The sequence below is a fragment of the Athene noctua genome, chromosome 1 (genome assembly GCF_965140245.1).
Source record: "Athene noctua chromosome 1, bAthNoc1.hap1.1, whole genome shotgun sequence".
NCBI lineage: Eukaryota > Metazoa > Chordata > Aves > Strigiformes > Strigidae > Athene > Athene noctua.
Window position 1 is genome coordinate 16515567 of NC_134037.1, and position 72089 is coordinate 16587655.

The 72089-nt window shown below is 40.9% G+C and overlaps 1 protein-coding gene across 1 annotated transcript; it reads right to left on the reverse strand.

The window, feature by feature from the left end:
- Window positions 1–23785: 23785 nt before the first annotated feature.
- TRIB2 (tribbles pseudokinase 2) lies at window positions 23786–45053 on the reverse strand. The gene is made up of 4 exons (XM_074895623.1): window positions 44962–45053; window positions 43605–44023; window positions 39310–39602; window positions 23786–26141 (listed from the first exon to the last, which is right to left on the reverse strand). The coding sequence occupies exons 2-4, from the start codon at window positions 43872–43874 to the stop codon at window positions 25673–25675; spliced, it is 1032 nt and encodes a 343-aa protein (XP_074751724.1). The 5' UTR covers window positions 43875–44023; window positions 44962–45053; the 3' UTR covers window positions 23786–25672.
- Between the last annotated feature and the right edge of the window lie 27036 nt (window positions 45054–72089).

The window sequence follows — 72089 nt, forward strand, 5'->3', positions numbered from 1 at the left end:
GTAGGATGCTTGCTGGCCTCTAAATAGGAGGAATCTTCTCAGGCAGATCTAATAGCTCCTAAAAGTCAAGGCCAAAATACTTAAGCTCTATTGTATGCATGCTTGTGTAGTTACAGCTCTTTATCCCTCCAAGCGTGTACTCTCTCCATTCTGGTGCAAATTCCTTTCTTACACAAGTTGACAGATAAAACATTTATTTAAAAATATATTCCCATATCCAGCCACATTAAGGGTACAATTGCTCTCCATATTCAGGCATGTTTTTCCATATGGACTTTGAAGAGGACTTGGCATTACCCACTTCTTTATATATTTGATTTATTTTGAGAACTTACTCATTTCTCCCTAGTTCCCATCACCAAATAATACAGGAGAGTTCAGTGCACAAAAAAACAAAGAGAAGCTGAAAGTAGAGGCTAAGAGGACGTTGCTTGCCTACAAAATAAAGTAAAAAGCTTTACCTAGGAGCACATTTTAAAATGCTTTAACAACATTAGAGCTATATATTAGAAATAGGTATGTATATAGAGCCTATTTTCATCTTGTGCCTTATTTATACCTTCTCATTTACCCTTCATGATACTAAGGGCATTTGAATTTCCAGCATCAGTGGTTGAGACCACGGGTTTAAACACCATGATGAAGAAAGTTATTTTTGACTGACAGCTCTGTCCAGCAGCATGCCCACCAGCGCTGACCAATATACCAGTGAATTTCCTTTGAAAGCACATAGAAGTCAATGAGGAACTCCCAAGGGCCTGACAGATCTGAATCTCCCAAATTTGGATGACAGGATCTGCTCCATAGGATTTGTATAGGGATCCCTTATGATCACCATCCAAACCCCAAATAGAAGGGAAAAAATGACATCCATCTCACATGAGGCATGGAAATGATTTGTAACAAAATAAACCACTGCTCAGTGGGAGGAAGGAAAAAAAAAAAAAAAAGCATTCAAACCTGGTCACAAAGACCTTGGGCAAGCATTGTGCAAATAACAAACTTGTAAATAATAAACACATCTTTGTAATTCTGAGGCCAGTTAGGTATCTAATGGCATGTTGGTGCCTTATTTATCCAGCAACATGTGTGGTCATTGTCTTCCTTTCTTTGGTGGAAGATCAATAAGACTCAGCCACATCCCCTTTTTTCTGGCCCAAGTAAATAATCATATGAAGTTCTCTAGAGCAGAAAATCAGGGTAAAGAGCCTAGGGTCTCAGAAATACTACCTCTTACGTAGCAGAGATGAATCACAAACAGATATCACTTTACAGATTTTCTCTCTCCTTTGTTTTCTGTAGCAAAACTACAACCTCTCTGCCTGTGCAATTGACCCTCAGTCCTGGTTCCTCCAAAATCCCAAAAAGACTGTTTCATTTGAGGGAAACAACAGAACTACCAGCTGCAGAAGCTCAAGACCTCCCTGATTCCAGAGTCTTATGACGTTCCTTTCCACCCCAAACTCTCTGTACGCCCAACTCCCCAAGAAACAATGATAAAACATGCTAAAGAACATGAATCTGTCCGTGCAACAGCACAGCTTACTCTTGAAGAGATGAGAGGCCTGGGGACAGTCAGTTCCACACACTTATAAGGGTCAGCTGTTGTTTACTGAAAGTACTAGAAAAGAGATTGCAAAAGAGAAATGGGCTCCTGCCACAGCCCCTGAAGCAGGGGGCTCCGAGGGAGGCACTCATAATAAATAGTAAAGTTTCATTTGAGCACTTCCCTAATTTTCATGAGTCGGAAATTTTCTCTTTGAAAGAGATATGATAGCAAGTGTTCCCAGCACTGGATAAACAAATTGATTTCTCCAAATGTAGGAGGGACTGCCCTTCATTCAGTGAAGGGCAGAAATGCATACTGGGTCCCAGCTGAGCAGGAAGGGCTTCAACTAGAGTCTGACCACTTTACCCAAGACACTCTGTGCCAACCCAGTCAATGTTTTACCTGTTCTCGTCCCCATTTCTAAGTAACATTAGTGTTGTTAATTTGCAAATTTACAAGGTGGCAGTTTTGAATCTTACTCCTCTATACTGTGTACAAATTTTTTTTGTGGGCTTTGGTTGTTTTCTTTTGGTTTTTTTGGGTTTTTTTACACAGGCATCCTATATGCTCTCCATCCCCTAGCTTTCTTACTCCTCTGAAATAGATAATGGGCATCTTCAGCTCCTCTTTGCCCCAAAGCCCACTGCTGTGTGAAGTGTCATAGGAAAGGAGAAAGATGCTAGTGAGTCTTTTCAGGAAACCAAGAATGGCTGCTCTGAACTGGTCACTACCTCTTCTCATACACCTCCATAATCCTCAAAAAGGTCAGAAACCTGTGTCAGTACACAAAAGTATTTCAGATGACTCCCTGGTACTCTCTGCACGAGGTGGGGAAGGCAGGCACAATGATGGAATTTTCTCACAACACTTTTTAAATCCAAGGAAGGATGTAGCCTTTTCCTGTTTGGGGAATTTCCAAGAGCAGGAGTCAAACTCTAATTTCTGGTATGTATAATCTCTTGAGTCAGTAATATCTTACCCAAGCAGATAAAAAATTGGCTTTGTTTCTTTTCTGGCTGCATTTAAGCTCTCCAGTTTCCCTTTGTTAGCATAATCAGTGGGCATCTCCCACGGCTCCCAGGCATTTCAAGGCAGGTTAATAAACTTTGGGACTGACTTGAAAACAGGGCCTGAGCAGTCCTTTGAGTCTCTCTTAATGCACCAACTTAGCCTGCAGTAGATCAAGTTACTCACCATACACAAATAGTTAGGTTGAGTTTGTTAAGCATATCTGCTCTTTTTTTCACCATGATTTTGCTAGATATGCATGGATATTAGATGGTAGACACCAAAATGGGAATCTCTGGGGTATGGCATATTGCAGAATCAAAATGAGGTTGCATAAAATCATATCCTCTCAATTCTTTCCACCAGAAACGAAGGATCAGTAGTCTCAGCATATCAAACAAGAAAGGTAGTGGCCTGCAGGACTCAGCAAATCAGACTAATTCAGCTCTAAGATGAATTTGATTTTTCTATTGTAATAAAAAAATAATCCTCCTTGTATATGACAGTTCTGAGTTGTGTATGTAATATAAGCAACATACCAGCTCTCATTTTCTCAGGTGCTATAATTGTGGAGCTGAGCTAATTCACAGCCACTGAGATCTTTTCCAAACTTCTATTCCAGGGTCGAGAGGCATAACAGATTGAATATAACTACAAATAGCTATAGGCTTTGTCCTCTTTTCACGCATTTATGATTTAATCTTAAAGTCAATCCTGTTACAACATTGTTTACTGAACGTTTAATTTGCTGAGCACACAGAATTCCAGCTGAAGCTAATGTGAACTGCAGGTGCTCAAACTGCTGAAAAATAAACTGCCCCTTTTGTATTTAAATATATGTTAATAGGGATCCATCAGGTTGTTGTGCTTCCACAATGATTAAAACATCAAAGAAGTCATAAATATATTCATAAATAAATAATAATTTGGAAAAAAAAAAAAAAAACCAAAACAAAACAAAAAAAAAACCCAACAAAAACCAAACATTAAATTGTGCTTCCTGTCCTTCATCACAGCTCTTCCCGAAGGGCTTGATCAAAACTTCCTGACGTCAGCTAAAACCCTTCTTTTGCATTTAGTGGACTTTGAACAAGGAACTAAATGCCTGAGAAGAGAGATAAGCCTGTATGACCTGAACACATGCTAGTCTGGGCTACCAGGCTCCAGAGAAAGTCAGCACCGGAGGATGACATGGAACACTGTGTGTGGCTTTCCCAACCCAGTGTGGGAGCAGCAAGCCCAGGGACCCTGGCAGGTAGCAAAGGGTTTGGTGCACAGCAAACCAGGGCAGGGCTGCAAAAACACGTTTGTAGGCAAGGGGCTGTTCACCCTGCCAGCTCTGTAAGGCAGAGCTCATGGGCTAAGCACGAAGTCGTGTTAACAGAATGTCAAGGGAGATTATGTATCATTTCTGCCATTCATTTCCTTTCCTGGACTTCAGCCTAACTCTTCAGTTCTTTTCAGGACATTTCAGAAAGCATTACATAAAGTGAAAACCTCAGCCTTGCATCTAAAATCCAAAATTAAGCTGATATTCATAACTCCTGATCACCTTCAGAGACAGATAAGCAACGGCCAAGCTTTTGGGGGTCATCTGGCCTTGGCTATGTGACTGAGAAGCTGATTAGGCATTAGGACCACAAGCATAGGAGAAAAGAGAAAGGAAGAAAATCTCCTCTACCCATCACTGTGCAGTGTAGCAATGCTATGGAGTAAATTCGGAGTTGACACAGTAGCCTTACTTTTACAGCCTCCTCTGTGGCGATAACATCCTTCAGCCATCCCCTTTACCTCCCTCCCCTCCGCACACATCATGTTGAGAGCTACAAGATATGGAGGTAAGAAGGTGGCTGCTTTGGGGCATAGGTTGGTTGTTATAAGATTTATAGTTGTAGGAATAGGAATAGCTATTGCCCTTTAATATTTTTTAAAAGTAGTTATTTCCTCATCTGTGAAGGAAATGGAACATTAATGTAAATTGTGGCCTTTCTCGCAAACTTCCAACACATTCATTTCTTGGCCTTTAGTAGAATGAAAACCCAGCTGGTGCGTTGTGTACATCCCAGGACCAAGTGTTCACCATACCTCTCTACTGATTCAAAATTGCAGGCTTCTGAGAGGAAATTTTATTTATTGTAGGGGCAAGAATGTATTGTGAGTCATTGTGCTTTTCTGCTGTCTGTATTAAACTGGAGTGAAATTGAAATCATACTTCAGTCCTATTTAAATGCCTTTTCTTGGCAGGAAGAATGAAAGTTTGGCCTCTGAACTCTGACTGGCAGCATGCTGCTTGGTTGGTAGCTAACTCTCAGCCTTATAGGGTCCTCCCTGTTGTCAACAGGACAGATCTTGTCCAACAAAAGCAACATCCTGTCAGCTACTCCTTCTTCCAGGAACCTGTCTTTCCCTCCCCCGCAACTGCTCTTTCTCCAGGTTCAGTCAAGAAAACAGTGATGCATGAAATGGGTAGAGTTACAGAAGGAATAGTCATCAGACCTTAAATCCATGCTTTCTATGAGCTGTATAATATTCTTCCCCATTCATAAGGTCATTAAGAGTGAATGAAATGCAGTCTCCTTTTTTAGCTGGTAAGGAGAATTAGATAAAGGGGAAAAATGCTTTCGTGTGAGGAAGTCATAAGGAAAGAAGGGGAGATATTCTTAGGCCTTTCTCCAGATATCTCAGGAAGACAGTCTTGAGGATGCAGCTACAGGAATCCGAGCAAGGAAAACTGAGTTCTTTGGGACAGGGAGGGCAGCCAGCCAGGTAATACAAAGACAATGCTCAGCTTCTTGCCAGCATCCTGCCACTGAGACAAGAAGATCCCACACTTTAAAGCTCTTCTTAAGGGCATACGATAATTTATTTCCAGATGTTAGAAAACATCTGTGTAGAAGTGGAGCATGCTGGGAAGAATGAGAAAAGAAGGAGGGGAATGAGGAGGGTTGCAGAGGAGGTTTCAGTTTCTTATTGCAGGCTAGACAGGAGATAGCCCCTTCTTTGGTGCTCTCTTCTCTGGGATTCAATATTCCCTCTTCTTTAGCCCAGCAGACTGGGAGAGAGAAGGCAGAGAGACCCAATCCATCAAAAAGGAGGGGGAAGCAGAGCTACTCACTGGGATGCAAGTAGCAGAGCAATACAAAAGCCCTGCCATTACCCCCAAGGGAGACTCATGACCTCAGATAGTATGGGAGAGGGAGAAGACAAGGTGTTAGCCAAGGAACATGAGTATCTCTCTTCATAAAGGAAATGTATGGGAGAGAGATTGCCTGCTTTCACAAGGGGAAAGGAAAAGGCTGAAAAGCTGACCTAGAAACAGGGGATAACACACACAAAGGGGAACATGCAAGAGAACTGATGAGAGCCTTAGGCATGACTTCAGTATAGTGTAATAATTTACAGGAATGGATTAGCTGAGAACATCCCATAAAGAGTGCACTGTGTTTTCAATTAATACTTAGGTATATACCATGATTATAAAATACCTTAGGGCTATCCATTTTTCAGTGACGTGTCTATATTAATCCTGTATTTTTTTTCACTAAGTGATGGCTGCTACTGACTGCTAAGAATGTTCTGCTTCAGTAAACTTTGATTTTACTTGCAGTTGTGCATTTATTAGGCAAGATTATCATCATCCAAGTTTCCAGGGTTGGGAATTCGTTTGAAAAATATGGTCTATTTGCATTTAATTATCACATATTTACTGAGGAAAAATATAAACACGCCTGTTTTAGGCAAGGAATGGAGCCAGTAATGTACTGCAGACTTGGGATTGTGCTTTTTAATATAATCAAACTACTGTTATAAATAATTCACAGTTTCCACTGTGGAAAAAAACTGAATATGGTTTTCCTCATACGTTAGGATTTTTTTAAAAAATGTAAAAAGCAAGGATATTTTACAGAATACTAAAATTACTGAGACAAATTTTTCTTATCATATGAGATATTATTAAAATTCACCTTGAAAGAGGATGTAAAAGGGGAAAAACCATCCCCTTTATGGGAAGTAGCTACCAGTTTGATCTGCTAGAAGAAGAAAAAGAAGAAATATATTCTTATTAGACACCAAAGCTAACCAACAAGTTGACAAGATGAGGAAATGTCTAGTTAAGTTTTGGGAAACAAATCCTTTGTTCAAAGTTCACATGGTTTTGGTCACTGCGCAGACCTCTTACAGTATCCCCAATATAATTGACTCACAAAATGGAGATGAGGGATTCTGATTTTTCAACAGAAAGGCAGAATTATTGAACAGATATTAGACAAGAGAAACAAATCTCATGGCATTTCAGAATTCTTGCATGAGTGATTTTCTTGTCCATCTGCTGTGGTGTCCTCTGTACAGATTTTGGTGGGCTGAAACAGAAAGATCAGCTTCTTTTCAACAAAGGACTTTCATTTTTCCACAATGAGCTGGATGGACTGTCATGGACAGTTACCAAGCTATTAGTCAACACCAAGCCCAAAATACCTTCTCCCTGTAGAACATACTGCACTCAGATTGCATTGGACTAGAAAAGATAGGCCTGTAGGATACTGGTGGGATGATGGGTGGGTGCTGGCTGCTGAGCCAAGAAGCATGTAGCCTGGGGGCAAGTACATAGGACTGAAGTGAGGGGTTATGCCCTGGTAAAAAGTAAAGCTGAAGATGTCAGTAGGGTTTGTGAGGCATTTCATGGGACCACATGGAGGTGACTACAAAGAGATAAGCAGCTCTTTGGACTCCACTGTAGACACCCAGCTCACATGTAAACACCTACACTGTCAGAGACCTAAGCAAGTGTGTTATGATATTTGCGATGCACAAGATGTGCTGCTGTGACAGACATGACACAGACCTTACAGAAGACCTGTGTTTTCTTTACCAGCAACTGAAGACTAGTCAGGCTAGCCCAAGGTGTTCCAAACAGTGCCAGACACCTATATTTAGGTAACTGAATCCCACCTTGGGTGAGGAACCTAGGTGTTGCTCAGTGGCTCCAGAAAGGGACCCTGTACCAAGAGCCAGTCATATTACCGAGAATAAAGGAAACATGCCATATCAAACAAGATGGGGAAGCATCCCATGTAATAACAGCTATGGAAGGGTCAGATAATCCTTCATGACAGTAAATTCAGGAGTCAGCATGTGAGACTTCCCCAGATACATCATTTCATGCTGATAATTCCCCTGCTGTGATCTTGTTGCATTACAAAAATAAATAATTATTGCCTAAAAGTTCAACTTCAGGCAATTTCAAAGTGGGTTTACCTCTTTTTAATTTGATTTTATTTTGAGACTCCTAGAACATTTGCTTAAAAAGTATTGTAAATATATTTATTACTAATGGTGTCATTTGTTATTACTGGTTTCATTTATTATTACTGAACAAATGAATACTAATGTCTATTCCTGTTTTTAAAGAAGCATAATATCCCCTTTCATTATATTGCTCTGTAATTACTAGATTTTACTTTTCAGCTTCCTTCCTTATCTTTAGACAGTGTGAATATTGTCTGCTTTGTCATGTCTGTCTTCCATAGTCTTGAACTTGGGGTTTGGTGTATCAAGTAATATAATGATTTCTCTACAATGGTATGTTCTTCAAAAAAAACCAACACTCAATGAGATGCTAATAGCATGAGGCAGATCCAATTTTGTATTTTTGCTAAACATTTCAAGAGCCTCTATCTTTGCCCTAACCACATCATTCCTTGCTTTTGAAATTACTTGCATAACAATTTTCTACTTCTGAATTTGATTTCTTCTATCTTCCTTTTTAAAAAATAAAAATGCTATAGGGTTGTATATGTTGCCAGAAGCAAGCGAATTTATATCATCAGCTAAAGATTTGTGACAACAGTCTTAGGTTTAAAAGACATTGCTGCACAACCCCCTTTTTTTTTTTTCATTCAGTTCACCACTACTGTCAATAGGTCTACTTAGGTGTGTAAGACTCATTCACATGAATAAATATTTTCTGTTATGTCCCATGAAGAAAACGAAAAAAGCTTCAGGAAATTGGCCAGCTGATTGTTGATGGCTTGACATTTATACAACTCATTCTCCCCATGAACAATAACATTTATTGTGCTGAGAGTTCAGGAACTAAGTATAACAGGAACCAGCAAAAGATGGCTAAAATTAAAGCAAGACAAAAAGGAAGGCCATAATGCAGAACCAAAGCTGTTAATTTCCCTTCAGAAATGTGAGGGAAAAACAGGACCATTCTTTCATCCATTCTTCTTTGTGAAAAAAAAAAAAAAAAAAAAGCCACAAAAACTATGCAGATACAGACCACAGAAACTCCAGAACTGAGATCCTGGTTTGCAGAGATTCAGCTTCTGCCCAATGGGCATAATTAAGAGCGTGGGATGACTGTAAATGAAAGCAAGACTTAAGCTGAATATGAAGTATCTTATCCCAGTATCCACTAGTACTAAAGAGAATGGCATCCTGAGGACTGAAACACACACACCCATCTGTGCACATACCACAGTATTCAAAGGGAATGAGATATGGCAGCCCCACAGAAAGACAACAAGGAAAAAAAAAATCACTGTCCTCTTTTTTTTTTTTTTTTTTTTACATTTTTACATCCTGAAAAAGCACCTAAAAAATTAATTCCAATCATTTTGCTCAGTAAGGAACCAAATTCTGAGAGAGCAGATGTCGTTACTTTTGATGAACAGTAGGTAATTTTGAAGTTTCTGGAAATGTTTAGATTTCATTTAGGAATTGGAAAGAAAAGTCATTCAGTGGACCTATAGAACATCTAAAATGAAATTCTGGTCCCAGTGAGGTCAATGACCTGAGATTTTATTCCCTTCAGCATGTCCACCACAAAACTTTTCAAAAAACCATGTAGAACCTAGATGGCAGATTCAGCCTTAGTTTTTTTCAATATTGGATAAATCACTTATCATACCCAACCATAAGAGTCTTTAGTTCTCAGAAAATACATAACTGATTAGAATTAACTAGGAGTAAGAAGCAGAACATATGCCTATGGTCTATGTTAGTAAATTGATTTTTGTGATTCCATAGTACTGTATGTAAAACATACAATTGTAAGTCATGGAGAGTACTTCTAAAAATAGAGGAATCAGCCTGATTTTAATCTGGAATAGCTGGAATATCCTGATGCTGGTTTAAGAAGGAGCTTCGTGACAAAAACAGTTTCTCCTCTCAAGTGTATGTTCTCTTACAGCATCTGGTCTACAGTGTCTTGAAGAGAAACAAGACTAAGAAAATCGAGATAGAAAAGGTGAATGTGAGCAAACCTATCCCTCCACCTGAAAAGTATCTTGGATATGCATGGCTTCATATTTAATCCCTCTTCTGATGGTGATTAGTAATTAGAAACATCCTATTCAGATCACCACATAAAAAAGTTAGCACTTAACTATATTGTCCAAGAAAGACAAAAATAATCTTTCTTGGGAGCTTTACGGCTCATGCTCAGGTAGAAAAACATCATAAGAACTCCCTGTCACACAGCATTTCACAGTCTGGCTTTCAGATGTTCTTTGAAACAAAAACTAAGCAGCTGTGAAACAATAAGCCTCAAAAAAAAAAAAAAAAAAAAAAAAAATCCCTGTTGTGTTTTGATCTTATTAGATTGAGGTTGAGTAGTTTGGGTCAACTCTTTTATCAGCGTGGTTTACGTGTTGCTACCAAACATGCTTTAATACAATGTATTTACAAATTATTACTATAAAGAAAAGCAAAGCAAAACTGTTAGAATGAGCTTTTCTTACTGCATGCACACCAGCTCTACTTCAGCAAAGAAAAGCCTTATTGTTTAACAGATTGAGACATACTAAGGCAAAATCAAGTGACTTGCTGTCTGCTGGACAAACTATTGACTGGAACATTATAATTTATGCTGATTTCAAAAGGCCAAATCTTACAAAATCTAAATGAAATTCTACTATAGCACATTCAAGTTTGATTGCATGTAATATGAGTTGGGATACTGGTTGTGCTATAGCATAAAGCCTTAACTGTCTTGAGGCAATTATGAAAATTAAAAATTGCCTCTGTTTTCAGTTCCTGTGTGACTCTCCAAACGTGGGGAATAGAATGGAGGATATGCGTTTCAGACTGTGTATTTTGAAGGGGAGAAACTGTGCAGTAGTGGTTTTTCTATAGCAATAATTTGCTTCTCCAGATCACTGCATTCCTCAATTCATGATTCAGGAGCCACAGCACCATTCACAGGACAGCAGGAATCACAAAAAGAGCAAATGTCTGGTAGGAATGGGAAGGGAAGAGCAAAATGAGTAGATTCAGATCTGGAAGATGCTGGACGGCCATGGAGACTGAAGTTCTTTCTATCTGTTTGCTGCATTTCTTCCATTCAAATTTTTACCTTTTTTCCTGTTGGAATTAATATCACCAGTCACCTGAGTGATTCTGCCCCAGAAGCTCCTCAGTGTGAAAGGAAAATCTGTGAGATGAGGCATTTACAACCAACTTCTTTCTCACTGGTGCCTCTGCTTAACCCTGTTTATAGGAAAGGAACTATGCAGAGCAGGCTAATGAAAAAGCCCTGTGTCATGCAGCATGAGACCAACTTGTTCCTCACCTAGCTGAACAGAAGAGACCACAGAATGGACTCTGGTTTTGTCTCTATATAAATTAATTCACATGAAGACATAAGTAATTTCAAATTACACTCATATATAAATATATACTTTTAATATATAGTATATACCATATGCTATTAATTATATGTAAGATTTTACATAAATGTAAGATTTTAATAATATTTTATTTAGAAATATAAACAATAATACAAAATACTTAAAATGAGATTAAATATTAAATAATGCTGTGGTTAATAGTTCAGTACCGTGACCCAAATGATAGCAAAACTCAGCATCAGGCACAGTTATTTCCAAACCCAGGTGTGGAATTTGACAGACAGCTATCTCCAACATAAGAAACAGGATCACACATTCTGGGGAGTGGAAAACCATTACTCTGGAATGTTCCTGGCCTCAAATGGCCAAATGAGTGTTTCTCAAATTGCCCTGATAATGTGCATCATTTTTATTATCACTTATTTCTGTTGTTTGGGATATTCTGAAGAGGAATACTGAGTTGCTAAGCAATAACGTATATTACTAAAACCACTAAGCCACAAAACTTCTAAAACCCACTGCTCTTATAGAATATAATTTCTGAGAGGTCTAGAAATTACAGGGAAGTTTAGTCTCCTGTTCTGTCCTTCTGTATCTCACCTGGAGTGACCAGTGAAAGGTGACCTTGGACACAGATACCCAAAAAAATGGTGATGATATGGAACAAATTAACATTTTTCACAGGAAAAGTACCCAGCCAGAGCTGCATTCCTTTCAGTGTCATATAAGCCCTCAGCAGTTGAATGAAATAAGATTACAACACAGTAGTTAGTAGTTGTGCTTGCAACATTTCTTGGCTTTTGTAGTTCAGTTCAGCTTCACAAACAAATACCAAACAAGTCAGGCCTCCAAAACACACAGGTTGTTCAAAAACTGTAAACTTTTACAAAAGTAACACATCTGAAGATATTTTATGCATTTCTGTCATTGTAGCTTTACTGTGCAATCGTAAGAGACATAAATACAAAGTTTAAACCAGAGACAGAAGAAAAAAACTCCAAACAATGAAGTCTTAAGAAAAATACTAAAACTACAAAACTTTTTTTAAAAGATGAGGGGAGACATCACTACAGTATAAGCCAGAAAGACATTGTGTGAATCTATGAAACTCTTGTATGTGTTGAGTACTGCTTGGGAATTGTGCATTGCTATGGAGCGGGGTGGGAAGTGACAGAGTAACAACAGAAAAAAAAGGGACTGTGGAACACATCCGGTTGTGAGAGGGGAGGAGAGAGTGCTCTGCATTACTCTTTGCCTAATTTAATATTTTAATTTTTTTTTTTAAAAAAAAGGTTAACCTCTACCCTTCCCACCCTAATTCGCAGCCTCACCTTCATGAAGTCTGTTCATTTTGAATAGAAATATGAAGTCAGAGAAAACCCAGAAGGAAGGGGGTTTTGTTATAATTAACCTACCATAATTAATAGATCAGTAAATGTGTATTGCATTAACCGCCGGCAAGTGCTAAATACAGGCAATTTGCAACAATATCCCTTCACAATAGCATTTCCTATTGCAAGAAACACCATACTGGTTTATAAACAGGACTACATTCCTTCCCCATATGAAGCTACTGAGTTCACCTGTGCAACACTTTTTTTCACACGAAACTATCTAAAGGTTGGGGTGTGTTTACCAAAACTGAGCCATGCTGCTGTGCTGCCTCTCAGGGCTCTCCCAAACTATTCAGCCCTGCGCACCCTGATCGCTACCGCACTCGCAGTGCAGCTGTGGAGACCATCGTGGCAGCTCCAGCCTGATGCCCACCTGGGCCTGACAGTGTTAGAAGATGCTTTGAGACCCCCAAGCAGGGGCTTTTCAGGCTGCATGCAGCCTGCAGGACACCCTTGGAGAATTTTTGCTGTGGATTATTTGAAATTGGGTCCAAACACCAGAGATTAATTGATATAGGCAATTAGGATTAGGGTGGCACAGGTTGCAGCCATGACTATCATGAAAAAAGCCTTGTTCCTGACAGTATTTCCACCACTAGTCAGGACTGAGCAAAAATTATATATTCATGAAATGAACAACAGCAATAAACCCTACAGAAATCCACAAAACATCAGCGTTTATCAGGAAGGATCATTGCTGATACTGTCACACCGTGTTGGTTTTATAAACCACTAACCATGCTTATCAAATGAGTAAATTTAAACTTAAAAAATCTTCTGCTATTTCTTTTTTTCTCACGAATCTGAAGAAGGCGATTGCTTGCTTTTAAGTATAGTAATATAACATGTGATGTAATATAGTGTTGGATATAACTAAAAAGACTGTTGCTTTAAAAAAAACCCTTTATAAAATATACTGCATGGTTTCTCTTGGACTGATATTCCAAGACATACTGGGAGCATCTAAAATTACAAACAATGCCTCAGTTTATGAGATTTTTATGTGACCTTTTTTCAGAGCAAGACCATGAAAAGAAAATTATTCAATTGTTTTCATTTACCCTTAATAGATTATCTTCTGAGTACAATTGCTGAAGTACATTATTATATTTTGCTTTCCTTTCAAAAGCTGGGTTAAAACCTGCTTAGGTTCGGTGAGAAATGGGTTTTCCAATATTAGGTCAGTTGCAGTTAAAGTTCATACATAAGATTTGTTTCCTTAGTGCAAAAATACCCCAGAGAATTCAATTAGAACAGAGCAGATGCCTTGTCTGAAGAATAGGAGGCTACTGGTCTCATAAGACAGGACATACTGTACTTGATCCTAAAACTATTCAACCATTCTAATACATTAGTTTTACTTTAATAGTCATAAAGACCCCCAGTCCTAAGCATATCCAGACTTAATTATGCTGCCATATACAAACGTAGAGAAAACCAACCTGTCCTTGTCCCGAAGAACTTGCAATCCAAGTACACATTTTAATAGGATTAGCATATCCATAGTTATACTCTACCGTATTATCTATAAATACATACTTGTATGTATAAAAATACCCATTTGTACACATACTTCTTTTATTTCCTACACTTAATTTTCTTTTTTAAGGCTCACGGAAACCACCGGGAATGTAAATTATTACATTGATTTTCTTGTGTCAGGCTAGAAGTAGGATACAGCTCTCCTGATTTCTGGTGACTACAAGGTTGCCATCTATATTTGATCTAGACGTTTTGGCTCCTGTTTTAAAAAACAAAAGAGTTTCCAGGCAGTGGGTGTAGAGTGTCACTCATCTGATCAAATATCAGAGTCTACATTGGGATGAGATTAATCCCCTTCTAGGGTCCATGGGCTGTGCTGCTCGGGTCTCTATGAACTGTACAGGAACTGAGACATCCTTCCTGCAGAAACCTAAAGCTCAGAGGGCTGAAACCCACTTAAGGACTGAACTGGTTGGTTCCCCTATTCTTTTTATATATATTCACAAGGTAACACAAATTTTCAATTACAAAACTTGTATATTTGCATGGGCAAGGGTTTCCTGAAAAGGCGAAGGAAAGGGTCCTGCTACCTCCCATCAGCCTCCCTCTCAAACAGCAGACATAGCATGTTGCAAACCTCCAGCCTACAGAAGTGCCAAACCTTTCCCCAGCTCTTGCTGAAGAAATAAGCTGTGATGCTCTGAAGCAACTGGGGAATACGTCACTATTTCCAATTTCAGCTTCTTATCCAGCTTGGTGCAGAAATATGTGAGAAGCAGAATGGTACTGTCCCCACCCCCTCTCTCATTGAGGATTGTTCGTTTACGTGTGTGCACGCACACCCTTATGCACATGCGCAGGCACACAGTCCATTTCCACTTTTACGTAAGATCCTGTTTGCTGAAGAAAGACAAAAAAGTTCCAAGCCTTTACTTATTCAGAATACAATTTTGCAAGAGTTACATGTGTAATTCACCATGGGTGATAGGGTTTCAACATCAGGCATGAACCAGTATAGAGAGCTGTCTTGAAGCAATTCATGTCCTGCAATACCATTGGCTAAAGATGAACAGACTGCCAGGATTTTATTGCTATTTCTGTGGGAGGAGGGAGTGAAATATATCATTGCTTGGACATTTTATCTGTATCAAGGCCGAATCTTACAGATGTAGTCTTTGATACCCTGCTGATAACTGTTAGTTATGCCGGGGTAATACAGAGATGAGCATACACCAAACAGCTGAGCTGCACTGATACTAAATGGATTCTTTTAATATGTCATTTAAAATCTACCATTAGGTGCTTTTTTTCGTTGTTTATAAACATGCGTTTCCACAACAACACTGAAAGAAAAAAAGCAAAAAAGACCTGTCCTAAACCCCACACATTCCTGTGATAGATATGGGATGGTTCAAGCTGCAAACCCAGCTCTGGCCATCAGCTGGGAGATGCCCTTACATTTGTTTAAATCCCAGGAAGCAGACACATTTCAAGCTGTTATCATTATGCTATTTTCATATTTGCTTTGCAGACTGAAAAATTAGTGTTAGATCCTCAGCAAAATTATAACACCAAATAAATATTATGTAAGGGCAGTATATAAACAGGTTATAGAAGGGCAGAATAACATCATAAAGGGAAAGTATTTGTGACTCATTTTTTCTAATTTTTTAGTTTTTCTAATGTGCAGTGTACAATTGAAATAAATGGAAACTTTAAGAAATATTCTACATAAGGCAGAGTCCAAACATGCAGAAGGTTATGCAAGGCTAACTGTAAAAATAAGCAGATGAGTCCTCTAAAATAATATTGCAACATTTTTTGGCTTGCATTTATTGGTTGCCATAGGATTTTTACTCAGTGAGCAACTGCTAAACACAAGGCTGCCTCATACCATAGCTTGGCTTTTAAGAGAAGAAAAACATTAACATTGTTTAATGAACACACTTGTCAGGAGAAGTATTAGCAAATGCTAGGAACTCATTTTCCTACTGCCTAAAACCAAAGAGATTTGCAAGTGTTGTGTTTATTGTGCTGTGCCCGATTTGAATCTTTGTCTCTGACAACAGGCAAATCTCTTTCCCAAATAAAAAGCCACTTGTTTTTGCAGGAAGTTGTGGGGGGAAAAGTCTAAGAGCAAACAGGTTAAAGTGCCATGCGCACAGCAGAAAGGATCACAAGGCACCTTTAATGAGCTATTTGAGTTACACCAGCTGCTTCTGGAGCCAGAGAGCACATCCTCTGTTGGACACTATAGGAAAGAAATGAGAAATGCTTTTCTAAAGCATTTAATGTCTCTTCTTAAGCAGGTGGTAGTTTTTTGTTTCACTAGGTGCACATCCCACATGGAGGTGTAACAAGGAAAATAAAAGTGACATGCTATAAAAAGTAAATAAATGCACTTTCTCTTCATCTTTTATTCAGTCTCCCAGTATCTCTCGATATATCAATGTTCATCATTACTATTTTTTATTCTGATGATTTATGCTGCCTCTGCTGTTGGGTTTATTTCTGGGTTTTGTCCAGCAACTGCTTGATGTAAAAGGCTTAAAGCAGTCCACGTGTGCCCATGAATGAGTGCTTACTCACGTATTACGTAAGGGTCAGGCCTCCTTTGGCCTGAAACCCTCTGGGCCAACAGTGTTTGCAAGCTTACTACACAAGTGGCCATTTCTGAAGGGGGAAGAAGAGCATTTTCCCACATAAATTACACGCGTATTTACATTTTTAAATGTACCCAAGTGTGAACACCTAGGAATCTCTTAAGCTAATGAGACAATAGTGTTCTGAACCTTCGATTTTCAAAAGTTAAGGTCTTCTGGACCACCCTACATGGATGCCCATATACACGTGCCCACCCGCTGCTATCTGAGATGCTCAGGGGTACCACACCACATCTCCAGCTGTCTCGTCACAAAAGGGCCTTCTTCCTGTGCTTCTTCCTAGCTCCTGTGTCACATCTGCAACCCTTGTATAGATGTCTTGGATACCTGGTGTATTTCAAAAGGAACGAGACATTTCTGTGTATGCAAATGAATTGGGGCTCTGGCAAGCAGGGAGGATTAATCCCATCTAACTTTAAACTTCTATGCCTGAGGTAGTCACACCGAGCTCCTTTTAGAGTCAGCAGAGAGAAATACAGTTGCCAACATTTAGCTGGACAAATCCCACCCCCAAATTCCACTTGTGTAGGCCATAAATCCCAGCTTCAATAGCATTAGATGATCTGAATTTTGTCCTTACCCTACCTGTACATGTAAAGCTGGCAGTGGGTTTCACTGCCCCTCTGTGAGAAACTTGATTTAAGAAAAGAGAGACAGAAAAAAGCTTGGGCTTGTCTGTTCTGACTCCAGAAGTGTAGTCAGCCTCCCCTTCTGTGCTCTGACAGGATTCACAACCTTTTGTTGTGAAAACAATCTTGGAACAAGCTTTGAAATTGCCCTAAATATCACAATCTTCACTCTAGTTCTGCAGCAAAAGCACAATGATTCTAGCCCAGTCAATGAAGCCTACAGCCTGTCCACTCACCTCCTGAAAGAAGGTCTTTCCTAGGTCTCTAGAGATTATATCTGTTTCTGATTCAGCTGACTTGGTTCTTGCCGTAAATTGATGGTGTCAAGAAGTTGCAAAAAAATACTGAAAGATATGGTTTAGACACTTTTTTCCACTTCTCTGAACAACTGGCATCCAACAGCTATAATGTTAGAAACACTACTTATGGATGGGAGCAGCAGTATTTAGAATCTCTTAATCCTATCTACCATTAGAAAGAAGATGAGAAACCTTCTACCTTTTAGAAAAGTCTGGTACTTCTGAGATAGACAGCCTTTGGATAGAAAACACACATTTCTCCCTTACTTTTATCATGTGCTTGCCATGGTGGCCTCCAAATGCACTCTGAGTGATCTAGCAGCACAAACTCCAAGGTAGCAAGTGTTACTTACAATTGCAGTTATCCTGAATAAAAGCAAAGTGTATTGGAAGAGTAGAAAAAGTCAGAACATAAAACCGTTTAAACACGACGACCGAGGGATTTTGGTCTTAATTCTGCAGTTTAGGAAAACAGATTACCAAAAGTCTATGATGCTTTGCATAAAATACCCTGTATCTGCTAAATTTGTTACTTTCATGGGTTTTTTTATAGGCAAGACTATCTGAAACCTAAAAACTTAATTTCTCTAAGTTTTACTAACTACAGAAAATGGTGATGATGTTGTTGAAGAACTGTAGAAGGAACAGAATGATATGCTTGTTAAATCATGGAGGTGTATTATCAATAGATTTCGAGGCATTTTGCAAAATCAGTTGTATAATCCCAGTTTACTTAATGGAAAAAATAAGGCTCAGGCTTCCCCTTGCTCAACTAGTAAATACTTAGAACTCAAAATACCACTTGGCCTTTGACAGGTCAGCATGAATAGTTCTGGAACAGCTCAGCAATGTTTCTCCTACGCAAGGGGCAAAGGACATTATCTTCCTTACCTTTACCTATGCATAAAACTACTCTGAAAGGAAAAAAAAAAAAAAAACAAACCACAAAAAAAGAGGAAGGGCACAATCACTCTGCATTTCCTGTGCTCTGAGGACATAAATGCAACCTTGACCTTGTCCTGGCTTCCTACACACAGCTAAATTTATCCTGGAAAAATTTCATCCTGCAGTAAAATGTGGGTTATACTCATGGTCTGAACAATCAGTAGGGATGAAATCAGACAATTTTCACTACTCCAATTTTATCAGCTGCAGTCAATAGCAAAATGTCAGTGGATTTCTCTGAATCATGCATTTCATGCTGCCTGATGTTCCTTTTTTAAATTAAAGACAGCACATTGCTAACTTTCTGACAAATCTCGCTGCTGTCCTGAGGTTACATGAGATCACTGGTTATTCATGTTAGCAGCTCCCCAGACAGAGCAAAGACTAGATATTCCACACAGTACCAAGAAAACACATTTGTCGACATTTCTCATCATGTTGAAAAGACAAAAAAAAGAAAAAAAAGATGTTTTTTCTTCCTCTGCCATAAAGTCTCTGTTGCAATCATGCTATTGCTCTTCCAAGATATGTTCCTTTGAATGAATTATAGAGTTCATAAAAAGTAACAACTGGTAAAATATGCATGTACTTACTCATCTTGAGCATGTTGATTTGATTGGCCTTGATTTGAGCTACCAAGGAGAGTAGACACATTATGTAATTTTTGAAGCAACGTTTCTTCTAATAAAAAGTTTGTATGTAGTAAAATCATTTTACCCTAATGCAGCTGGAGCCCTCAGAAACTCAGCACCCAGAAGAGCTGCAATTTTTACCCACATATACACTCCGTCTTACAGCTGCTCTAAAGGCTGTTCACATGGATCACGCACATTTCTTGCTAATGTGAAAACTGAAATGCTTAATTAGCAATTACAAACACTTAGAAATTACAAATAATCTGCAGTTATGGTGATTACACATAGGAGGGAGTAGAGTACAACAAAATATGAAGTCATAAAATGCCCATTGACCAGTAAGCATGAACTTCCCTTTTCTAGCAGGTTGATACTGAGCTTTTAAAATTAAACTGTAACTGCATGGAATGGAACTTTTTCTTCAATCCATGACATTCTAATTCTGGCTAAAATGCATGCCTAAATTTTATCCTTATTTCCAGCGACTGTTCAAGATCAATTTTTAACCATAAACTGTTACAAGAGAAACAATGAACTAACTTGGAAGATGAAAACACTAAGACTGAAATAAAGATTGAATTGCATCAGACAAGTGGTCACTAGTTGTCCTTTGAAGGGTAAGCACAGAATGTAAGTGTACACTTTATGACATCTTTCTGTGGCACAACATACATGGGTTGAGTCAGGTCTCTGTATAGGCAAAAATCAGACATTCTCCACCTCTACTCTATACCTAAAAGAACTTGGCTTGACCCATAGACCACAACTGTTCCTAGGTGTCCTCTTAGTGCTGCTATTTAGTTACAGTTGGAAGTGTCTGTTTTTAAGGGTACATTCAGTTACAGCCAAAAGGAGGAAGATACCTGTTTTCTGGTGCCGCCCTTCACATCTCTAGCACACTGCTGCAGATGCGGGAAACGGAGGTGGCATAACTCAGACTCCAGCTGCAGCTGCTGCCTGCACGCTTGGGGCAGAGGCAGGGGCAGCAGGCTCCCTTCTGCCCTGCTACTTGCCGGCCAGTGCGCAGCTCTCCTGCCTTCCTCAGTGACCGATTACACACACTTAGAGGAGCACGCAGAAGATCAACACTTGCACTGCTGTGTCACAACACGCCTTTTCACTTTGTGAGTTTGACTGGCTTTGTGGAGGCCGAAAGTTCAGATCTGGACTTCCCCACGAGGAGAAGCTGCCCAACATCTACCTCAAACTGTGTGCTCAACACCTATGTTTGGAGGTGAAGATGGGAAAAAGTCAAGCCCAATGGTAGCTCCAGATTTTTACAGGGGCCTTAGCAAGCACAAAGTGTTTCAGTCTTTCCAGGACTGATTCTGGTGTCAGAGGGCGAGTGGGAAGCACATACAAACACATCGTTTCCATCTTTGTGTGTTGCCTTTGCAGTATGCGTTTTGCTAACCTAATCAGATGAAGATAAACACCTTGCAATATACTGTATAACTGACGTCAGCTTTTTGTGTGCTTGGAATGATGTCAGCACCAGCTTTGCAACTACACTTTAATCTCTTGAGCAGAAATAAATGCAGCGGCTAACCTATTACTTTCCACAAAGCTGCCACAGCAAGATTATTTTGTTTCTCCCCTGCAGGCTATGGATGCTGTGTGAAGGAGGCAGGAAAGCCAGAACAACGTTGATCCACTCCTGTACTGTGAGGAGTCTAAATGAATTTAAATTGAATAATAACTAGAATAAATGACACCTCTCAGCACACAAGTCAGGCTCATTTAGCCCGTTAAGAAACAGATTCCACTCATTTACATCAGCGCAAATAATACCAAATTAATTTTTCAGGATTTACACTACCATTACTGTAAATACATTTTTCACCACATTTACATACATACCAATATACTTAAAATTTTCCAAGCCAAATATGGCCTAGTTTCCAACTTGTATAGAGGCTCTGGGGAGGCATCTCAGGAGGTTCAAAATTTCAAGCAAATAGCCTGAATTGGCTTAATTCAGAAGTCAAAAAAGCACAAATGGAGACACAGAAACTGGTACCAACAATGTAACTATCAAGGACAATGGGAAAAGCAAAAGTCAGTGCCAGAACTGGCCTGATTTAGTTGTGGGGTTTTTTTTTCCTTTTTTTAAAAGAAATTTTCTTCAGTCATTTTTCACGTTGCAGTAGATTTACATGATGTTACAGGTCATTTATACTCCGTTTTACTTATGCTTTGATTTCAATTTGTCTCATCTTGTTACCCATTTTCAACATTTGCTTCTACTGAAAGAATGGGAAAGTTACAAACTAGTTGTTAGCTATACTGTCACTTATTAAATTAGCAAGTTTTTCATAGAAACCTTAGACAAAACTTTAAAGAACTGATCATTACTAATTCTTTTGGTATTCATTATGCTATTAGTCACAGAGCTCACTCGTACATTTCCAAATTTCAACATAATCATTTCAGGATGAGAGTATTATTTTTTCCCTTTCCAATAATTTTTCCTTGGCATCACAGTTCATACCCTTTCTCTCTGACTGCCAGGAAGGTGCAGTTTGGAGTCTCACGGGCTTGAGTTTAACTTTTTTTGAGAAACACAGGTTTACCAAGGTTATTTCATCTCTAAGACACTGCATTTTTAATTGACTTGTTTATCCCCATAACACGTGCATACCTCGGTAAGGCTAAGGGATCAGGTTATATGACATCATGGTGCCAAAGGAATAACTGTCATTTGTTTGTGCGTTCTTGAAGAAAAGCCTGTAGCTTGAAATCACACACAGTGCGGCCTTGACAAAATAGATGTGTGGTAAATAACAAAATTTTTTAAATTATCCTTTTTTCTTTTTAAATGGAATAGAGGAGACAGAGGGGTGGGGGCCTCTGCTCCCAAGGTCTGCCATAGGATCACATTCCATGAACTGGTTTTGTTTACAGACATGGCTTTTCACCCTGCACAGCTGTGAGAAGATCATCCCTTTCCCCAGAACTGGGAGGCAGCTAAACCCATCAGACAATCACTGCTCAGCTAAATCCTGCATCCCACTGCAGTTGCTACCCAAATCGAGGTTTGAGCAGTGCTAAGAAAGCTGTTGAGGCATTTCTGCAGCAAACACTGCTATATCCGTAATCCACTAACAGCACCCATGAAGCAAGAATTAAAAAAAAAAAAAAAAAAAAAAAAAAGAGCCAGAAATCGGCTGTTTGAATCACAGATCCCCCTCTCAGGTTTCAGCTTAGGGACAAGAAAGCTCCGAAAACAAGGCACCCTTTCAGCATTTTATAAAGCTGACTTCAGCTGCCAAAGGATTCCTCCGCAGCAACACCAAGACAGCTTTTGCTTCGAATAAAAAAATTCACTGCAAACGAGCAGTCATTAGTCAGCCACATTTTTCATACAATTACTGGCAGTGAAAAAGCAAGCATGCAGGTTGCTGTAAAGTAAGGTCTAACTACTTCCACCCAAACAGAACAGAAGCCATTCACATAAGTTTCAGTGGGGGAGAGGGAAATCCTCAATGCTCCCCCCTGCCTTTCTCTCTATGACTGATTACAATCTGCTTTTTTCTGAAAAGCACATTTATTGTGGGAGTTTGATTTGAAAGAGTTTCAAGTAATTTAAACTTTGGCTGCAGGCATACAGATCACTTAAATAGTGATCTTCAAGTGTTTCTACATGTTAATAACATTTCTGGTTGGTGCTATAATCAACGGTTCTAATTCTCAACCTACCAACTGAAATATTCAACACATGCCAGGAATTACCTAGGATGAAATCACAGCACAGAGTTAGCCAGCCTGACAGCAATCTCTGTGCTAGCACTTACGGTGTAATACTCTTATTCTGAAGTCAAGAGGTTTGGGGCTGGGGGGTTTCTTTAGGGGTGATCATCAGCCACTTAGAGCTTTTTCAAACCATAGGACTGCTGAAAACAGACTGCATCCTGCTTCAAATCAAAGCCCAATTCAAATGGTCTTTTCTTAATGGACCAGGATTCATCTGTCCTGCCTCATGTTCACCAAGCACATTAATACTGCACTTCTACGTGATCTCACTACCTGCATCTACTAATTATTATCCAAGATGAATGACAGAAACAGAATCTAGCCTTAAATAAAAGACAGTAAATAAGGAGGTGCTATTTCAGATCCATCCTTCTGGAACTGAGGTGCAAATGCAAGATGCACATTTCTCTCGGTCTTTTGAAAGTGAAAATGCCAACTTGTTCCATTTTGGTATCTCTCCAGCCAAAGAGCCTCCCATCACCAAAAAAGCCCATAGTTCTCACTGTATTTCAATATCCTACTTGAAAAAGGTAAATGGGCTTCATGATAAGTGGTAGGGACAAGCAAAAAGAAAATAAACAAAATAAAAACCAGTTTCATTCATAACAAACTGTAAAATTTTTGATGAAAAGGCTTACAGTGTTACCCTGTAAATATGTAAGTGCTAAGCTTTCTCAGCTCACAGGTCTGGAAAGAGCTTGTTAGCAGGACAAAAAATACCAGTTAAATGATCCTAATGGAGCAGACTCCTGCAACACCTCAGACATTCAGCAAGAACATCGTTCACCACTAAAGTTTAGTTAAATATGCACAATTTTATTTATTGAAGAGATTAGGACAAAAACATTAAACCAAATACATGACAAAGCACCAGAGGCAGTAAAACCCCACCATGCACATCACCAATCTTTCCTCCTATAAGGTACTTATAAAATAAAAAAAAGTCCTTCTTGACACAGCACCATCTTCAGAGTGTAAAAACATTACTCCTTTATATTCTTAGTTACCAAAATAGAACCAAGGCAGGTCAGCTGCAGCTAGCTTTGTCTCTTGATAAAGAACTGTGAAACATCCTCTTGAGAGTGGGACCATAACTTTCCTGCAAGGCAGGCAAATAGCATCCATACGTCAAATGCCAAGTAGCTGTACGCACATGCCACATACTATAATTAAGCACAAATTCAAGTAACATTTACATACTACAGAGTCCACATGTACCTACCCAAAAAACATGACCACTTCACAAAACGTATACAGGCAGTAATATCAGAACAACTGAGGTACTGGAAACACAAATATTTATGCCAAGAGATTTCAATATCATACAGCAATATAAAAGCAGTAATAAAAACATTTGCCAGTCTAAATCAAATAAAGCTATCTAGAAAAAGAAGCTAAATAAAAAGTTATTTAGGGACAGAAATACCTGAACAGAAAAGAAGTGTGTTAACTACAGCATGTAACATGTCATCCCAAGTCAACCCGTAATTGAAGTACTGGCTTAATACATCACTACTGTGACATTTTCTTCAATAAATAGAATAAGTCTTGACAATACAAAAGGTGCATATTACTGTGTATGTTTCAAGAGGAATATCTGTAATATAAATGTTCAGCTTATTAATACCCTCTTATTTCTTATTCTGGACATAAACAAAAATCAAACCCAAACAATTATTTTCCCAAGTTGAGAGGAATTCAAAGAAAAAAAACCATAATACTCTTCTTCAATAATAAAGAGCCCTCTATTTACATGTGGGCCAGTCAGTTAAAGAAGAGATCAGTTCTCAGATAAAGACACGATTAAGGGCTTTCTGCCCTCTCTAGTCATATATGTGCAGCATGGCAGATATGGAAGCCAGTATCTCATATCTTTGAAAAAAAAAAGTTATACAGTTTTCTTCTTTTTTTTTTTTTTTTCCCCCTATTATAGCAGTAATGCATCTGGAAGTTCGAGTTATAATAGCTTCCTGCAACAAACCATTTGACACAAAACAGAACAGCTTGTTAAATGACAGTTACTTCCCCTTAAGGGAACAAAGCATTAAAATGTCATTTCCTGACAAGAATATTAAGTAGTTTATTTAGAAGAAATGAGTTGAAAATAGCTATCAAGAGACATGAACTGAAATTTTGTTTGTTTTTAGCACCCACTTTTCATGTCCGTCTTTGTGCACCTAATTTTTTTCTTAAATTAATCCCATTAATTATTAGACATCCGATTAAAAAAAGTGTTAGCCAATTGTACTTTCCCTGAATAATGGCTGAAGTTAAATATCTAACAGTGCGATGCCAAGATGTGAGCTGAGGCAAAAAAGTTTCTATTTGTCGTGAGTTACCACTATTTTTAATGGAACAGAAACAGGAGTGATACAGCTGCACCAGAATTGGCATGTGCAGTCTCCTTGGCTCCAAAAAGGTGAGAAGCTACAATTGCTCCATGCTGCCTTTTCTCCTCCAAATCAATCTAACCTGATAGCAAGCTCCCCCCCCCCCCAATCTGTCCCCATGCTACATTTGTTATATTAGCTCCATGTGGAGGTTCCTTCTCAATCGGAGGACCTCTGAGTGTCTTTTGCTACCAAGCTAGGCTGATGCAGGATGTGATTTAACACGGTCAGGAAGGGCTCCTTCATGTGTCCATCTCCAGGTTGTGTACCTTCTGAACACCAGTCTGTGTGCTCAGTTAAAGAATGGGTCCAAGTCTTCTTCCATGTTGACATCAGGCACCAGCTGATCTGATACTTCCTTAGCACCATATCCTGAATTTGATACATTAAAATCTGTAGAAAACCATGGATGGTCCAGAATTTCCTGTGAAGTCAGCCTTTCCGATGGCTCCCGACGCAGTATGCTACGTATGAGGCATTTTGCCTTAGGGGATAGAGTTTCTGGAATGTTAAACTGCCCACGACGGATCTTGCTGAAGAGGGAACTGGGCTCAATGTCATGGAAAGGATAGCGTCCAACTAGCATGGTATAAAGCATGACACCTAGACTCCATACGTCCGCTGCTTTGCCAGAGTAGCTGCCATTTGTGTTCAAGATCTCTGGACTCACATAGGCTGGGCATCCATGCTTATCAGAGAGAGAGTCATCATTTCCTCTTAAAATATAAGCATCTTCTAGGCTTTCCAATTTCACTCTAGTCCTGTGGGCAAAAAAACCAAAACCATCAAGGTAAGCAAACATCAAAACACAAATTCCTGGCCATTAAAATTATGTGTTTATAATAGTAATACTCTACAAAATTCAACAATCACTTAAGTGCATCAGTTTAAAAAACCTACTCACAGCACTTCTCACAGATTATTGATACTGTCTCTTCTATACCGGTCAGAGATATTAGGGACATATAGGGGCTATTGCCACACACACAACTACAAGATTTTTAAATACAGTTATGTCCAGTAAGCTCATTAGTAAAGTCTTAAAAAGATAAAAGTAATTGCCATATTCGTGTGTTTGGTAAATTGTACATAGACATGAATTCCAAAAGAAGATAAACCTCAAAATTCTTTCTGTGTTGGCTGCACCATGCCCAAATACAAGCTTAGCCCTAAGTAGACAAGGTTATTTTGACAATTTCACATTGGTGTGGCAGTTACCTGCACCTGTAATTTCACAAGGTTCAGGAGGAATAAAATGGTTCCTCTGAGCCTAAATAATCCCTCTGACCCACCAAAATTTTTTTGTATCCCAGCATTAAGGAAAAGCAACTTTTAACAGATTTCAGTCTTTCTAAATAGACCTTCGGGCAAAGGGAGATCAGGTGAGCTGAATGCCACCAAGATTAACAGCAAGCTTATCTCCCCAGCTGAACCAGAGGAGCTTCTCATGTTGGAATGAACAGAGAGCCTAGCAAAGGGCTTTCAGAGAGATGACAGGGATGCCTTATCTAGACTGTAAACTCCTATTCACCTGCCAAGCACTGTGAACTTGTCATTGTGCTGCAGTAATTATCTCTGCAAGAGAATTTTCTTCCCTTATGGATATCTCACAGGAGAAGAAAAAAAGATGCCGAGTTGCTTGCCTCAGCACTAGATGAACATAACCTTTCTTTCCTTTTAATTCTCACTGCTAGCATCCGTAACTATATTTAAAAATCTGTCCCTGTTAAAGGCATCCAAAAGGATTAGCAACTACTCTTTAGATTATCTGCCAGCAATGGTTGGTTTTGAGAGCAGAATCACTACAATGTGACATGACTTGTCCAGTGCATGGAAGAGTGACCTAGCCCTTGCACAGACTTTCTTTTCAGCATCTCAGGATCATAACTCAACTCCGGATATTACTGTCCTCGTCTCTCAACCTCAGTGGTCTGCATCATCACTCTTAGCCCTGTGTCATGGCCATGTTCCCATACCACAGACATTCACAGGCAGGGACTGAACTTCATCCCAGAAAGCACAACTTGCTTTTCTTGACTAAAGCACATCATTTAACAGGCATTAAAAAAGACAAGGAGAGCCCTGTTTCTTAAATGTTTACTGAAGACAACACTGCTTGGGCTTGAGCTGCAAAAGACAGCTGGGCCAGTTTTGGCTTAGACTTGGTTCCAGGGCAGCTCAGTGCTATCTTCTCTGAACCAACAGAAGAGCATTTTACTCTGTGGAGTACTCCAGCGGCAACGGTGCCATAAACTCTCATAATGACACTTGGACCTTTTCAACAGCTAGAGACGTTTACTAGCAGAGGTGAAAGCCCCTTTGGCAACGTGCCTCGAATCAAGAAGTCATAAATACAGAATTCAGTATACCTGGCTCCCAAGCAGTGTGTCAAGGCAGCTCCTTCTCTCCTTAAACAGGCCAGTGTTTTCTCCTCCAGTTCGAATGCTGATAGGGTTTGCTCAACACACCTGCTTCCTGATTAATTACCCATTTCCAGCCTAACAGCACTTCTCCCGGTGACGGACAACCCCTTCATTATCACTCAAACAATACTTTACAGCAGCAATACCTCACACAGGAAGCTGGCTGCAAGGAGAAATGTAACTACAATTATCAAGACCACAGCAATTTCCCTCTGTTCACAGCTCAGAGGGTCCAAAACAGGAGAAAGACTGGAGAAGAGCCCTTTCACGATGCTCAGCTTCGACATGTTCCTGCACCTGCACAGCATAGGAAGAGCAGTGAGGAGAAACGCCCAGAGGAAAAAAAACCACATCAAGGCAGGTGGAGAACAGAGGAGGAAATGAAAAGGGAAGGCAGGGACATGAGTTGTGGTTCCATTTGCATTGCCCACCTCAGTTTTTCCATTGAAAAGTGTGTGTAGCAATAAAACGGTGAGGCCAGCTACTCAAACATGCATTAAGTCACTGAACTGCCAGACAGGAAAGCATCGACTCACTCCTGCAAGCTAACAGAAGCAGAACACACACACCGGGAGCGGGGCAGAGCATGCTATTTATAAACAACTTACAGAAGGGAATTCACCCCACACACACACTCTTCTGCCATCTCAGTGTCAACAGCACAGGGAAACGCTGTTTACTCTCCCACCCTATTTTACATTTCTGAGAGTTGCCAAAGAATTTAGAGATACAGTTCAACGAGAAGCTTCTATATTACAGAAAATTATTGGAATTCTCTCTTATTTTCTACAATGGACATGGTACAAAACCATGAAGAGGAGACTGCAAGATGTATCAAAAAAATAATCTTTTTCTCCAACAGGAGAAATAATTTCTTGATAATAAAACAGAAGCAGCATACAAAAGCCTTATCCCAGCCTTGCTTTTCTTGCAAGGTGCTGCAGGGTGCAGCCCGCCATGCATGCTACAGCGGGTTTTGTTTAAGCAAGCAAATGGAACAACAGCTGGCCCTTATCTGCCTGCTCCTCCATAAGCCATAGCCAAATGAAGCAAACACTCAAAACAGGTTTTTTATCCTGCTGAGTTGACAGGCTTTGAGGAAACAAAAGGTCCCAAATTAAACAAAAACACAACCTTCAGTTCTCCTCCTCCTCCTTCCTTGCCTGCCCCCAAACCCTCAACCAGTAGCACCCTGACGCGTAAGGTGCAGGTGGTTGAAATGGCTGCTCCGCAACCAGACCGTGCTACAGTGCAGCCTGGACACGCCACTCCGCGCAGGTACGCATTCCCCTCACAAACTGCATCTCTTGAGCACGTACTGCCAGGTACACAGCCTCAGCGTGACTCCCTCCCCCTCCCAATTTCCACCAGAAGCAACTCGGGTGTTCCTGTTTCATTTCTAAGGTTGGATGTCATTGCAGACGGTGACAACGCAGGTTTTCCATCCTTACAGCAAGGAGAAGGCAGGAGTAAGGGAAGGGCTCGCCGGCACAGCAGCAGCCTGTCCGCTTGGCGCAGCCAGTGCACAGAAGCACGCGCGAGCTTTCGCTGCCAAGGGCTCTGGCTCAGCTCTGCCAGCACCCCTCACTGCAAGCCAGCACCGGGGCTGGGGAGACCCACCCCAGCCTGTTTTCACCCATGACAGATGACTTCATGTACCTCAGCCTCGCATACAGCACACAGTCTGTAACCGTAATACAGTCGGGTAATATGCAGGTGCAAATGGCAAGTCTCGCTCCCCTTTTTACAGTCATTTCACGTTTTTTCAAGCAATCAAAAAGGATCAGCCTGGCTCAGGAGCTGCTATTTCCCAGCACACGGCACCCCATCTCTGCAAGAAACAGCTTCCAGCTCTGGCTCGCCCTCCCTTCCTTCACATTTCAAGCATTCCCTAAAAGAGCTCTGTTTTCTGCAAGCCGGAGAGCTTTTTTCAGGGGGGTTGGAGGGGAACAGGAAAGAAGGGAGTCTAAATACACAGAAACGCAGAGACACGCTGGATGAGAAGCAATTTTTCTCTCCCCCACACACTCTCAGAGGAAGCACTGAAATCAAATATCCAGGAAAAAGAATAAAAGCCAACAACAACAAACAGACCCTCAAAATCACAAGTAGTTTCTGAGAATACAGAATACTGCAAAGAGTGGGGAGTGCATCCAATTGCAGAGTAACCAGACAACCCTATATTCAACACTTGGCAGGCAAGGGGCAGACTCAAAACCAAACACTGAGATGTGAAATCACAATCAGCTTTGAAATGCCTCCCATCACATAGCAGAAAAAGGACAAACAAAAATAATTCTCTTCTTTTTTTACAAGTCACATTTTAAAAAACTCTCATTCTCTAAATAATTAACTCACATTAGTCAACTGAAGGACCCCCACAAGAGAAAACAAGTTTTCCAAAAGCATCAGCATTCGAGTTCGACCATTCAAATGGTTGCAACAAAATTAATCCCTAAAGTTCAAATGTAAGCTACTGCCAAAGCCGGATGAGAATCACTTTGTACACATACTGTAGGCAACAAAGACTTTTGTCAAGGCTTACGTAATTACTGTACATAATTTCAAGTTTTAATGCAGACCCTGAATAAGCACTTGGAAAAGGAGCATTATGCATCTATCAGATCATTGATAAAACACTGCATTAGTCTAATGCATTAAAAAAAAAATACAACCCTGAATCATGGCTATTTAAAAAGGGGAAGCTATTCTGCCTATGAATGCTTTCCCATTACTGGTGAATGAAACCACAGAAGTGCAATCAGAGGGCAGCAGCAGTACTCAGACGGGAAATGCGTCTTTGTCCCCATAGAAACCGTCAGGGAAACCCATGAAAAACAATACCACTCTGAATTTCTTATCAATATGCCATTCATTACTTGACTGCATTCAGACTTTGCTCTTCAGTAATGTAACAAAACCTAATCAATTAAATGTCTTCCAGAAGATTCTTCAATGCAACCTCCTGAGTTAGCACCCAATGGCTTTGTTGCACATCCCACACTTTTTTCAGAGTGATTCGCATTATTCCACTCTGCAGAGCTTAGGGGCTACTGGCAAACTGCTATCCTGCCTTTTGACACCAAAGCCAGGGCTGTAAGAACCCGGTATTCACACTTGCTCTCCAAAAGCAAACACAATTTCCATACCAAAATCAGTGGAATTATTCAGAGGGCTCTAAGCTCATAAAGCAGAAGAAAAAAAAAAAAAAAAGAAAAAAAAAAACCTGGAACATTCATTTAAAGCAGAAATACTGACTGAAAGTCTGAGTGTTTCAGAGGAAAATATCTCCAGTGCAATGAATAAACAGTCAGTAGTAAAGGAGCCCATGCTGGAATCAATGAAAGCAGTTGCTTCTAGTCTGTCCCTGAAGCCATCTGTGTGGGAAGTAACACCTGAACCACAGCTGAGCCACCGTTACCATTTTGGAAACACTAACTGCAGACCAGACCCACAATTTTAGTGCAGCATCATCCCCCAGATCAGCTGCTTTGGGAGAAGATGGAAGAAGCCATCCTGCTATGAATACTCCAGGTACACCATCCACTTGCTATTCAGGTTAGGTCAAAATTAGATGATCCAGATTTACAGATTCTATATAGCAACTTCATGCTTCCACAGATCAGAAAACCACTGTCATCACTATCTGAATTGCGATTTTATTAATAAGACTGCAGGTAAATATAAAGTGGCAACTTCTAAAGGGAAGAAGTGCCTCACAATGTTCCCTCCTACATATAAAAAATGAAAGCACCCAAGCAATGCTATCTCATATTTCAACATTTCTCTGACTGAGGCCAGGAAAGCCTTTCCCTAGGTAGAGCACTGAAGCCATCAACTGCCCAGTAGATCAGGGATTGCTCCTCTGTGGCCAATAATTTACAGGTCATTTAATCCAGGTCAGTTGCTAGCACCCCATCATAAAGCTGGGACCAGCACAAATGCAATCATGCCATCAGAGTCACAAGGACAGAAAAAAAAATAAAAGGGTAGCTCGACACTGAAAACAGTTATCTTTTGCTAATTGATTATTTAAAAAAAACCAAAAACTAAGGGAATCTCTCCTAAATAATGCAGAACTATGCTGCTGTTGTGGAGACAGTGAGATGGGGAAGGTGGCTAATGAACCCTGTGCAGATGATTTGCAGCTTGGTGCAAAGACTCATTCTGAACTCAGAACTACCCGATCTCCTCCGGGGGTGGTGAGGCACACAAGATCAGAGGGGAAATGTTATGCCATCAATTTAAATCCTGCTCCTTTTAGTGTAAGATCCCTTCCAGTGCATAACAGCACACAGCCTAGGAGTTCACTGCACAACATCCTACACAACTTCAGGGGGGGAAAAAAAACCAAACCGTGCACAAAGGCTGCCAGACAAACCGTCTCTTGCATAATGAAACAGGCTCAAGGATATGTTTCGAAAGACAACTGGGACTTGCAGGCAGCACAGGTTTACAGAATGAATCTTGTTCCTAAGGGAAGATTCCCTCACTGGTACTTCCGCAGAATAAGGAAGCCTCTAAAAATTACATATCCTCCACCCTTCCTCCAAAAGGATGCTACAAGCACACTCAGCCCTGCCCCGCACCCTCTTCCTGATGTGCAGGGCCCAGCAACTTAGGGCTTTTAACTTGTTTCAAGCTGGTTTATTTTCTACAGAATTCCACTTTAAAAAATGCTTGAGACCACCCTCTTGCACACCTCCAGGAAAGGCTGGGACCCCAAAGACCTCAACTTTACAACACTCAAATAGGATTGCTGGGAACAGCCTGTCCTGTACACCATACACTTCATTTCTTCCATGCCCTTATTGTCTAAGGAGACAACACATTCCCCAAAAAGTAGGTAGGTAGTGATGTGTGTTGGGGTGCAGGCTCTGAAATTCAATGCAGACCCTTCCATAGAGGGGTTCAGTTACAATACTGAGAGGAGTCCAGTATTTGATAAGCATCTGGCTCAGAGCAGCTACTTAACCTCACTTTTACCTTTTTAGATCACATAGAAGGTCAGAGTTTTAAAAGGCTCTGCTGGCAGCTGTATACTGTGTTCACCATCTTTTCTAGGTCTTTTTATACAATGCATGGTGAAGCTCCATAGGAAAAGGAGATCAAGATTTTATTTTGTTAACATAACTGCATGTTGTGAAAAAAGCATTACATTTTGTGAGCGTGAAGTGGGTGCCCCTCTAAAGCAATGCCATTATTTCACAACCCCACTGGAAACCTTTTGTTTAGATGTCTGTAAACCTGTCTCCAAGGAGTACAAATCTACTGAAAAGCGGGTGCTTAAGACTAAATATGCCCCAGGTTGGCTCCTGTTTACAATTTCAACCTTTCCTCTCCCTCCCAAGCCTGAAGAAATCTCACAGTGTGATAGCAAGGATAACTAGAAGAAAAGGCAGCAGAAGAATTCCACCATAACAGTCTACTGCAGCTGACGCTAGCTGGGCTCCCTGCCTCCCCTCCTCACCCCCAGCAGAGGTCCACAGAAATCTTCAGTCTCCACTCAAAAGTCAACATGGATATTTTGCACCAACACTATGAATGGAGGTTTTCAAGTCTTCAAAATGACCAGCTGTTGAACACTTAATGCAAGATGTCTCAAGAGACATCTGTTTCCCAGGACTGCAAAGCACCTATCATCAGGGAGATCAATCCCGTGACGGGCATCTCATGTTGGGCACACAACCATGCCAACCATGTCTGACATTACAGCCAACATGTAATGCAGCATTCAGACAAAGGCACCTCTTGGAAAGTCAGACCTCCTGGCTGGCAAGGTCTGGCAGGACATGGAAACAACCTGCAGCAGTACAGCCCAGCCTTTAGGTCCCCAGGCAGGGCTCTCCTCCTCCTCTAAGCATGGCACAGGGCTGCACCTCAACACCACTCTTCAGCAGAGCTAGTAGATGAGGCTGCAAAGGGGGAAAGACTGAAGAAAGATTGAAGAATATATACAAGTCCAACAATGAGCCAAATACCAGAAGACAGCACAGTCCATGGGTAAAGCCTTCTGCAAACTTCAGAGTTGGGTACTAACAGCAAAGGCTCTCACCATTCATGGTCTCACTGAAGGGCCTTGAGTTGACTCAAGGTCCACTGGAGGTCCCCATTCTCATGCCCAGGCCAGCCAGCAGCCAACTTTTTCCTGGGTTTTGCTTTTGTTTATGCACTTAGGTGTAGCACTTAACCTCTATGACCGTATAGGCCCTCAGGAGATTTAAGCACTTCACAGGGCTGGTGTGATGTTCAACATCTGTAGATAGCCTCCTGCGACCCACTGGGAAGGGTACCGCGTACCCAACAAATCCAAAGTGTGCTGCTCCCAGGAACACTGGGAGAAAACAAAGGCTTAGTAACCAAACCACATGAAAGCAAAAGGAAGCACGAACCCTTCTGTAGAAAACAGTTGTGCAACTGCTTCATCCTCTATCCTAAGACTGACAGCAGAGATTTGCTGCTTGTGAAGAAATTTGCCTTCCTCCGCATATTCTAGGAATAATTTCTGGGTTGAAATCTGATCTGTGATTCTCCACTATTGAAGAGATTGTGCTCTTTGGCCCTGTGGCCCCATTCAGGGTATTGTGTAGTGCTTAAATGACAAAACAGATGAAGACTGGGTTTTTTTGTATATCTTCTGGTATTTAAAGAGCATTCCTATTTTGCTTGATTGATTTTCTTCCACTTTAGGACTCTCTAGGACTCAGGGAAAGCATTAACTTACATCTTCTCTATGGAACTGTAAGTAAAGCACCAAGTTCTAACACAATGAGGAAAAGCAGCTGACCACATTACAATTTGACAAATACTGGGGAGGAAACTTACTACTAACTTTTAAGAAAATGAAAGGTCTACTTGGAAAACCATTCTCTATCGTTTTGTGGGATTGCTTTTGTATCACTAGGATTGCAAATAACATAACTAGGTCACCTTAAAGCATCATCCAGTCAAAGATGAGAAATTCTAAAGGAAAAAAAGAAAAAAACAAAGAGCACCAAATAAATACGTTATGCTAACACGGGCTTTCTAAATTACTGTATTGTACTGGCTGCATTCCCCTGGCGCAGAGTAAAAAGTGTCAAATTCCATTTATTTTTATTGAATCCTACCTGCCTCATATTTACTCAAAGAATACCGGAAAATTACAATATCTAAATACCAAAATTATTTTAATTTTCCCTTCAACCAGTATGATGAATGTACAAGGTCTTTAAGCTTCAAATATTACGACAGCTAATATTTTAATATAATTAAAGGCTTAAAAATGCACTAAAGAAATTAATAATCCCCTGACAGCAGAAATGTTCTTGTATTAAGAAAATCATTGGAACAACCAACACAGAAATGCTTGATTTAATTCTGAATCTTTGAGGTGGCTCCTTCTCAAAGCATCTGCTATATATCAGACTGATGAACTGCTTTATAAGTTATATACTATGAATAGTGCTATTTTTAGCACAACCCAGAAAGCCCTGCCCATTCTGAAACATCATTATGGGACACCAGTTAGGAGAAGGGCACAGTTGCTCTGCTCCAGGGCCTACTACAAGGGCAGGTTGTACAAAGAAAACTGTAAATACCGTGACATGAACACAGCAAAAATAATCAAAAGCAAGAGCCCCACAACATCGGTATTGCCCTGGCTTAATATCCAGGACCAAAAATTTACCAACACCGATGGAAACAAAAAACATACAAACCCACGTTTTATCTTCATCTCCACTGTTTTGGATTCAAGCTTTATTTAGAAGTTTAAGGACCCAATTTTTAAAGTATTCAAGAATCTTACAGGTACTTTAGAAAGTCCAGTGACACCCAGCATGCCAAGTCAGTGTTTTCCATATTTTCAGTGCTCTGAAAATCACTGCCCTCATTTAACGGATGTGCTGCTGCTTGCTCACCCAGTCTTACAAAACATTTCCAGCCATGCTGTAATGTTAGAAATTCTGCTTCATCAAGATCAGCTGCAGGTTTAAGGAGCTTAAATCTGAAATTTCAATGCCACAAGACTGGCTATTTCACCCATCATTTACAAATGGAACCACAGACACACCTCCACCAAAAAAACACAACCCCCCAACCTTCTTTTATACAAAACAAAAAAACATCATAAAAGACCTTAAGGGCTTGGCAACAGCACACATCACTTTCATGGAATGCAATTTACCATATCTTCAAAATTTCTGTGGTTCAGGATTAAAAGAAGATATAGATGAAGTACCCTGAAACACAGACAAATTGTTTTTGTTTGTTTCCACACTGTGGAATTTTGGATTTAATTTTCAGTGCTGATGTATTTACACTCATGCAATAGTAAGATGTAATACATCATCACAGTCTACTCTACCAAGAGAATGTCACTAGTAAGATTCGGACCCCTACAAAATTCTCAGCACTACCACTACTTTTTTCCACTTTCTTACCTCCTGGTTCATTACTGCAATTCACAACATCCCAATAACACACATTCTTAGCAGTGACATCAGTAGGAGCAAAGAGCACTCATGACACTGCTGGATCAGGAGTCTGAACCTTTGCAAATTCCAGGTGTAATTTAGATAACAGGAATGGGGTGAAAAGAGTTTCAATGCTGTATGCACCAGTCTGCAAAACTCCAGGAGCTCTGATTTCATATTGAACTACCAGGATATCATTAGGATAAATGGAAGGTGTTGTATTAAGAAATGCTTTAACTTATTTTCTTTTTAAAATGATTGAAACTACATCTGTATATGTCCTTCACATTCCCTCTGGCTCCTCCAGTCTAGCAGCTTTCAGCTAAGAGCAGACAAGAAAAAAAAGCAAGTTTTCCATTCATGTGTTGCCTGCATGCTGGATTTCCCATGTTTTTTTCTACAAAAATAAAAACTGTGAGTCTTCAAGAAGAGGAAGTTTCAAAGCAGTAGGTGCTAAAGGTGAACTGCAGAAAAACAGACTTGCAGAAATAGTTAAGAACTACTAAGAAAGAGCTCCACTGAAGAACAGGCGACACACAGCAGCAGGGTTCAGACACATTTCTCAAAACATTATTTTCACCTCTTTTCTTCCTCCTTGGGTTCATTACTAGCATCAAAGATCGTGCAGCACCCATCTCCCAGGCAATGCTGCCGACAGCAGCTTCTGCAAGGCAGGCTGCTCGGCACACAGATCCTCACCAGCACCAGCAGCCTCGGGGAGACGCGAGCTTGGAGGGGTGCATACATACACCTCCGTGAACCCGGAAGAACAAGGAAGATTTTTCAGCCTAAATATAGCAGCAGATTGAAAGTGATGACTGATTACAGTCTGATGATCAGAGCATGTGAAAAAAAGACACTCGCTGTTTAGTTCTATTTCCATCTCACAGATAAATAAATCCCTGTTTATTTAGCAGAGAAAGGATTGCAATACCTCTCTACTTACAAAACAACATTGCATCCAGATGAAAACCGCATTATGATTATCTTAAAAATAACCAGCAAGTCCTATTTGACCTTTAAAGTGAATTACTGTATCATTAGAAGACACTGTTCAAAGGTGAGTAACTGTGATTTTGCAGATGACAGTTACATTAAAAACATTCATAAAGGCAAACACTGCTATTATAGTACGCACCACTCTTCTTGGGTGGCTAAAGGATTTGGCCCTGTGCCTTGTGTTGCATTCAGTTCCTAGTAAGCGGCAGGGTAGGAGTTCAAAAGTATGCAGCACAGGCCCACGTCTGCTCCCACTGCACTGCTCTGAGCTCATGCTGCCTTCACTTGAAGCAGCTCTTCCAAGTCCTGTCTTTCACGCAAAACCACACAAGTTTACATATACCTCCAGGAAAAAAAGTCCATTTTAATGTTAGGATGTTATCAACTACAACAGAAAACAATCGCCCCCTCAATTATTTTATAAAAGTTTCCTTCTTATCTGAATCAGAGGTGCTGTAATGTTGTTTAATTATTAAACTCAGAGTAAGAGTTGTGAAAATGCAATTTACATCTGTCTGCTTTGCATTTCTCTCTGAATAGACATTAGGCTAGTTTTATTTTAGGCTTTTTTATCTGAAGAGGAGGAAGGGGTAATCATATATATTGGGGCCACAGTAGAAAAATAAGGAATAAATATTTGCTTTGCAGATAACTGCCTGAAGTAAATTAGGAGGTGAAAATATGGGTTTTTTATTTTTCAACTCACAAGGAGATTAAAAGAAGTTTATTTTGCAAAACTCAGCTTGTAATAAAATTTAAGTAGATAATTTTTCAACAGGATAGACGGTTGTCATTTTTATTTTAAGGCCAGGAACTTCTCTTTCCGGACTGAAATGTGTATTAGGTTTTTTTCTAATTCTCAGATCATGGACTTAACTGAGCTTGTAGAAAACTTACGTACCCCAGCTGTTGCTTAACTTCCCCAAACAGCCCCAAATGGAATTGATAGGCACTGGTTATTTTTAACAAAGCTCTCCAGATCATCTATTTCACTCTGCAACAGTTTGAACAAGCTTTCAGACAACTTATAGGATTTAACTAAAAGGGAGAAACATCTCCCCATCGTTTACCAAGATATGAAGAAGCACAAAGGCAGGCTCTGCCCCGATTTAGTTTCATTTTTTTCGTAATGGCCATCTTCCAATTTCATCCCTCTGTGAAAGCCTGACATTACTCTAGCAGCATTTATTACTCTGGTGCCTTATGTGGGAGTTGAAAGCAAATACATAATGTAATGTAACAAAAAACTGATAACCACAAGGAAAGAGATATGAAGTTTCCACAGGTACAACAGTATAGCTATAGCTCCACATCAGAAATAGCACTTCAACAATATACACAGAGCATCCAGCTTTATTTCTTTCCCTGTCTTCCCATGCTCTTCCCCAAATCATTTACCACCCAGTTATCGAGAGGACGGTGTGCAGGGAGGAAATAAAAAAAAAAAAAAAGGTAGTTCCCCAAGTACCACAACAGCTCTGATACTAAAAACAGGCACCCACACAGCAAGGCAGTTGTAGTCTTAGTATGATGACTACATAATACTCTCAGAAGCAGCCTCCAAACCCTTCCAGCACAGAAAACAATAAGCTGTCCTCAAATCAAGTCCTTCAAAGCACTGGTGACCCTTCCCTCCAACCTGTCAGTGCTAACCACGTGGCCCAACCCTCTTTAACACAGTGGATCTTTTGCTTCTTTCCTCTTTAAACACCAGCAACATTTACGATACTAGAGCTCCTACACCAGACATCTATACATAGACTTCCTCCAGGAGACATCCCCCCCTCAGGAATCAGGATGCTCCTCCATGTGGAGATGCAGAGGCCAGGCATATATGCAAACAGCACTCTATACTTAGTTTACTCCAAAGACTAAGCCAGAAGGTAAAATGGCACACCCATCCCATGATCAGGTTGCAGAGGAAAATAAAGGAAGTGTAACACCTTGTGTACCACAAACGAGTGGCACAGAACAGCAAAGGGCACAGCATCCTGTAACTCTGAGTGTCTGACCTCAGGCACCCCGACCTGTGAAGTAAGGGAGACTCTTACCTTTCTTCATCCTTGAAAATAAACTTTCGCAGCTTGAGATCTCGCAGTACCAGTCCACCATCATGGCAGTGTGCAACAGCGGAAGCTATTTGATAGAAGAGTTTGGCTGCCTCCTCTTCTTTAAGCTTCTTGCAGGTACGAACAAACGAATGCATGTCCCCATAGCTCCTTTCAAAGAACACATACGCTTTTGTCTCCCCAAGAATTATTTCAGTGATTTGGTTGATATTTTTATGCGCAGGCAGACAAAAACATGGTGCTAGTAACTCCTGGTAGCAGCCAATATCAAACACCTGCAGAAACAATGACAGTAAAGCCAGGGTTAGCGACATGAAGGACAGTGAAGTTATGGTACATCTAATTCTGTTAACAGAACCATCTCCAAGTACAATTTATGCTACTGCTGAAGCTGCACTGATGTAAACAGGATGTCACAAGCTCACGGCACTGAGGACAAGACAAAACAGACTACATAACCCCACACAGAACATACGCGTAACCTTGACAGGAAAGGCTAGTTTTCAAAACTTGTAGCAATAATAGTTCCATTAGCTAATAACTGATCAAATTTAGAACATAATCTGAATTAAGCTCTGAAGACCAGCAACACAGAGGAGCTGGACTCTTAGAAGGAAACATGTTTATCTTCTATTTTCCATCCAAATAAACTCACAGAGAATATGTCCAGTAGCTTTGGATATATTAAATACAGCCTGATCCACATGCCTGCCTCTCTCTTGATTTTATTATCACATTAGAGCTTTAAGGATTTTCAGGTTTAAAATATCATCTAGCACTATTCATATTTATTTCCTGCCTTTCTTTCATCTCTGACAAACAGCAAAGTCACTTTCACTTTCAAAGTCTGTTTTACAATGGCTGTTTATAAGATCAGAAGGACAACCCGGCAAATAGCCCTGCCTGTTGGGAGTGCAGACAAATATCCTTCAAAAAGCAAAGACAAAACCACCCTGAACTCTCCGCATTTCAATCAAGTGCTCCATTAAAAGCAAAGTGTCCCTTTACTACTAAGTATGTTATCACTGATCTTATGAATGAGCTGTAAGAATTAGAAAGACTGCTGGGAAACCCAAATATAAAAAGTTACTATAATCTAGTGATGACGAATGAATCAGTATTTGAGTCAATTGAGAAATGCCCACATTACAAGAAAAAGAAAGACTTCATTGAGAATAACCAAAGTCAGTGTGCTAAAAGAGAATACGAGCAAAGTATTGATAGAAGTGATTTTTATTTTTAGTTATAACTGCTCTAGAGGTACTACAAAGCAAGGGATTAGTATTTCCACCAGCATAAAAATTTGATTAATGTGTAACTTACTCTTGGGTGGTTTGTTAATTTGGTAAAAAGAATTTAAGGTAGTCATGCGTCATTCTAACTGAACATAAAAATGAAGAACTGGCATGGGTCTCTAACCACCTGGCTTAAACTGCAATTGTTTTTCTTCCTTTTGTATTCTAGTATTTGTATTCCAATAACGGGTGTTTGTACCCTCTCCTAGAAGCAAATCTCCCTTTCTTTGAAGCTTTTAAAAGCTTTCAAAACTGAGTGAGAGAGGCTCAAAATCAAAATTTACCTGAGGCTTAAAAACCTGAGTCATTTAACGCTTCAGAGCATAGTCCTAACAAACTCCTTCCGCAGAAAAGGGCCCAAGCCCCAAGAAACCGGGACACTCCCTCCTCACACACCTCTTTCTCCCCCCACTCCATACCTGTGCTGCTACTACTCTGGCACAGGCAAAAACCACCTTCAAGACAGGCTGCCATACAGATCCAACACATTTTACAGGGGGTGCATTAGCACTGAGGCATTCTGGTGACAAGGTGCGCCAGGAAAGCAGAACTGGGGTGGGAACGGAGTGTTGCTAAAATCCCTGGTGTGTAATTCATTCCAGGGGAGAATTCATTGACATTTGAATCTCAGAACTCTTAACTACTACAATGTAAGTGAATGGCACTTCGACAAAGTGGCTGCTACAAAATAAAATAATAGCGGGAATATTCATATACCTCAAACCCTTATGTGAAAAAAAGCCTTTCCAAAATTCTCTCCTAACCAGATTATCCTGATATAAATTAGTTACATTTTGTGGTTCTCAGACTACATTAAACAAGTAGGTCTGGATATGTACCGGTACTATGTTGGAAAGGAGAGAGATGGGAAGTGCCATCACACTGCTACAATCTAGAATACCTTTTATAAAGGGCTTCTTTGTATTCCAGCTTTTAAAATCCCTGGCCTCAATTCAGCAAATGTCCAATAAGCTGCAGTTTGATTTAGTTCTTGCTAGGAATTGGAAGTGAGAAGTTACCATTGTTTGGATGCCACAGACTTGAAGCAAATAACAGCGTCTGTACAGTCAGTGGGTGCAGCCAAATGAATCTTGAAGAATCATCACTACGTGTCTGTTATCCAAACCAAGGTTTCTGCAAGCAATCTCTAACAGCATCTTCAATAAGATACCAGATAGCAGGTCTTTTAGCCGGAAGGCTACTTGACGAATAGTAGTCATGATACTGCAGGCATTTTAAAGCACACATTAAATTAAGATGAGCTCAGGACTGACAACTGCGTATTCACAAACTAGCAATTCAGGCTAAGATCGTATTTTTGGAGCACAGCTAGAAGTAGTGCCTCGCACATATGGAAAAACTGATACTATTCAAATGTCAGGATCAGCTCAAAAACATACAGCTTAAAGGGAAGGAAAAAAAATAAACTCAGCTCTTTGTGAGTTGCAGTTATGCTGTTCATACTGTTATCAAAACAGTGCCTTAATCCTGCAAACCAAACAGGAAACAAAGAAGAGCATAGCCCCCGCTTCACTACTTGCTATGCAAGTTCACCTATAATTTCATGCAGAGCAGCAGCTTTGAGGGCTCTGTTTATATCATGAAAAGATGCCAATGTCCTAGAGTGCAGCACTGTACTACTGCAACGAGCAGGGCTTTCATTCTAGAAATTCTCATGTTCTGTTTCAGTTTAGTAACAAAGCATTCAGTTCAGCATGCAATATTAGTCCTTTGCAAAGTCACGGGCCCTTTTTTCCCCTAAATGATCACACAAAGTCCTAGGTTGCCTCAACATCAGGTTTTATAACTCAATCAGTAAGCACATTTAAATTGCCCTCTGAACTCCAATCTTTACAAATAGCAAACGGGAGCAATTATTTTCACTTCCCTGCTACAGGCTAGTCTGCAACTTCTTATGAATCGAGTATGAGAAAGTATGAAACATTCAGCAATACTGGAATTAATCCCTGGAATACAAATAAGCTGTAACATGTCTACTTTTCCATTTTACAGTTAGTTCGACACTAGAAATTTGCCCAAGATGGCCAAATGGCACAATTCCATATTTTGGGAACAATACAAACACTGCAGCAATGTGTTGCAAGGTTGCAATTTGCTATGAAGTTATAAAAACTACTATTGGGTACTGCCTCAGTTTGCTGGGCATAAGTCTGGCTCACTACAGACAATGAGAATCGTAATTTAGGAACAAAGGAAAATATTCCCTCAGCCCGAAAAGCGAAAGACATCCCTCCACAGATGTGCATGCATGTAGGTTTCTTTTTCCCACAGCTCACCTTTGAATAGTAGGAGCAAACTGGGAGGAGGCAGAGAAAAGCAGGCTGGCTACAAAGAGTGGGTTAGCTATTTTGTCTGCTCTTCTAAAAACCGTAGGTGTGCAGGTTTTATTCTTGCTCAGTTGTGCAATGGGGGAGGATGCTGTTTGCAAACAACCTCCACGGTGAGGGAACTCAGGCTGATTAATTCGATGTGGATTTTTTTTTTTAATATCCCTTTGAAGACAAAGCTGATGGCAATCTCCCCCCGCCACGGCTTCTGCATCCTCTTCCGTACCCCAATTCACAGAATAAGGGACCGGAAAAATCGAGGAAGGCAGCAGGTCCCAACACCTTAAAATTAGCTGGGGATTCCCTACTCCATTTTGAAAAGTGAGAGTGGGGAAGATAAGGCTTTCTCCTGACCTGAACTCACGTTAAGACCTACTTAAAGAACGGCTCTTTCCAGAACAGTATCTCCCGGGTAAGAGGCAGAACTGGCTCCGGGCCACGGCTATAACGTGGCCATTGTCTAGAGAGAGGGAAAAGTTACAGGATGCGCCTTTAATTCTGCCTCCCTGCCTTTTGTTTCTCAACTGTTTAATAATTGAGCTACACGACCGTGCTCGGTCCTCCTGCAAGACACGGGAAACCCACGCGCGACAGCGGGCTAGCCCGGGGGGAGAACAAGGAGGAGAGGTATTACCTTGCAGACCAGCTCCTCGCCACTGTGCAGATGTACGGCTCGGAAAACGTGGTCTCCCTCGAGAGGCTCCAACAATAAGTATTTCCCGATGCAAGAAACGCAATGCGACAAGTTCGGGGTCTCCGGCGGGCTCGGCGAGCCTAGATTCGGGCTAAAACTCTGGCTTGGCTCGATGGACCGTATGGACGAGAGCTCCTCAAAATCCTGGGTTTTATTCCGCGGTCTCCCATATCGTGCTATCGTGATAGGGGTTGACCTTTGTATGTTCATGAGTATGGAGAAGACCGGCCGAGACGCTGCACCGGAGCCCTGGCGTGGAGCGCGGTCCCTCGCCCGTCCAGCTGCGGCTGCCTTTGTGTGCCGGGGGGGGCGGGAGCGGGAGCGCGGCGGCGGCGGGCGACCAGCCTCAGCGCCGCGTCCTGGGCACAGGGAGAGAGCGCTCAGCCCGCGGCCCTTTGTTCCCGCCGGCGGCCGGGCGCGGAGCGGCGCGGAGCAGCGCGGCGGGGCAGCGGCGCCCGGTGCCGGGGCAAGGACGGGGGGGGGGGCGGGCGGGCGGCGCGGAGCGGCGCGGCCGGGCCTGGGCGGCCGCCGCTCCCGCGGGACGCGCAGCGCGGGCGAAAACAAAAGGTTAGGTAACGCGCTGCGCGCAGCGGGGATCGTCCTTTTTCTCTCCTACGGCGAGGCAGAGCCGCGCTGCCGCCGCCGGGCTGTAGATGGCGTGTGAGCCTCGCCGCTGGCGCCCGGGGCGCTCCGAAAATGCCCCGCGAAATAGCGAGGGAGCATTTAACTTGGAGCGGGCAGCGGCCGGGCCGACAAAGAGCGCTCGGCGCGGCGGGAGGCTCGGCAGAGCCGCTCCGGCGAAGGGGCCGCGCAACGGCCGCGCGGGCAGGGACAACGGCCGCGCAACGCGGGGCAGAGCAGCGCGCACCGCTCCGCGCCGGCGAAAAGAAACGCGCTGCCCCTGTCGCGGCCGCCTCGACAGAACAAAAAGTGCAACCACGGGCGAGGGGAGAGGAGCGCTTTCACCGTTCCACTGCGCAGCGGGATTTTCGGGGGGGGGGGGCTCGGCGCCTTCGCGGCGTTTTGATGTACTTCACGCACAAAGAAAAGAAAAACCAGCACGGCGAGAAGGGGGCTGACTTCTTACTGCAGGGGCTGGAAGGGCAAGAAGCCAAAGGCCGGAGGTGGGGAATAAACTGGAATCGGGTTTTTTTTTAAAAAAAAGCAGGGAACAGATTTTGAGTCTTTTTTTTTTTTCTTTTTCCTTGGAGGTAGGACAAGGGGGAGGAAAGGGATGGCCGCGCCGCTCCCCTTCAGCAAGGCATCGTCTCCCCCCGGCGTATTAAAGGCTACTTACGTGGCGGGGACGCTGGCTGCCTCCGTGCCTCGCTGCCGGCCGCCGCACGCCCGCACGGTGCCCAGCGCGCAGGCTGACTGCCCCGCCGCCGCCGCCCGCCCCGGCCCGGCCCGGCCCGGCCCGGCCCCGCCGCCCACCGCGCCGCGCCCCGCCCCGGCCGCCCGCCCGCCCCGCCCCGCCCCGCCCCGGCCGCCCGCCGCCGCCTCCCCCCCGCCGCCAGCCGCCATCGGGGTAAACAAGGTGAGGCGTCCTTCCGCGGCCCCGCCGGGCCGTGCCGGGGGCCCCGGGGCAGCCCGCCCAGCCGGGGGGCCCTCCTGTGCGCCAGTGCGCACCGGTGCGATGTTGGCCGCGGCTCCCCCGAGCTCCGGCACGTCCGGCCTCTCGGGGGATTGCCCTTGCGGTTGGGGGTGAGATGTGAACTCATTAATTTTAATACAAGAACAAATTAATACATAATAACAACAATACTAATAGTTGATAATGGAATAAACGCCCTTAACAGACGCGTCCGGTCCCACCGCCCGGGCGCGGATGCCGGGTGCGTTATGACATGTGCTGCTGGCGCCGGAGCCCAGGCCGGGAGGGCTTTTTTTTTCTCAATGAAGAAACCCGGTTTTTTTCCGGGCAGCGTGGGTCTCCGCGTACTTACGGGAGCAGACGCGGTTGCTTCCCGGTGCAGTCGGGTGGGAGGAGTTCTCCCGACTCCAGGCTTGTCTTAATTCATCCCCAAATTAAAACGGCTGAGGGAAAACGTAAACCCTTTCACCCTGCACAGAGAAAGCCATGAATGAGGTCGGTCTGTCCCCGCCCAGCATCACTGCGGTCTGCTAGTTTTTTTCACCCGCTCGGCTTTTATTGTTTAAATAACAGGAATTTGGATGTATATTAAAGTTTGATGAGCGGCTCCCTGAACTCCTAACGAGCTTGGCATTTACTCCCTGTTTTTTTATCTGAGTGCTTGTTGTGAATCCCTTTAAAACAACAAAAAATACAAACCCCAAACAAAAAACCACACCCACACCCCCCTTAAAAAAAAAAAAATAAATAAATAAAGACCATAAAACCCCAGCAACGGTGAGAAGAGAACAGGGTGGTGGGGAGAGCAGGGCTCTCTCTTAGAGCTGCAGCCTCTGCAGGGTGATGCCAAGGGACTGGCCGTGTCTTGGCTCCCATTTCCCACGTCAGCACAAGGGAGGTTCAGAAATGGTTTGATCTGGGCTACGGCTGAGGACCTGTGGGTTTGGATAATGCTTGTTTTGAGGGGCAGGGAGAAATGAGCATGCTAATTATGAAATAATCCTGATTGATAGAGAATGCTGTCCTGGAGGTGACTCCTTTAGGCTAGAGAGAAACATCTTGCAACAGGGCTCCAAAGAGGCTGCCAGGATTCTTCCATCAGGGGAGACTTCAGAAATGGCTGTGGGTAGCTCTCCCTCCACAGCTCGGCACCTGCCCCATCTCGTCCCCCACACTAGGAGCTCTATGTGCCTTGTTATAAGATAAATAAGACCGAGAAGGGATCGTCATGATCTTAAGTCTGGCATGGAGAAGATGAGCCTCTGGCAGAAGAGGGGATTTGACCCAGTGAATGTCCCAGTGATGTGCAACAACTTGTAAGACGGCCTGCAGACTATCTTTGCTATCTGCTGTAAAATGAAAAGGTGTTTTCCTCCCATTCCTCACTTATTCCCATCACCTCTGAATAGTCTGTAACTTTTCAATACCATTTTTAGAAATGGGATGAGCAGTGCCGGATACTGAATCATTGCAAATAAGGACAAGCCATAAAGTTATGCAATACATTCTCCAGTCTCACATCCTGTGATCCAAATCAAACATTCTTTTCTTAGTAGATGGCTTTTTACACAATTTCTCCCTTCCTCTGCCCCTGTGTACTCCTTCTGACTATGACAAAGCATGAGAGACCTAGGCTCTTGCATCAACCTTTGTTCTTCAGACCAATGTTTTTTGTTTAACTTTCTTAGTTACCCAGCATCAGCTGGAGCCACAGTCCCTAGCAACTCTGAAAAGGCTACCCAGACCCTCCAAGCCCAACAGATAAAAGGAGTGAAAGGAGAAAGGGGTGAAAAATTTCGTTCATTTTAAGCCTCTAGTTGGAAACTCCTGATTTTTAGTAGAACCTGAAGAAGTGATTCAGGGTGGAATGGGATACACTTGCAGTAAATATTTAAGTTTGGAAGGAACAGGTTATAAATTTTGGTTTCTGGATTTAAATCTACCTTAAGAGGCATGGAAGGATACATGTAGTGGCAATGACACAGTTATCTATCCATGGGATGAATTTTGCTCTTCCAGTGTATTTTAATAATTTTACTTTCCTTTTCTATGGCATCTTCCCCCAAACCTAACACTTAGTAAACACTGCTTCTGCTCTTAGATATGTCGATGAAAATATTACCATTTCAGTCCAATGTTAAAGGAATAAACTCTGAATGAGCAAATATTTATAAATCTCATAGAGGTATTAGGTGTACATAATCCCATGCCTGTTTTTATTGATCTAAGTCTACGTCTGTCATCTGAAATTGTAGAGCAAGGTCAGCATTTAACATGTCAGATGTGAAAGGGAATTGGGTCCTAAAAGTGAGATCAAAGTCTGAAGACCAAGTCAGCAATGAAGTTTTGTCTAACTGCTGCCTGTCTTGCATAGCTGTCGTGCTTGTGTAGGAGGCATTAACTAAACGAGAAAAAGATGTTTGACTAGAAACACGTTGGCCAGAATGGATGCCACTGGCTGGTCCAAGCCTAAATGTTATGTTCACAGTACTTGGAGACTCTTGTTTGAAATACACTGTGTTGGTAGTGGCAAATATTGTTTCGTTATATTTTTTCACTTGAATGAGAGGGATTTTCTGAATATGAAATATAAACCGGTTACTGAGTCAATGGTACCAAAGAAATTGCCAGCAGAATGGCATACAACAAAAATATCATGATCTCCTCATGACCTTTCTGAAGGTATTGATACATGTCAGAATGAAGGTTGCCTTCTTTTCCCCCAAGTGATCTGGGGAGAATTCCTTTCAGGAGTGTTTATTAGCTGACTTTTCATCTCTGGACTTCATTGTGCTGATCTACCTTTGTCTGGAAACTGTCACCAAGAGACACAATCTCATTAGAAATTTCTTTATCTTTTAAATAGACTCTGCAATTATCCACTTCTTTGATGATCGTGTCCATTACTATAGTGCTGAGTTCCCCCTCTGGAATGGCTCTTCCTGCGGGAAATGCAGCATGGGGGAGGTGGGGGGGGTGGGGGTGGGTGGTTTCCCTGGAGCCTTATTGTCCCTTTTCTGATTTCTTCAGTGTCCTGGGAGAGTCTACGGAGGAGGCCTTCCATTTTCATGCTGTGGAAGGTATCCACCAAGCTCTTCCCTTTTCTGTATCCAAGGTTTATCTGCAGCTAAACATCAGCAATAAATGTAATATTGGAGTTTCCTATGTCAGGGACTAAGAAAAAAATATTAAACGTGTGTTATAAATCTAACCTTGTGCAAAGGAAAGTATCTTTTCTGTAACTCTGACTTTCAATATGTTTTCTCTTTTTTCAACTGCTTTTGCGTATATGGACTTTGTGTGGACAGGAGCCAACCCTCTCCTCCAAGTCAATAGCAGTCTTTCTTCCACTGATGTCAATGAGCTTAGATCAGAGCACAAGTCTTGTGAGTGATCAAAGACAGTTCTACATAAAAAAGACTTCCTTTTCCAGGTCAGTCTGCTCCTTGTCCCTTTACAGAAAATATATTATCAGCATACAAACAAAAGCCAGAACAAAAAGGATGATAATTTTTGAAGTGGTAAAATAAAGGTCTTCATTTTATTTTTTGCTGATTTACAAAGTGGAGAGCTGAGCCTACTGGGAACATTAAACAACTATTAAGTGTTGAGAGCTGTTATATTGAGAAGACAGTATTGTTCTAGCAAAATTAATCCAAGGAGCTAGCTCAAAATATGCTTGCAAGCACCTCCCCACTGGTTGTCAAGGCTGGATCCCCATGCCAACTTGGATATGTTTTTCTACTTTTTGTAATTGTTTTTTGTAATCATTTACTCTAGAACTTTAGTATGTTAGTAAGAAAGACTAAGCAAAATGACAAATCATGGGACAGTAAAGGGACAAGTCTTTTTTCCATACACCAAGAACAACAGTTCAAAGACATGGAGACAAGCATTTGTCCTTTAAAAAGAGGTGTGATTTTGACTCTTGGTATGTGAGCCCGTTTTTTATTAAATGAGCTGCTGTCAAGAGGTAACTTGACAAGAAATGTACCCATTTGCATGAACTGCACGTGTGGGGCTTACATGCGTGTGCAATAAGGATACAACCAAGTATGTGAGGATAAATACCTGTGTGCCATATCTGTAGTCAGAATCAAGCCTTAGGCTTCATTCTTCACTCAAACAATAAAAAAAAAAAGGTGTTATTGAATAAGTCAGTGCAAGATTTACAACTGACTACAGTGCAATAAAAAAAGAAAAACCTCCACAAAGTAATTTATGTACAGAAGCCAGTTAAATGAGGTAGAGAGAAGCAGGTCCAACATTTCTGCAAGTTGCCTTCTTGTTATATTGTACAGAAATTGTAAAGGAAAAAAGCTGTTAACTGAAGTGCTGTGAGGTTTGCTTTCATATGTTTATTCATCTGGGACCTAAGAAGTGTCTTAGTTGTCTGCAGGACAAATCTCTGTGTATGGGAGAGTGTTCTGCCTAGGAGGCAAAGCAGTCCCTGGCTCAAGAATCAGGGATGTTTGTCTCTGGTTCCAGATCCCAGTAATGTATTAGGTTTTCTAAGTGATAGTATAACATACCCAGATTTTAGCTGTGGCTATGACCACAGTATGTTCCAAGCCTAGCCATTCCTGGTTAGTTTAGAAATCTCCATCTGTGTGTCGGATGCGTTGCTGATGGGTATCAGGTAGCTTGGGCAAAAGCAAATTGACCTTCTAAATCACAACACCGCCCTCCAAATCAAACTGTCAAGACTGTGGGCTGTTGGCTACCCCAGTCAGACTTTACATTTTTCTGTTCCCATTAGCTCTCATTATTTGCAGATGGCACCGTTCCCAGAAGCTAAAAAGTGGTTGTGTTATGTATATCCATATCAGTGCTATCCCTCACTATTTGAAATCAGTCTTACGTGGTGGAATTCTCTTCTGAACAGCCTCCTCTTTTAGCTTTATGAAATTACCTGAGGAAAAGCACTCCCTCACTGGTCAGATGTAAGTGGCATACCTTTTATATTTCCCACATTTTAAGTTATGCTAGTATTGCTAAGAGAAGAAAAAGGGTGGGCTTATTTTTTTTCTAATGGGCCAGGTGAGTAGAGCACACCCATGGGTGTAAGATCAGGAAAAAAAGTGCTATGTTTGCACATTCCAGGGAAAGCCTTATGTCCAAGAGAAGTTATGAAATCATAGAATATGACTGTATTATGGTCTATATTATATAATGTTGAGAAGTTATTTTCCAGACAAGTATGTAACCTGAACTCAATCCCTCTTAGGCAGGTTTTGCTACCTCAGTTGCACCCATCAGCATGATGCTAGTGGAGGCGAATGTGAGATGGAAACATGACAACTGGATGTGCTTCTAGGAGCTGTTCTCCAAAACCTCATTGCAATCTTGTGTTGCCAGCTTTTTGGGTAGCACTGAAAAATGAGCAGGTTCCCAAAGCAGAGCTAGAAAGAAACACCACCCCCATCATTCACAAAGCATCTCTTGATGTGCACAAGAAATTCCCATTAGCTAAATTTGGATCCCATTCTTCACTCAGAAACATCTTTATTTTATTTACTGAAAAATGTATGTTGATACAGTTTGCACAGTTGCATTCACAGATGTTAAGGCTGTAAACCATCTTAAGACCATTTCTGACTCAACATGGGTCATTAGTTTACCTGGAATTGATTCCTGTTGAACAAGAGCAAGACTTGAGAAGGACTAGGCAGAAAAGACACGCAGCTCTATGACAGTGAATTGTAAATGGTTGCAATAGTTGCCTATCCTTCATCTAACTGAAATTATGTGCCTTCAGCTTTTCACTGGATTTCCTTGTGTATTTTTCTACTAGAGCAAAAACTCTCCTATTAGACAGTGTCTGTTCCATATGAAAGCACTTATAAACCATAATTAAGTTATTCCTTTGCTTTTACTTTGATACACTAAATCTAAATAGACTTACCCTGTGGAGTCACTCCATTTTAGAAACGTTTTTCTTTTCATTCATATTCTTGTACTTCTTCCCTGAACTACCTTAAATTTGCCAAGATCCTTGAGTTGCTGACATCAGGACCAACATTATTCCAATAGCTTTTGCCACTGCCAGACACAGAAGTAATGTAACCTCTTTACTCCCTCTTTGATGCTATGTGCCGGACACAGAAAAAGATTGAATTGTCCCTTTTAGCAATGTGATTTCAGAAAGCTCTGGGGATCAGCTGGTTGTCTGCCGAGACCCCAGTTCATTTTTTAGTCTCAGCTTCCCAAAAGAGAACTCTTCATATATGAGTAAGGCCTGAGATGTTTGTTCTTAAATAGATTCTTTATGTTGGGTTACATGTGAAAGACGTGTGAAGATGCTGAAAAGACATCGCCCACTTTTGCCCACTTCCAAATTTTGGTTAATTGAAAAATATTATTTGCAAAGGCACTACTTTCCACCTCATTGCTGATAGTATTACTAATAAGCACAAGGCTTATAAGCAGTCCCTGCAGAACCCACTCTCTGATAGTCCCATGTTACATTAGGCTGTTAGATCTAGTGATAGCCAGCTTTAAAACAAGTTGGTTGGCCAGGTGTGTTCATCCCATTAGTTCTGATTTCTGTCAGAATCTCTTGTAATACTGTATGGCAAATGAATCCAAAGTCAAAGTATACAATATTACCACAATTGCTTTTATCCACCAAATTTGTAGTCTTATAAAAATAGCACATTAATTTGATAAGATCTTTCTTCCATTAATCTGTGTTGATTGCCATTAATTAAATTGCACTGTTTTAATTCTTTATTAATTGACATTCCTATCAGCAACTCCATCACTCTGCCTGGAAAAGACGTCAAACTGACAGGCCCATAATTACCTGCTTGCCCTATTTTGTCTGCAGAACCATTGGCAAAATATTAACTTTCTTCCAGTCCTTCCTCAGAAGGATGTTGGTTTTAGCCAGTGTGTGCATCTTTCTTAATTGTGGCTTTTTGAAGATCTAATTACATTTTTCTGAGTTGCTGTAAATTATTATTCACATTTTTGTTGGTTTCAATTTTCTCCTCCAGGCTGGCTGATACATCTCTTCATTTTTTTCAGCTTTGTGCAACAGGATCTTTCAAGGCAGTGAGTATAATTTTTACTGGTTAGGACTTTATCCTGCTTGCATGTAAAACATGTGAAATGCATTTTAAAAGCACATAAAACGTAAACCCAAGTCATTATCTCTTCCACCTAAGCAAACTCTAAATTTTGTGATTAATATTTCCCTGTCAGGATGAGGTCTAATGTAGAAGTTTCCCATGCCAGATACAGCTCTTTTTGAGTCAGGAAGTTGTTTTGTGTATTTTTTCTTGAAAATCCAAGAATGCTTTAGTACTTGCATCATGAGACATCCCTTTGCTCTCCCTTCAGATTTATCTTGCCAAGACTGAAAGTGCCATATATAGTGAAAGGCTTTTAAAAGGCTAATCGGGAAGGTCACTCTACACCCAGAGGTAGGGCTGGTTAGATGAGCCAATTCCGGGTTCTTTGGAACAAAGCCTTGCTTCATGCTCTACTGTCAGTGTTACCATGCTGCTGGCACTGAAGATTGAAGTCCGTGAGAGCACTAAAACTGGAGAGTTTTCCTTGAGTGCTGGCCTGGGTTTCATCAGAACATACTAGCCGGGAGGAGTTACTGTCTGTCATGATTCTGGCTCAGCACTGTCCTGCTACTGCCCAGGTGCGTCCTAGCTTTCAAACGATAAGCATCAAGGTCTGCCAAAATCTGGAAAAGAAAAACAAAACAAAACAAACCAGAATCGGATCATTTCATTGTCCTTCTGCGTCTGTGCTCTGGCTGCAGGTAGCGGAGGTCTCTTTCAGGTCCCGTGGAGCATGAAGAGTAGCAGCTCTGCAGGCACCAGCCTGTGCCTTTTTGTTTGCAAAGTGCTTCCTGTTTGGATTTCCATGAGCATTTTTTTACCCTCCATTTGCTTAAGTGATGACATCAACCAGACAAAAAGGTATATGATCTTTGAATGATGATGCCTCATCTTCAAGCACAGGAGTTTTGTAGGCACACTAAAAGCATAACAGTGACCATAGAAAGTCGGACCAGTGGTCCATCTAGCCCAATATCTTCTCTCTGACACAGGGCATCAGCAAATGTCTGTGGGAGACGACAAGAACAGTGCAAGCATATGATGACACACCCTCATAGCAGTCTCTCAGGCCCCTCTCCCAGTGATTTGCAGCCCATTTGCTCGCTGAACCAGCAGCAGTGCCTTTCTATTTGATAGCCATCAGCGGATTTTTCTTCAGCAAATTCTTCTGATTTGCTTTTGAGCCCTTATGTGCTCTTAGCAACCGCAGCATCCTGTGGCCAAGCATTCCATAACTTAATTGTATATATGAAAAAGTAACTCTTTGTTTGAACTTGTGTCATTCAAGCGTCCTAATTTCATTTGATACCCCCTTGTTACTGCATTAGAGGAGACAGCAAACAGTAATTCTGTATTTACTTTCTCCCTGCCATTCATGATTTTATAGACCCTGTATTATGTCTCTCTCATCTCTTTTCCCAGCTGAAGAATCTCAGTCTATTTAATAATTCCTTTTATAAAAGATCTCATTTCACTGTTCCTTTTCTGCTTCTGCTATACCCTTTGGGATGAGAAACCAGAATCCCACTCAATATTCAGGAGACAGCAGGAGAACGGATTTATAGTGACATACTGTTTGCTTCTGGCTTGTTCTGTATTACTTTCTAATAGCTGTTGATACTGACTTGCTTTTCTGACCACTACTAATTGCTGTGCTGCATGTGACAGTCTGTGACTATGGGTGTATTCATGACTCCGAGATTTTTGGGTCCTCTCAGTGGTTAAGACCAGATCAGAGCCCATTGCTGGGTCATGCAGTTAAGGTTATTTTTCCCCCTTGTGAACTGCTTTGCATTTATCAACACTGGATTTCCTCTGCCATTTTATTACCCTGTCATTTTGTAGCATAAACCCCCTCTGCAGCTCCTCAGAGTCAGCTTTCATTTTTATTACCTACCCCACATGAGCAAACGTTGCAGACACGTTACTTTCTCCCATTTCCTGATTGTTTTGAATATAGACTGCAGGATATACATACTAGGTGTTCAGTATTGGTAGCAGCTGGCACCACAGAGTAATGCCAGAGCCAGCCTCCAAGGCAACATACAGATGCAGTCTGTGAAAAGGGGGCAGACTGGAAAGAGAGAGCTCAGCCTTCCTACAAGCTTTTGGGGGCTTCAGAGAGGCTTGGCTCCTTTTCTTCTCCTTGAACATGAACTATGTAACTGAGGCTCCTAAGCTGAAATCAGAGTCACCTTGGACTCTGTCAGTAGCCAGCAGTGGATCTCCTTAAGGACAAGTTAAATCCTAGGTGAGCTAAAAGGAAGTTTTGTGTCTCTTCAACTGTAGGAGAACATTCTTAAGCACCTGATTTAAGTATCTCCAATGAAATGGGATAAATCCAGACTTCAATTTCTAGGCTTTTTTTTAGTGAATTGTAGACTGTGCAATTTAACAAGCACGGGGAAAGTAGAGTTATATGGTATCACCTAGGCTGGAACACTGGCTATTTGAAGCATGTTATAGCTGATCTATAATTCACATGCTTATTTTGACAGGCTGGCTCTTGTTAGTTTTCAATGGGTGTGGGAGGAAATAGCAGTGCATAAAACTTGCACATTACTAATACCATTGCCATATAAAACAAATATTTGAATAGGAAGTTTCAGAAATGATTCAGTGCTCTAGCTACAGAATATCCTACAGGAATTTTTATAGTAACAGAATTAATGAAAAGCAAATCCTGTTTCTCCACCATGGGCATAGGGTGGTCCCAGTGCAGCAGAGCCAATGTGATAGTCTATCTCAGGGATAGAAAAAGCAGCCTCTGCAGATTGCCGGCCCCCTGGGTGACTGAAGCTTGCTTTGAAAGGACTCCTTGAGCTGAGAGGTTGCTATATGCTTTTTAAGTGACTGCACCAGATCGTGTGTGGGTGCAGCAGACAGGGGCTAAAAGCCCTGAGCTGCAATACAGAAGCAATTGAAAAGCCACTCTGTTGTTGCCGCTCTACCAACTGCAAAGGAAAAGTCTCTTCCCACCCCTACAGACTATTCTAACCACATCCTTTGAAGGTACTGAAGTTATTTCACTCACTTAGCCCACAGTTTTCTCAACATTAAGTCATAACTTGAAAGCTACAGGGTGAAGAGATAATTGTTACGTCAGTAACAACATTTCATTCAGACAGTGTCATAAGCGGAGGATTTCTAGGTGCTGAAAATGTGATATGACCACCAAACAAAGAAGCCAAGATATCACTTCAAAAATAACCACCTTCGCACCATGGCTTTTTAGTTCACTGGGAACAATATGCAGGAAGTTTGGTCTCAGATCTCTTTCTAATGTGAAATATGGCAGTTCCACTGTACTTACGATCATCCTGCAAACAGTTTGGAGCAGATACTGTGTCTTCTCATGTCTTGTGTCCACTTTATTGCAAAATATCTTTGAGCTTTCTCAGTTTGTGTCTCAGATCTCTATTGAAAAATGGGGAAAAAGCACTTCATTAACTCCTGGAGAACAGTGGTTGTTTCACCTGCAACAGTAAAAGGGGACACATGAGTTCGTGAACCTGAGACAAATTTGACACATCCCTGGCAGCACTTTGGCAACCCCTACTATGTGCAGTGACACAACATTGTCTGTGAACTCAACAACCTGGCTAAGGAAAATTTCTATTTTTTCAATTTACAGTAACTTTTAAAATGTTGATGAGTGTATAATAGGTTTTTGACATTGGAAAATCCACCTCAGACTGGAGAATCCCCTTTATCTTTCGAAATAGGAAAAGGCTGTCTCATTCATATCTGTGTTTTGTTCCTAGAATCATTTTTAGATTGAACTGTAGTATATTACTATTTTTTATGTGCATCTATTTTAATGATCACTTATATATGATACTGCAACAGGTAGGGTTATTTATACACATGGAAAAAGATGTTAGATCTGTAAGTTGTTCAAGATCTTAAAATAACTTGTGTACTACAGGAATCCTTTCTGTTAACCTTAGAAAAGGGTGGAGGTGTGGGGAGGAAATGAATATAAAGTCATTTTATTTCTGTCTCACAAGGCATGAATGAATAACTCTTGTCATCTAATCTTTCAGTGTGGGTCCCCAGTTCGCTACTTGCAGGCATTTCATGTTACTTATTTTCTTGACTTCCTCAGCTAAGATGGACAAAGGAATATTAAACAGAGAAATTTTATGTTTTCAAAGTGCAATGAACTTGAGAGGTGTGTATTTTTTCCAGGTTTTAGGTATGTGGAAATTAATGGAAATTATTCTAAGACTAAAGTAAAGAGCTGTCCCTTAAACTCGAAATCTTGTAACATCCTGCAGTGGTGATGCAACAGCTTGCAAGACTGACTGAATAGCCAAGTGTAATTCTGATCCCTCTACTTTGCCAGGCTGTGACACTGGCAGATTTCCAGAATAAGCCAGTTTCAGAACTGTGGAGCCTCCAAATATGATCTTCTGTCAGAGATTTCAGCTCCAGGAAAGGAAAGATTGATCTGGCAGATTACCATCACTACTGTATGAGACAGTGAAAGAAGTGATCTTTCCTATAGTGGGATGCCAGCTACTCTGGGACTAGTCATCACCTTGAACTGTGCTGGGAAGCGGTGGCTTAGCTCAAGTATCACTATGTCTCACCCTGCTCTTGTGATGCAAACCACTGTTTTTTCAATAGGTGCTACAGTGGCAACTCCCAACCTGTGCTGAAACAATCAAAATGCTTCAGAGTTTCCAGAGCCATCCCTGTTCTGGGCTTTCACTTCCCTAAAAAAAAGATAAATAAACACTGAAGCTGATGCTCACACCTGATTTTTGGGCTCTTACTGCAGGACAGACCAGCTGTTCCCAGACCAGTTCCTAGGGAATGCTCTGCCTTCCCCATCCCATCGTGAGGTAACAGCTACGTGGCTCAGCCCGGGCAGCATGTCGCAGTAATTGAGGCTTCAGCAAACAAAGCCATGGTCAGGAGAAAGTTTATAACCAAGAGGTGCAGCAGCACCTCGCAGCTCCCATGGAATTTCTATCTCACATAGGACCCAGTGCCAGCATGCAGAGAGAGGGGAGTCTGGGCAAAGGCTCGTCATAAATTACCAAGGGAAATTCCTCAGTGCAAGGTGTGGGACCCAGCACCAGGACGGCTTCATGAAGTCAAATAACCCTGATAAATGGACAGGCTGTAATAAACAAATAGACCTGTGTGTATTTGCTCCAAAACAACTAAAAGACTGTCCAATTCACTTCAGAACCCTGAGTATGATCTTCATAACCTTTTTCTAGCCTGACTAATGAACCGCCCCAAATTCACTTCCCTTCCTAATCCTGGAAAATCATTAAAGGAATATGCTGTGTCTGTGACAGACCTAGATCTCTTGGGTGGTCCTGATAATGGGATACTTGGTTAGACACGAGCTTTCTTTTTGTCGAATTTTACGGCTCCTGCCAACACCTTAAGAAGATTACCATTTCTGGTAAGGGCTCAAAACATTAAGGGAAAACTAAAAAGAGTGCAAATTCTTTCAAGAGAATAAAGCTGATGCTGTGGGCAATTGGAATGAGCTACATCAGCTTTCAGAGATTAAGCAGGAAAAACTGCAAAGATTTACCAGTCGAAACTGTGTGTCATTAGAGAACAGGTTTTTGCCATCAAAATAATTTAGAAAATGAAATTGTATGTATGTTTGCTTAGGAGTAGGAACAAACAACTATTCCTCCACCTACTGCTCAGCTGCTGCTTTATATAATGATTGACTACTCATTTTGGGGATTTTTGGTGTCTTACCTAAATGAAAAAAATGAAAGGACAGTATTAATTCAGAGAAACAGCTGCCCATCTTGATACCTGTAATTATCTGTTATAACTTAATATTATGGGCAAAACTGTAATAGTCTGGCATTCGGTAGTTCCTTATTACAATTATGAGCAAAGTTAGTTGACTGACTGTTGTTAAGGTTGACTAACTGTTAGTCAAGAGGAACGTTGGTTTTTGTTGTTTATAACCTTATCAGAGTCCAACCAACTGAATTGAGAAAAACACTGCCAGACAGTGTTTTTATGTGTTTCCTTTTGGAAAATTTCAGCTAAAATGGTATTTTGGAAAAAAAAAAAAAAAAGGGACAATGGAATCTATGTTCAGCCTCATGAGTGTTATTGGTAGGCTCTTTCAGCCCTGTGCTTAAACAGAAAAAGCTAGAGGAAAAGAGAGGGATTTTTTTGTTCTACCACCAGAAAAATGTTTTTGGTGGCCCCATGAAACAAATCTACCTGACCAAATTGTTAGCCTCCTACCACCAAAATATTCTCCTTTTGCATATGCTTGGTAGAAATGAGATGTAAGTGCACTGAAGAGGCCTCTGCAATGACCATGTTCTGTCAAGAGCTAAGCAGGATTTTCTGTGCATTACAGGGGATGCCAGACAACTGCTAGACAGGAACCAGTCCAGATCCTTCCTTCTGGGCTTTCCAGTCATTCTACATTATTAGATGGGTATAAAATGACAGAATAGGTATGTACTTCTCTCGCTTTAATGAAGTGCCCAAGCTACTGAGCCATTCATCTTCCTCTGCGTCTTTCTCAATGTCTTGCATTTGGGGTCTCTTGGTGGCTTGGCTTCAAGAGAAGGTCGAGGATGGGCCTGTGTGGTCTATGACCTGGGTGTGGCAGTGTCCTGACCTTTGGGTCTGCATGTGTTCAAATTGAATGTAGGTCTCCCCTTCCTGAGTATGCATCCAGACTAGTAGATTGCTGTAGGAACCATAACAATAGCTCCATTTCTATGGCTGTCTAAGAATTGTCTGAAGTAAAGCTGGAAAGATGTAAGGCTTGAGGTGTTATGCACACATGCCTAATGTACCCTTAGATCCAGTGACTACATGCCAGATGGTGAGGGTTCTTGTTGACTCACTCTGGACAGCCTCCTTCAGCATGTTGTGGGTCAGCTTTAAGAGATGCAAAACTCTTCCTACTGCCTCTGTTTACCTGAGTCACTTGAGAAAGTGACCTGGAAAGTGACCTCCACTCACCTGGAGAAAAGGATCAAATTTAGACATTACCAGGTGTCTCTGCATCAGTTGCCAGATAGTAGTATCACAGAATCTCCCAGGAGCCTTATGTGGACAAGCTCTGTAACGATTATCTATGGAGACAGAACCACAAAGAGGTCAGAAAGAGTTTAATATATATTTTATACCAAGTACAGATTTAAGGTGATTTATTAATAAAACTGGAGTCCTTACTTTGAACAAAAGGGCTAAAAAAAGTTAAACTGTACACCTAGCACTCAATACAAAATGGAATTGCTGAGGGAGGAAAAATCTAAAAACTAGTAGAATGAATATTAAAAATACTAGCATTTATATATGATAAAACAGTATTCTTAAAAGGTTAATCTCTTGGGAATTTAAGTGAGTAGCACAGTTGTCAACTGGGGTGAATAGACTGGCTCACTGTGAATAATGTTCAACTTCTTGTTCTTAAAGAATAGGTCACTGTTTCAGTGACAGAGAAAAGGAAACCATGCCATGTAATAAATGTTCAAAAAATTGATTGTATTTACCAGCAGGTAGGAGGAAAATAGTACATATAGCATAAGATACAAAACATCCCCTTCAAATCATAATTACTTCTCTCTCTCAAATTAAAGGGTCAGATACCAGAGTACATGCTGGGAAAAGTTTGGATAAAAGATCAAATCTAGGGCAGACTGATCAATAGTAGCAAGGAACTTGCAGTGAAAATTGCAGTGTTTTAACAACTTGCAGGATACTTGGGGAACAAGGTAAATATTCTGAGCGGGTGGTTTTTTTAGGAGGGAATAAAAGAGATTTCAAAAGTTAAATCTCTCAGCTTTCTTATTACAGCGTGTTTACATAATCATATCCAGATGCTTTAGGCAATAGTTGCTTCCTGTGCTTACAGTTTGCTGTTGTCTCATCACTCCTTTATTAATCTTTGTGAGGATTAGCAAAACAAACAAGATAACTGTGAAGCAGAAAACAATTTTGTGCTACTTCCTTTGAGAAATTGTTTTCCAAGGAGCAGTGTTATCTTTTTACATATCCTGGATTTCCTCACAAAATGCATTGGGAAATTTTTGCTATTGGTATACTTTCAGTGTCAGAGGTGGCAAAGCGCTGAACTCCTCTCTCCTCAATATCATGAGCAGGTAGGATTCGGCATGCCCACAACTCATTGCAGGAACAAAGCATTGGGTTTTTTTAAGTCTTCCATCCAGCCTTTGTGTGTAAGACTATGCCCACCTATAGTGGCCTATAAACAACAGCACCTTTCGCATTATTGTCTAGCTAAAAATACACTATGCACTTACTATAACATGACATTTACCAAGCAGCTATTTCCTCTGCATGTCAGCAGGATAAAATATACATAAATAAAATATCTTCTATACACTGAAAATAGCACTCTATAATAATCTGAGCACACAGAACAGAGTTATTGTGCAATGACAACACACCTTGTTGAGTGATAGTGCAGAGCTGTTGCCCTTTGCCTAGCAACATACCAAAGCATGGGATAAGAGTCTACACCCTGTCTTATTGCTCAATTAGGATCTGGCAAGCATCCCTCAATGTTACCCTGGCCCATATCCACATATTTTACTCACATATGTAACTTCAAATTTATATTGTTAAGGGTAGACCTGCTTACGTGTCTGCAGGGTCTGGGGCTGTTTGTATCTGATTGTCTTGCAGGAATCAGACTCATCAAAGGAGAGAGGCTTTCCTGGCTAATGCAGCACAGGTAGCAGATAACAGAAAGTCATGCTCCTGAAAGTCTTAACTGTTGAAGAAGCTGAATAAATTGAGTTGAATATTGCCACAGAAGAGTTGCAAAGAAAGGAAGAAGTTAAAATAAACCTTGCAATATATATATATATATATATATTACATATATAAAATTATATTTTAAATGGAAAATATGCATTCATAGGCATAATGTTAAATCTTTAGAAAATCCTAGGATTCTTTGTTTTACTTTTGGTGTATTTTAAGTGTATGTAAATGAAAGGCAGTTGTTTTAAAGTGTTGTCATCCCAAGACTATCATTATTCAGGACTGGCTTGGTCACTCAGAGTCCCAGTAAAGAATAGATCACTGCCTTTCTTCTTGTCCTGGGAGACACCCTCTTGTTTCGTTTGAGTCAGAGGAGCCACCACCTTGAATCCAACCTTTGTATTAGACACGCAGCTACTGGGAACTTCCTCTGCTTAAAGAGCAATTCAACTGCAAAGAGTGTCTCATTTTCATGAAATAGTAGCTGCACAGACTGAGGAATGGTAAAATATCTAAAAACACTATAAGGCCTAAGAATAACTTCCCACTTCTTCTAGGTTTATCCTTAATTTTCTGTAACATTCAATATTTTTAATATTAGCTTGAAATAATTTTACAGATTCCTGGTAAAATTTGACCAGTAATTAAGCTGACACTTCCTTCATCTTAGGAGTCAGAAGTACCTCACTATATACTCGGGGTTTTGAAGTGAATTGGACAAGATCTGGAAAAACATAACTCCCATCTGGTCCCTGCTTCTCGAAACTGAGATGTTGTCTCTCCTGGTACGAGCATCATGAAAATGTCTCCATAGATATTCTCTTGGATTTTAGAAGATCTATTTTTGGAGGATGTTGTAAGTGTCTTTTTTATAGTTTCCACTGAATGGTGTTACAAGCTGTGGTGATCACAGAACCATCAACTGAAGTATCAGTTCAGCCATACCCTTCACCTAGATGGAGCTCAAAGCTAGAGTGACGCCTATGTCCCCTTAGGGCTGAGTGACAGCCTATCTGAGTGTTGAAAATAATTCGGGTTTAGCTAGCCCATGCAGTTTGCAGGGAAGCCCTAAATACATGAAACAATGTCCATCATGCTCATGGGACAGAAATACATCATAGAAAAAGTTGTAGACAGTCAAAATGAATCTGAAATTAGCATCTTTACAAAAGTAGGGAGTATTTTCTGACAACAAATAGGAAACAGAGGTAAAATTTTAAATTGAGATTCACTAAAATTTCAGGACCAGCTCAGCCCTTGCTACAACTCAGTGAAACCATACCAGTGAGACACTATAGCTGATAGATTCTCCAGTATTGACTAAGGCACAAACTCACAGTGAAATTTTTGTAATGGTTGAGACACGTTTTGTGTGTGGATGCTCTTATGTGTAATCAGGAGTGAGCTCACATTGCAGCCTTACTCCCATTGTGGACAGATAACATCAAATCTCTGTCCTATGCAGTTTCATATTTTCAAAACACTTTTAGCAATATGATAACATTGAAATTTCTATTTCTCTGAAATATTTCAAGAGGTCCAAAACCTATTTGTGAAGCCAGGCAGAGAGAATGATGGTGAAACTAATGGACAGGTAAGTGTGTCATGGTTACATTGGCCGCTATACCTTAGAAAACTAGATGAAAAAGTTTAAAAAAAAGTTATGAAATAATGAAAAAAAATTTTTTTTCAGCAGCTTTATAGCTTCAGTGAAGAGCAGAATGCCTACTTGTGAAAATGTAGTACTTAGTAATACCTTAAAGTTGTTCCTAAAAGAAACTTAAATGTTTTAAACATTGAGAAAAATGCTATTTAAGAGCATATTCCTACAATCCTGTATAAACAGACTGTACTCACACCAGTACAGTCATTACCTCTTACATGTTTGAATGAAAGTTTCTTTTGCAAACAAGCACTTGGTGTTTCCTTAACAAAAGTAAACATATTAAACACACTGGAGGTTTTGAGTGCTTCTGTGTTTAGATTCTACAAGACCATCACTCTCATGTATGTGCCTTTACTTAAGCTTGTGGAAGATGGAACTTGTTTAGTCTTGTGGATCTGGCCCTTTTTCTAACCCCTGTCTCTTCAAAGGTATTGCAAGAAGTTGGTGATGTACAGAGAAGGAAATTGTAACTGCATCCAAAAAGTTGGAACCATAGAAACAACCTTCTTCTGTTGCAATTAAATTGTTTGTCGCTTAAGGCCAGAAAAAAAAATCACAGGCATACACATACCCTCATTAGAGCTGTATGTGACAGTCAAGAAGCCTTTCTTATTGTCATTAGAGTACAACAGTGAGCAATGAAGCCAAACCTTTCAAAGCAAGGTTTTCAAATACAGATTACCCAAGTCACACATGACACCTCACTGAGAAACCTGATCCTCAGAAGCTCTATGCACCTCTGACTCCCACTGACATTGGAACTGCCAGATATTAAGACGGTAAGACTTTACAGCATAGGATTTTCCAGCAAATCTAATCAACAATTTCAGAGTCAGCATCCGTTGCTGTCACCACCATTACCACTGCTGCCACCAATGCACTGCTAGTCATACATCTTATACAGGAGTATATACAAGGAATGCTTCAGGTTCATACAATTCTTATGATAGGCCTAGTTTCAGTGCCACCCTTTAGACAGGTGTTCATTTATCTGGAAGATAGCTATGTGCAGTTTAGTCCTTTGTTGGCATTACGTATTTCTCCATCAAGTGTTGTGATGTTTTCACAGTCCCCATCTTCCCTCTTTATGTCTGCATCTTGTCTCTCACAGTGTCTTCTAAGAAATATCGAATATTTACAATACCAGTAATTTGCTAAGAAAATATTTGGGCACCTGTATGATTTCAAAGGGCTGGGCCCAAATTCTGTAGCCAGCTGAACACAGAGGTTCCAGCTATTGTAAGTCATTTCCATGAGTTCAGTGCTACAATTAATTTTTGTTCAAATCCTCCCATGTGGATGCATTTGCAGTATCATGGCTTTAAATAGCTTTGTCACATATTAAAGAGAGAAAACTCTTTCAACCTACAGTCTTACCTCAATCTTAAAAGTATATAGTGCTGTAAAGGAAAAATTTACTCAGTACCAGACATTCAAGACTTCCAGGATTGCTGCAAGCTGTTAAAGTGCAGAAATGGATAAAGGGGTAAGTGTTGGTGTTTTTCCATTTCATTGTAAGCACAAACTTTTTCTGAAAGCATGTTGCAGTTGTTTATGCTCTGAAGAGAGCAATATTTTTAGCTTTACCACTTACAGTACTGGGATGTATTGCAAACTTTTTGATTAAGCATCATAGGCTACAAGAAAAGCTTAGAGCTGTAATGCCTCTAGCACATTTTTAGGCAGTTACCATGCCAACCATAAAAATTATGAGCAGAATGAATACAAGAATTTTTTTGGAAAATAAAATTGTGCAAAGTTAATGCAGGGTTCAAAGTTTTGGAACACTCTATTCTGTTGTTGGAAGATTTATCGTGATACATATATAAACATACTGGTTATATCAAGAGTTCATCAGCTGTCACTAACCTGGTCTGCAGACCTCCAGAGGTTTCACTCAAACACTAAAGCATCTGGTTTAATCTTTGCAGAATTTGGAATTACTGTAGAACCATGAGCAACCATTCAAGCAATGGATCACTTCAGATTTTGTACTTGAAAAGTGTATATTAGGTGTATGTTAAGTAGTGAAAGAGGATCATGGGATTCTATAGAAAGTCCTAGACAAGTTGTCCATGATGCTAGATAAAAGTTCAGTTTACATGGAGAAACACAAATGCAAACAAACCACAAGTATTCCGAAGCCAGCCCTTACAACATTTGAAAATCAGGTATGAGGTTAATATAAAAGACATCTAACCAAGTTAGGACTGGCAGTCTGCCCATATACCCTGGGCTTTGCATTGTGGTGATCTAAAGAAAAAGCAATACACTTAGGATAGGCATGTAGTAGGCTCCGTATTCTCAAAGTAAATGTGGCTCATTGTAAAAAACACATTTTTTTTTTCTTTGAGTGTCATGTTCCATGATATTAAGATGTCATAATTACGTATTTCTATACATTCATATATTTGAGTGTGGTGAGTTGACTCTGGCTGGACACCAGGTGCCCACCAAAGCCACTCACTCCCCTCCTCAGCTGGACGGGGAGAAAAAACTACAATGAAAGGCTCATGAGTTGAGATAAGGACAGGGAGAAATCATTCACCAATTACTGTTATGGGCCAAAACAGACTCAACTTGGGGAAATTAGTTTAATTTATTGCCAATCAAAAGTCAGGTTAGGGTAATGAGAAATAAAACCAAATCTTAAAACATCTTCCCCCCATCCCTTCCTTCTTCCTGGGCTCAGCTTCACTCCGGATCTTCTCTACTTCCTCTCCTCGAGTGGCGCAGGGGGACGGGGAATGGAGGTTGCGGTCACTTCATCACACGTTGTCTCTGCCGCTCCTTCCTCCTCACACTCTTCCCCTGCCCCAGCGTGGGTCCCTCCCACAGGAGACAGTCCTCCACGAACTTCTCCAACATGGATCCTTCCCATGGGCTGCAGCTCTTCACAAACTGCCCCAGCGCGGGTCCCTCCCGGGGGGTGCAGCCCTTCAGGCACAGGCTGCCCCAGCGCGGGTCCCCCACGGGGTCACAAGTCCTGCCAGCAAACCTGCTCCAGCGGGGGCTCCTCTCTCCATGGGGCCACAGGTCCTGCCAGGAGCCTGCCCCAGCTCAGGCTTTCTGCAGGGTCACAGCCTCCTTTGGGCATCCGCCCGCTCCGGCGTGGGGTCCCCCACGGGCTGCAGGTGTGTGTCTGCCCCACCGTGCCCCTCCCTGGGCGCAGGGCACAGCTGCCTCCCCATGGGCTGCACCACGGGTGTGGGGGAATCTCTGCTCCGGGCCTGGAGCACCTCCTGCCCCTCCTCTGCACTGGCCTGGGTGTCTGCACAGTTGTTTCTCTCACATATTCTCACTCCTTTCTCTGACTGCAATTGCTCCCGCCCAGGTTTTTTTTCCATTGCTTAAATATGTTATCACAGTGGCGCTGCCACCATGCAGCTGATGGGCTCAGCCTTGGCCAGCTGCAATGCCGGCTGGCATTGGCTCTGTTGGACATGGGGGAGCTTCTGGCAGCTTCCCACAGAAGCCACCCCTGCAGCCCCCCTGCTACCAAAACCTTGCCACACAAACCCAATACATTGATCTACCATATTTTCCAGATGTGAGTTGTTTTCAGAAACAGGGGATAGGGGGATGAAGAAAAAAGCCTTTTCAAAGAATAATGTTTGCAAGCATCAGCTCTGCAATCTCATTTCCCTGGAAAACAGTGAGATTTTAACATCTAATTTTGAAAAAAAAAAAAAAAAAAAAAAAAGTTATTTGTGGAATTGTGAAAGAACAATCAACTCCAAGTCTGCAGTCATTTAGGAACACAAATATATATATAAAGAAGACATTAAGACATTAGTAGTATTAATAATAATAAAGTAATTCAGTTCCTCCTTCTTCCTTATCCCTCATTTGAAATGCAGTTGAGAGAGAAAATCTCAGTGAGTTTTGACTCTGCTAGTGGTTCAGAGCAGTTGGGTGTCCACCCTTCTGGTCAGTGTAATCCACAAGCCTTCCTCTGGAGACTAGAAATGAATTGGCCAGACAATCAAATTAAGATAGTAAGAATGGTAGTACTGGGTCACACCAGAGCTCAATCTAGGCCAATTGCAGAAGAGCAGAAGAAAATATTGTGGTATTTTGCCCTGTTTCCTGCCTTTGCATTTCAGGGACATGTTTAGCCAGAGGTGATGCCTTTGTGTTTACTATGGGCCTGCCTCTAAGGGGGTGATTGGAAAGGAACCATCAGAGAATGGGATGTACCTGGTGAATTGCTTTGTCAGACTAGACCCAACCTGCAGGCTTGAGTTTGATATCCCTCTTACAAATTCCTCTTACAAAAGCACTAAAAAAAGGAAAGATACAGAGTCCACAGTTCTTTAAAGCTGTATTTGAAAATTAATTTAAGCTTATACACATAGTAATTTATCTGTATATTCTCGAGCATTTCAGTCTGAATCAAAGTGGAAATACTGTATTTTTCATATATTTTCATATTATATTGTTCAAGAAGTCTGTTATATTCATGCTTGAAGATCAATCTTTATGAAGCCTCCAAAGGATCTCCTATGATAGATCTAGAAATCTTTGAATATTGACTAAAATTACTTCTATAGATTTTTTCCTCAACATCCTACTCCAAAGACATAATTTCCTATTATATTTATGGGATAACACTCCCACACAATATTAGGAAACAAGAACTTCAGGTGTTCTACTGTGTTTACTTCAAAACAAGGGCTTCAGCTTCTATTCAACAGAAAGGTGTCTTTAATATTAGTTTATCTTCTAAATTTTGGTATGGGATATTTGATATTGGATACTGGTCAATGGGATTACTTAGGTTTCCTTCTGTGGGAACAGTTCCAGGCCACTGGTGAGGTCTGGTCTCAGATGGGTGGGTTTGGAGTGAATTCACTTAGTTGTTAAATAGGTAAAGTGGCAGAAAATCCAGCTGCCTTTCTGTATTCATAGCTTGATGTAGAACAGGAGGAAGAGAAAACAGTGGTGGTAAATGAAGGACACTGAATTTTGCAATATGTTTAGGAAGACAGCCTACATCAAGAGGAGGAAAAAATGTGAGCCGCAGCCAGCACACAGGCTATGTTACACACGTTAGATGAATGTCCATCTGTGTCTTGCACCAGATCATGTAAAGCAAGAACAAATGTGACATTTCCAGCTATGCCTTAGTGTGAAAGCGATTGTGGTTTAACAATTCACATAACATATGAGACAATAATTAATAAACAGTTATTAAGCACACCCAGTGCTTCTAGGTGTGCAGTTGGAGCTCTCTGTGCATTCATTTACCAAAGCCTCCACACTTGGAATTCAAAAGAATCAATTTACCATTTGATGAGTTAATCCTCCTGCTCCCTTCCACCTCCTCTCTCCCACAAAGCCTCAGAAATTCTGGTTATGGAAAATTGTCAAATTGAATCAATTTAGGCCCAAATTACCGAAGTGATTGTATCCTAGGATTAGCATGGAGTATGAAACAGTTCTTCTCACACCACGTTGCCACTACCATGAGTCTGCAGCTCCATTGGTCTAAGTTATATTTTACTCTCTGACATATCCCAGTAGAAATGAGAGGAGATTCTGGCCCTGGTTTTAAATATTTAAACAGGGTAAAAGCCAAGAAGGGTTGGAAATTATTTAGCCTGCTATTAGGGGATATAATTAGACATACTTGGGTATAATTAGACTTGGATTAAATAAAGGGGAAAAAAAGCAGCATGAAAAAACAGTCTTGCTAACAGTAAGTTCCCTTATACATGGAAATAAGGCGAAAATGTGTGAAAACCATGGGGGAAATGAAGTAGGTGACAGTGTAGGTCTTTTATCTCTAATATTATAAAGGGCCAGCTTATACCCTTTGTTTGCTGAGTGAGGAAGAAGAGATGTCCTCGGAAACCCACAAGCACAGTCCATAGTTTGTGATCAGGGATGCCATCGTACCTGAGGTATGCCCATCTGGCCACAGGTTGTTGAATGGGATGCGTCATCTCTCTCCAGACCCTTGTGGGTTTCCTTGTGTAAGGCACAGTGTTATATTAGGTAGGATATACAATGAGCCTTTTTCACTCCTCCAGCAAAGGTGAGGTTGTTTCTCAGGAGGCTCCGTTAGGAGAATGGCGTAGGAAAGAATGATACTGCTGCATCAGGCAGTGACCCAGCAGAGAAAGTCCTGAGGCTTTTCTGGGGATACACTTAGAATTAAGGCTTTTTAGCTCCACACAGCAAACCATTCACAACTTAGGCCACAACTTTGCAGTTCTAGTAACTGAAGCTTACAAAGGTCCACCACAGACTTTTCCTCAGAAGGTTAGCAAAAATTAAGCCAAAACTACTGAAAGAAGATTATTAAGGTGGAAAAATCAAGCACTCAAAATGTAGGGAATTAAACTAACTTAAATTCAGTTGTATGCAGTCCTAATTCTACCCTTTTGTGTGTTTTGATACAGTCTTTAATTGCATAATCACATACTACTTGGTGAATAATTCCAGACCCAGGGCCGATTTGGGATTGTGTGAACTAAATAAGGCATGAGACCACACACAGTGAATAAAGTGGATAAAAAGGAATATTGAACAGCTGCCTTGTTTACTGAGTACCACCCACTAAATGAGGCAGTGATTCTGCAGAATTTAAAAAAATGGTACATGATCAATATAATTAAATACTCAATCATAATGGTTAAGTACAAGGAAGAGCAGAGGGGCTGTATGGGCAAATCAAGCCCCCTTCCCTAAATCTGCCATTTAGTCAAATCACACTTGTTTTGCTATTTCTCACAGGTGCCAAGAATTCCTTCTCTCACTCTCCCCTCTCGGTGGCTGCAGTGCACTTCTGATTCGGTTAAACTTAATCCAACCACTCCTCATTATATCAGCTGGAATCGCTTTCTCAGCCTGTTTTCCTTTCATACAGTGTTATAGCGAGAGTGAAGTTCCATGACTGCATGACTAAGGGTGTATATATGCCATATATAGAACAAAGTGCATTTATTTGATCTGGCAATCAGATAGTGAATGTCACTCAGCACAAGTAGCTTTTGTGTTAAAATATTGGCATGTCATTGATTGTCAAACCATTTCTTTTTCCATGCTCTGAAATACAGAAATCTTATGATGCATTATCTCCATAGATATCATGATATTTCAGTCAAAAGTATCATAGGAAAGTTTCATAATTCCATTTGGCCAGGAATGTTTTGGGAGGATCTGGAAAAGTTAGCAAACTTCTTACCAAAAATGTGGGTTTTCTGAAAGCCTTCCATTGAATGTCTGTTTTAAAAAGCAAAGAAACATAAACACACAAAAAAATCACTCCTGAATCAAGAGAAGAATGTGTTTGAATCTACATGTTTATAATTTTCAAAATATCTTCATCCCCTGCCTGATAGCTTTTTTAAAAAAAATTAAAAAAACAAACAAACAAAAAAAACAAACAAACAAAAAAAAACCCAAAACAAAAACAAAACCAACCAGATCAGAGTTTCCAGGATTAAAACCAATGGTTTTCTTTGCCTAGATTCAAAAGGGAGTATATAAATCTCTCTAAAAAGAATATGAGAGTGAGTACAACTCAATGTGAAAAGTAGGGGCCAGGAAGCCAGCAGGGTGTTCCTGTTTGTACCATGATAGTTTGCTGTAAAACTTTTGAAATCATATAATCTGTTTGTGCATAGGTTCCTCATTTGTAAAACAGAGATAATATGCTTCATAAATTTTATAATGCATATTGAACTCTGATGGAAGTCATAACAGAATTGCAAAGTATCCTTCTTAAAATTTGTCCATAGATGAAAACCTATCTATGTCAACTAGTAATTTCTTCAGGTCTTACTGAGACTTCAGAATCCATTGATCCTGATTTCCTAAAATGTTTGTTCTTTGAGATGTAGAAGTGAAACTTATAATCACCTGACATTTTAAGAATGAGTAGCTCCAAGAAATCTACACATCTAACTTAAGCACAAGTCTTGAGTACTTTTCTTGACTGAGGATCTGTCGTGCAGTACCTTGCAGGACTAGATCAATGGAATTTGCTGTTTAAGAGTGATCTTGAGATACGTTGCTTCTCAGAAGAGTTACTACCCTCCATCTCAGAGATATATACAGCTCATGGTAGGTGAAAAAAATATGTGGGTACCTCTTGCCTTCCTCACCGTGGTGTTGGGAGCCTTAATGTGCTGTTCTTTGAGCTGCTTGGATAAAAGATGCTCAGTGAAGTAAAGGTATTCTTATGTGTTGTTAAACATGAAAAGAAGGATAAAGTGAGACTAGGAAACAAAGGAAAGAGAAAAAAGTGTGGCTCTAAAGGGGATATGAGTCAGTAGTGTCAGTCATGCCCATTTATGGGGTAACTGAAAGTCTCTTCATGTTCTGTAACTTTGCTATGCAGCAATGAGGTGAACAGATACTGTACCTACCATAAGAGTACACGCAATGTTTGAAATCCCCTGTCTTTTCTCACTACCTTCACACACAATATACCTTTGAACTGTTGCTGTATGGATAATCTATATTTCATAATTCAGACTGTCAGTATTTCCTTTACATAATTATAACAGAAGGAAATATATAAGGCCTTTGTAGAACTTGAAAACTCTATTGCCTTGGGCCATATTTAATGTGTAATAAATTATTCAGCAACAAGGCACTCTTCATTCTATTTACAGTAAGTTAGACCTAAGTGTGTGAGGTATACATAACTAACATGAAACAGTATTTACTATCGCTGCCAAGGCTGAGTGTTTTCTGAAGCCATTAGTCTCTTATTCAGTGAGCCAAATCCCTATCAGGTGAAAACTGGCATAGCCTCATTGACTTTACTTTGAAAGAAGGGGAAATGGGAAGGGTAACCTCTCTGATCTCCAGCTGAGAATCAGAAAGGTCAAGGGATAAGTGTTGTGGTATCCCACGTTTAAGTGGGTTATAGGATATTCCTTGCATTTACTTTTCTGTCCAGCTGCTTATAGTCCTCTTGAATGGCAGTCTGTCAACAGTGTTGTTCAAAAAATAATACTAGCTTCTCTGACTGGATCCACCAGTCTAACATATGCCTCAGCTCTGTCCACTGATGGCAACCAGAAAAAGTGATGCCCCATGTCTAGCCTTTGCTCCTGACAAAAAGGTACATGGAGCTTGTTCATTGAGATCTAGATTTCAGACACCCATTTGATCCATGTAAGTTTTCTATGCTCAGGCTGGACATCAAAAAGCTTATATATATATATATATATATATATATATATATATATATTAAAAATATATATATATATATAAATCCTTTTGTACTAATGGACAAGCCATCCACACCAACTACTTTAATGTTGCTCTGAATGCAGGTAGCAAGTTACATGTGCTACAAAACAATTATGTCATGGATGAAA

Excerpts from the sequence above, each read along its gene's own strand:
- TRIB2 (XM_074895623.1), bottom strand. The coding sequence starts at position 43,874 with ATGAACATACAAAGGTCAACCCCTATCACGATAGCACGATATGGGAGA. Across the intron at positions 39,603-43,604 it reads GCGAGGAGCTGGTCTGCAAG|GTGTTTGATATTGGCTGCTA; the intron begins GTAATACCTCTC and ends TTGTTTCTGCAG. Across the intron at positions 26,142-39,309 it reads ATTTTCAAGGATGAAGAAAG|GACTAGAGTGAAATTGGAAA; the intron begins GTAAGAGTCTCC and ends TTTTGCCCACAG.